The following is a 72089-nucleotide window of genomic DNA, read 5'->3' on the forward strand; positions in this document are numbered from 1 at the left end:
CCCTAAAGATACCCTGATGTCCATGTGGTCATTTCGCCACAGTCCCTCTGGAACAGAGGTTGTCATAGATTGGGATTTCATAGTAAAATATTTAATTTATTCATTCCCTTGTTTGACTTACATTTTTTACATCTCTTTCTCAATAATCTGGAAAGGACATTAGTAGAAGTTGGTTAAGGCATGTGTTAAGAATGTCTACGCTATTTGGGATTTCTCTATGCATCCCATTTAACTGTCAGTACATACACAGTGACTAAAGTCTCATGGGGTGGATATAATATGCTAAACAAAAGGAATTTTTTTCTTAAAGATGCTTCAGACCAGCACACACTATTGGCAGTCAAAAGGAAATAAAATACAACCTGCTAGGAAAGTTGAAGTAGCCTCAAACTAAACAAAAAAAGAAGTAATCAATCTACATTTACAGTTCCAGTGAAGAGTAAACCTGTGCTAGCAAACAATTATATTTTCACCCCTTTCTTCATGCTGCTTCTTTCTTAGGAATAACTAGCACTTATTATTATTAGAGGACATTAAAGAAACAAATGGCTAAAACAGCAACAACTGCAACAGGCAACACTTGCCTGTTATTCTTCTCAAAGATTGAGGCCCTGAAAACACCATGTGAAGGCTCACATGTGGAGTCTGTGCTTTTTCCTACCCAGGGCTATGCAGAAAGAGCCATACGAGGATAGCAGACTTTGAGGCATGAAGCAAGCTGGCTAGCACCAGTGAGGCTGAAGATCATGGTGAAGAAGTTTGAACCTATGACTGAGGGCTGTATGTTGGAGGTGTACAAGCTGATCCCAGGGACAGGAACTGCCCTTGGCCCCGGGCAGTGTCCAGCTGGTGATGGTCCCAGCCTTCTGCCAAGCCCCATTGCAAATCTACCATGCTGCGGCGTGCTGGGGGCACCAGATGAGGAAGTGGCAGAGATCTCTGATCTCTCCGAGATGTTTCCAAAGACAAGCCCCATGGGGACCAGGCTGTGAAAGAGGACCTGGCACAGGCTGTGGCTTTTGGCCCCACAAAGCCCAACACAAAGCTTACTTCTGTCTAAATAACAGACAATAACTGTGCAATACAGAAAGGTCCTCAGATATTTAAACACAAAGGCAAGGGAACAATAGGAGGTCAAGTGAGAGCAGCACTTGATTCACACTTCTGCCAGGTTAACTAAGGCTGCTCTCTTACTTATTTACTCATTTTCATAATGCATGCGTTAGTGCAGCTTACTAACAATGGCAAGTCTCTATACACTCTTTTCACTGATGTTGTCAGTAGGCATTTTAGAAGGCAGAGGAAGACAAAAGAATTACTGATTTTAAAACCTCTGGCTTTGAGAGCTGGAGAGCTCACAATTTTCTGTCCATTCATCCCCTTCTCTCCCTCTATCTATTCAGCAGTAAATACCATCCATATGCACCGTGATCCACCCCAGCACAGCAAGATGTGTCAGCTACTGACAACAGATGTTATGTTAATGTGTTTAATGTACAGTAGCTGAAAGAGACCACGTAGCTTTGGCTTAATACGGGACTTGGGTGGAAGGGCAGGTGGGAAATATATCAAAAAAAAACACTTAAATTTTAAACCACTGATTCCAGCTTTTAAAATTTTCCAAATTTTTAAATCACTGATTCCTATGTAGATGGCAGAAGGAGAGACAAACCTAATTCTTGGAACATAATAAAATTCGTGGGGGTCTTAGTCTAGATCTTCAGTGCCAAGAAAAAATGTAACCCCAAAATATCCCTGTGTGAGCACCTAGAACCCTGCTGTGGTTATGAACTGTGCAAGAGCAGCAGTGAAAATGTTGCCACACCAAAAAGAGCCCATTAAACTTAACAGTCTATGAGCAAATGTCAAACAGATGGTGAAAGCACAAGGGAACAATGAACACCGGAATAAGCAGTGGCCACAAGACACCAGTGTCTAAGTAACTATTTTCAAATTCTTTGTTGGTTCTACAGCACAGATGTTCTTATTAAGTATACCTTTTTTTTTTTTTCAAATGTACATAGAAGCCTTCTGAATTTTGCCCTTTCTCTTTGTGAAAATGTGGAACACCATTCATCCAAAAATTTGTCAAATGGGCAATGTCATGGTACCATGAGTAAGTGTTAGCCCTGTACATAAGCACAGAAGATGGCTGTCAGTTCACAGATGGATGTGAAATACAATGTTCAGTATGTGGAAAGGCTCCTCACTGGGACTTGCTCATTGCTTCACCAAGCAGACAAAGCTTCTTTATCCCTTACTAAGGAACTGTTCAGTAATAGTTTAGCCAAGCACATGCCATGACTGCCCTTGCTTTGCCTTTAACATTTCATAGAAACACAGAACCATAGAACAGCTTGGGTTGGAAGGGACCCTAAAGATCACCCAGTTCCAACCCCCCTGCCATGGGCAGGGACACCTCCCACTAGACCAGGTTGCCCAAGGCCCCATCCAGCCTGGCCTTGAACACCTCCAGGGATGGGGCATCCACACCTTCTCTGGACAGCCTGTTCCAGTGCCTCACCACCTCTGAGTAAAGAATTTCCTCCTAACATCTAATCTAAATCTCCCCTCTTTTAGTTAAAAACCATTGCCATTGTCCTATCATTATGTGCCTGAGTAAAAAGTCTCTCTCGTCCCTCTCCATCTTTTTTAATAAGCCTCCTTTAAGTACTGAAAGGCCACAGTGAGGTCTCCCCAGAGCTTTCTCTTCTCCAGGCTGAACAGCCCCTGCTCTCTCAGACCTTCTTCATAGGAGAGGTGCTCCAGCCCTCTGATTATACTCGTGGCCCTCCTCTGGACCTGCTCCAACAGCTCCACATCCTTCTTGTGCTGGGGGCCTCAGACCTGGATGCAGCACTCCAAATGGGGCCTCATGAGGGCAGAGCAGAGGGGCACAGTCCCCTCCCTTGACCTGCTGGCCACCCCTCGATGCAGCCCAGGATGCAGTTGGCCTTCTGGGTTGCAAGCACACACTGCTGACTCATGTCGAGCTTTTTGTCCACCAGAACCCCCAGGTCATTCTCTTGCTGCTCTCAATGAGTTCTTCTCCCAGTCTGTACTCATGTCGGGGATTGTCCCAACCCAGGTGCCACACTTTGCACCTGGACATGTTGAACCTGATTAGGTTCACATGGGCCCACTTCTCAAGCTTGTCCAGGCCCCTTTGGATGGCATCCCTTCCTTCTGGTGTATCAACTGCACCACACAACTTGTTATTGTCTGCAAACTTGTTGAGGGTGCACTCAATCCCACTGTCTATGTCACTGACAAAAACAGAACCAGTCCCAAGATGGACCCCTGAGGGACACCATACATCACCAGCTTCCACCTGGACACAGAGCTGTTGACCACAACTCTCTGGGTGCGGCCTTCAAGTCAATTCCTTATCCACTGAATGGTCCACCCTTCAAATCCATCTCTCTTCAATCTGGAGATCAGGATGTCATGTGTGACCATGTCAAAGGCCTCACAGAAGTCCAGATAGATTATATTAGTTGGTCTTCTCCTTGTCAACTGATGCAGTCACTCCATGATAGAAGGCCACCGGATTGTTCAGGCCATTGGTGAACAAGGGAGGGGAGGTAAACAACTGAGGAGATGTGTCCCCAGCTCAAACATTTCTCATAAAAGCAGTAAAGGTTCTTAAGAACAAGATCCATAGCTGGGAGGTTGTAAACATCTAATGCTTTGTCACTTGAGTGTGTGATGAAATTCTAGAGCCCTTCTATTTTATTTTTTTTTTAAGAAAAAAACACACCTGTCTGCAAGTCTTGTGCCATTATAAACCCCTGTAAGCCTCAAAGCCTTTTACCCATTTAATAAATACACTCTTCTACCAGTTTTGCCTTTGAGTGGTTTAAAGGTGATTTCAAGATAGCTAGCTAATGGTATGGACTTCAGCAACTACAGTGTGGTGGTCTATAGGACTAATATGTTCAAGTTCTTTCCTTGATGCTCAGCATCCCAATACATTTCTCGAATATAAAGCTATTGCTGTTTAGAAATGGATTTTGCTTGGTTGATCCAAGTAGATTTGAATGTTCAGCTTGGAAAAGCAGCCATCATTTTAGGACCTTATGGCAGTGTGTGCTGAGTAATGACTGAAAAGTTAGCTAAATGCGATATGATGCACCAGCCTGAAGTTTTCGGTGAGTTCATTAAAACACACCGTGCAAAACCCTGCCTAGCCAGAAGAGCTGATGCAGCTGAAAACAAAAATAATAGCTAGTTCAGCATGAGGAAAAAGAAGTCTGTTGGGACACACCCTGCTTTGGACACATCTGGCAATCTGGACCTTCATGCAAATGTCCTGTAGTTGCACAACAGGAGAAGCTGGAAGAAAAAGCAGAGAAACAGAAGCTTGAAGCCACTTTAAACAATCAGAGGCAGCTTGGTGTTCAAAAATCAGATGAATCTGAGCACAAGAATCAACTGCAATTGTGGGGATAGGAAAAAGCATCTGGAAAGACTACAAGGGAACAAGAGAGAAGCCAAGCAAGGGCAGAAAACTGAGTTGCTGCAGAGGCAAAGGCAGCACCCAGCATCCCAGCATCCGCTCGCCAACTGCACTGACCACCTCTGAGGTTTGTGTGCTCTCTGTATGAAGGCTCCCCTCCTGCAGAGTCTCTTACTTGTTATATGCTAAGAAAGGTAGCAGAAAAAACACAAGATGCCTGTTTTGCTTTTTAAGTATGAATGAGGAGGACAGGAGGGAGGGTGTTAGTTATTCTCAGGACTCCAACCCCAGATATGCCAGATGTTCAAAGAAATCACTGTTGTTAAAATTTCAACAGATTTATCTGAAAACGACCATCTTTGCAAAATATGTTTTGAAAGAAGAGAAGAAAAAGAAGGGAAGATGCAAGAAGAAAACCAACAGCAGACGGAATGACTAAATGGAAATTATTGGGATTATTTTTTTTTCAACCAAATGCTTTCTCAGTGATTCATGGATTCACAGAAAGCAAACCTCTCACAGCACGACTATGACTAAACATTTCTCAGGTAGGGCCCATCAGGTACAGTGCAGAATTCTTGAGATGACAGGAGAGAAAGCCATCCCACAGTACTTAGTATTGCAGACATAAAAATTACCTAAATTCAGCCCACTCACTCTGGACTTAGATTTCTCATTGAGCACCCTCACCACTAGACTATATAGAAAAAAAAAACAACAACAAAACAAAACAAAAAAACCCACCTTCTTTACTTAAAAGGACCCTGTATATGTGTGAGGGCACATGTGTACATTTGAAAACCCCAACAGACTATATAACTTTTTGCTCATGTGGCATAGAAACATTCTTGCTAAATCTCAAAACCTCTAGAGGTGGAAGAAAACCATTTTATACCCAGCTCTACTAATATGTTAAATAAAACTAATATTCATATCTATTAAACACTAAACACCTATTTAACTCTTCCACTTAGCTGGTCTGGAACACATTTAAATTAAAGCAGGCTAGTACAAATATATTAATTCACTAACAGTAACATGAACATCCTTGTAAATCAGAGCTAATCTGGTACCAAGCAAACTTGCAGATATTTTACAGCTTTCCCCTTTGCTTTGTTCAGGTTAGTGTGAAAAAGAGAACTGATATCTTTGACTTTAGGAAGCAGATGACATACTTAAACATGAAGATTTCCAAATAGAGAGAATAATTTTCACCAAGATGAATTTGCTACTGATGGTGTATAAAATATATCATACGTGTATTTCCTCAAGAGTGAAATACATTTTAAGTCAGTATACATCAAAGAAAAACCCTTGTAAATGTTTCTGTTTTGCATGGTATATGGGATTTCTTGAGTATAATTGTATGAAAAGATCTGGAGAACTACATATATTTTAACACGTCTGTCTCTCACTCATGTCCTCAAAATCTTCTAAAAAGAAAAGAGTCATATTTTCATGACACTTTATAAATGTATATTCTGACAAAAAACAATGTCCTCTAGGTTTGCTTTTGCATATTTAGAATAAAAACACAGTATCTCTGAAATTCCAGAAGCATGAACAGTGAAAACACAAATTTGTTTACAGAAAAAGAATATGTATATATATACATATATATATATCTTTTACTTATTTTGTATTTTATATTTCCTACATATCTTTAGAAAGCTCACTGTTGTCTTTTTCTTCCCATTCAACAATAAAAGAAGATAGCATGTAGTGATTTAAGACATTTAATCCAAGCTTAACAACCTGTATCCTATTTGTAATATCGCTAATAAGTAGCCTGTCAGGTAGTAGAAAAATATCTTTACAATTACAGACTTGACTTCAACCTAATTTTCTTCCACAGGATGTTGCAGATCTGCACTGAAATCAATGGCATTATGATGTAATAACTTAAAAGTGGGCTAAGAGAAATTTGGAGTCAAATGTAGGCAGGTATTTCAAAGGAAAGAAAATATAACAGTAGCAGAACAGTTGATTTTTTAATCAGTTGTTTTAATGCCCACTTTGAGAAAACCAAAAGTTCTGGAAGGGTGTAGGGTAACTGAAACTGAACCACAAGAAATTAACTGAGCACTGAAAGAGTCTGGAAAGGAAAGTTAATGAATTGTCTACATTACAAATTCAACCATATAAAAAGAAGTCTAGACGCAAACAGATGCATATCCTTGGATGTCATCCATTTAGCCATCTTATTCTTGTTCAGAAAAGACCGAAGACACTTAGATAAATGTCCTTATGGCTCAAAGTTCCAAAAAAAAATCCCCAAATCCTTTAATTTTATTACATGTGCCATTTTTAGAGCTAGCTGAAAATTTCCAAACCATTCCACAAAAATAGTTGCTTACATCCTGAAATCGTATGTTATTCAGTTCTCCTGTTATATTCACTGCTTATGAACGTTCACATTTGCATTTTTTTGTTTGCACATATGTTTAAAGAACATCTGTTCTTTGTTCCCATCTGATTCAGATTATCTATGTATCTATGCATGCAGAAGGCAACTAATTATCTTCTACTGTCATGTATTTTTATCTGACTTAATAAATTCAAGTTGGAGCAGGGATCGAATGCAGCAGGAGCTGACCATTTGTCTGCATAGCTGGTGAAATATTTGACTTTCACACAATGCACATCTTCAGCAAGCAGGTATCAAGGGACTTTGTTGAAGGAGGCCAGTATCATCATCACCATCTTGGAAACAGAAAAGAGAGATCAAGATTCCTGAGTTGGCCCACATCAGTCACCAGATGGATGGGAGAGCTTAACATAAACTCCAGGTAACCTGAATCCTCGTTCACTGCTCTCTCTTTTGCTCCACACCATCTTCCTATAACGAAAGGTTGAAAGAAGTTTTATTTGTTTGTTTGTTTTTGTAAACAACTGTTTTGAAGCTAGTAATAAAAGGAGACGGGAGCTACTTAGAAGGAAATAAAGTGATCAGTTATACTGGATAACTTTTTGGTAACAAATAATTTCACCAGCATGTGCTGTCTGAATAGACAATTTAATTTGAATGATTATTGATAAAGGAATTTGGACATCAGTCAGCATACAGGATCCTGCAACAGTAATGTTTCTTTTTTGAATCACTGAAAATGTCGCTATGTCACATAATGTTTGTATTTCAGCAATAAAGAATTGTGCTCCACCAATGGATTCTTTAAAACTGTGCAAGTTTTCACAGATGCCCATCATAAGCAAACTAGAATATACTTGATAATAACATATATTTGCTACAAGTCATGTTTGTGATTAACTCTCCTGCCAAACATAGTGCAAGAATGTTTAGCTACAGATATGATGGAGACAGCTAGGTGTCTGTAACAAAGGTTTTTTTCCATCCTAAATTTTGTTTTTTTTTTTTTTCAAAGTGTGTGGTATTGTACAGCAGAAGCAATTGTGGCAGAATGAAAGTTCCCACATTTTATCCCCGTTTCTATTTACCTGTCTGCAAAACAATCTAAATTTTCATTGCAATTCTCCTTGATATTTTCCTTATCTATTTTCCTTTCTCATTAGTCCACCTCATGAGAAAATATGGGTGCAGAATACTAAATCAACTTTATGGTTAACACATCTGGTGCATATTGACAGACAGATTGTCCACATACGTAAGTCTTGGCTTTGAGAGGGTTTTTGTTGTTGCCATGCTTTATTTTTATTTTATTTTTTTCTACAAGCATAAGAACATGCTCTTCCTGAACTGGAATATGTTCAAGAAAAACCTTTGCAAATAAAAGACTGTTATTCACCTAAAAGGAAGCAGGTGGCATCATTATAGCAAAGCAATGTAAGCATATGAAAGAGAAGAGAAAGATGTATTTTATTTCCTTTCTCTGAATAGCTGTTTGGCTGTTTGATTTGTTTTACCTTTTCAATTATATATATGAAGTCATTTTCATTTAGAGGCATCCCAGGAGGAATTGGTCTATGTCCAAGCACGTGCAATTTCTGTCATTTTGCCAAGACAGGATACGGTATTGGCAGAGTCAGCATTCATGGCTTCAGTTCCTAGGGACTGGCTCCCTTGGCAGATGTGTTCAACAAGATGGGACTGAACTCAGAGGTTGCATATATTCCTATGATACTGATAAAAAGAATATTAAATGGAATATGTTATATACTGCATATTAATAGGTTTCCCATATTATGATCTTCACAACCCATCTATGGGGTAGAGAGGCCTATGCTTCTCATTTGTCACCTGGGGAACACAGACCAGATGACTTGTCCATAGTCACACTGAAGGTAAGAAATGAAGCATAGGATGGGTCTTTCCCTGCCAGATACCACCACGAGCCCTCGACTTTGACAATAGTACCATCGCTCATAGACAGAAAATTCCAACAGAACTGGCAGCACTCACAGTAAATGTGACTGCTGCTTGTCCACAGCTAGCAGTTTTCTCCAAGTGTGGTGACATATGATGGACACTTTGAAAAGTCCCTACTAGTCATCAGGAGGAGAAGATGCATCCTGGGACCTCAAGGCTTCACAATTCAGCTAGGAAAAAGATATAACAGAACAAAAGCCAAAAAAAAAAAAAAATTGGGGGGACGGAAGGCAGGGCCCCAAATTTTAGATATGTCTCTCCTAAAATTTGCAAATATTAACATAGTATCAGATATGAGTAAGTGAATATAGATGTCTTAATTAGATCATGCTCTGCTCTTGCTTGCAAAGGTACAATCCAAAGATTTGAAGCCTACATGAAATTCACAATTCCAAAATCACAGAACAGTTGAGGTTGGAAGGGACCTCTGGAGGTCATCTGGTCCAACTCCCCTGTTCAGGCAGAACCACCTACAGCTAGTTTCCCAGATCCATGTCCAGGGGGCTTTTGAATATCCCTAAGGAGGGAGACTCCATAACTTCCCTGGGCAACCTGTGCCGGTGCTCCGTGATGGTGGGTGACCCACAGAGTACAGAGGTGCTTCCTGGCGTTCAGATGGAATTTCCCGTGTTCCAATTTGTGCCCGTTGCCTCTTGTCCTGGCACCGGCCACCACTGGAAAGAGCCTGGCTCTGTCCTCTTTGCACTCTCCCTTCAGGTATTTTTAGATGTTGATAACATCAGCACTCAAACCTCTGCCTAGGCTGAACAGTCCCACCTCTCCCAGCCTTCACTCACAGGAGAGATGCTCCTGGCCCTTCATCATCTTTGTGACTTTTTGCTGGACTTTCTCCATTATGTCCAGGTCTTGTACTGGGAAGCCCAAAACTGTGCACAGCACTCCAGGTGTGGTCTCACCAGTGCTGAGCAGAGAGGGAAGAATCACTGCCCTCAGCCTGCTGGGAACATTCCTCGTGATGCAGCCTTCTTTGTTGCAAAGGCACATTCCTGGTTCATATTCAACTTGGTGTCCATCGGGACCTCCACGTCCTTTTCTGCAAATCTGCTTTCCAGTTGATTGGCTCTCAGCATGAGATTATTCCCCCTAGGTGCAGGACTTTGCACTTCCCTTTGTTGCACTAATGTTAAACTAAAAATGAGAAAGAAATTATTGAAGTCATTGGAATCCTTAACCATGCACTTTTTGTGTAAGTCCTCCACAGGTTTATGAAGGTAAACTCTAATCTCTTTATAGAAAAAGATAAACTCTATAGAAAGAAGTCAGTATTTCAGAGTAACAGTAGAAAACCTAAGCTCAAATATAACTGCCTTTTCAGAAACAAATATTTACTTCATCTCCCTGAAAACAATCCAAAATTAGTTATCCATTTATTTTAATAAGAGCAAAGACTCTACAAAGAGATTTATTATGCTACATATTTTTGTTCCACATATTGTTCCAAAATACCAATTTGTCAAGATTCAAAGATGAAAAATATCACCTTATGTTTAATTTAACAGGACACAGATAAAATAGCTTATTTTCAGCATTAATGTACACATTTTTCTGATTTTCAAGGCCCAAAACATCCTCAGTCATTGTCTGTAACTTCCTAAAAAGCAGCATTTTTTAAAAGACTGATAAGATGATTTGTTAATTTATCCAAACAGTGCCCAAAAGTTCCTGACCCCAAGACTTGCCTTCTATGATTTCAGTCTGGCTATGACTTTCCAGTGTCCCTGCATCCCCTTTCCTACCCATAAAGAGAGTAAAGTGAGTTAGTTCCTTGACCCCTTTGTCCCCATGACGCCATCTACTCTATTTTACAGACTTGTTCCACTTCCAAATCCACCTCCCATGATGGTGTCACCCTTGAGCTCACGATACTCCAGACCCCCTCAGCCCTGGATATGTACATAGACTGTGATTAGCAGTCTCCTCTTCCTGATGGATGCCTTTCCCAAGTATAATCATTATTTTATCTACAACACAGTAGAAGTCTAAAGGCAGTACCTTCCCTGCAGCTAGGGCTATAATCTCACTTCTGGACCATTGCATTCTGTCCCTCCTGCTCTCTGATACACGTCATTGGTCCAAACAGTGGTCCTCTTTGGCTATACCTGGTTTCTAAGTAAAGAAATGATGTTTCTGTCCTTCAGGTTTTCTTGCTCCAAGAAGCTACTCTAGAAGGTGCATTACCAAAGGCTGAAGCTTTACGTCAGGACCCTGCCCATCTCCTATCAGATAACTTATGACCTCTTCCCCTGTGATGTGACCCATCCTCTACTCTACGGCCTTCTCCTCTGTTAGAGTATTGGTTGCTGAGAGCAATGGGAAGTATCTGAGGGCTCAGAAGCCAAACTGCAGTTATCTGTCATCTTAGCTGACTCTTTCTCACTTTAAAATCAATTTTTGGTTAGATATAACTTGTGTAAGTAGCAATTGCAGGCTCTCTTCAATGTTAATTTCATAGAGTCTACTCACTGTAGAACCAGTTTAGAAGGAAATTCTTCACTCAGAGAGTGGTGAGGCACTGGAACACGTTGCCCAGAGAAGTTGCGGATGCCCCATCCCTGAAGGTGTTCAAGTCCAGGCTGGATAAGAGCCTGGGCAACCTCATCTAGTGGGTGGCATTCCTGCCCATGGTAGAGGGGTTGGAACTAGATGGTCTTTAAGGCCCCTTTCAACCTGGGAAATTCTATGATTCTATGATTCAGTTTGGGAAACTGAAGAAATTAGTCAGTGAAGTATGTTGGAAGAAGGTAGAGCAAAAGTGGAGAAAAAAACTTACATGTCATTATTCAATACATACTTTTAGACTGAAGTCAAACATAACAAAAAAATCACCTGCCATTTTCATTTCCTACATAGAGCACCCTGACTCATTAGTTCATGACTTATTTTTAACACTAACAAGCACAAGGCCACCTACAGATGCATTTTAATTTAAATGTGACAACTCTACTAGAGCTGATAAGCATGCCATCTATTCTTTACTACACCATCCAGATTAGGAGTAGAAGGAGGTCTTGGGTTACTCTATGTCTCTTCTTCAACACCTATGGGATTTGTAATGCTCAGCCACTTGGAGGAGATGTGCAGCCCTTTAGTACAAATATCAATACACAGAAACACTGATAAGCCAATGTTTAAAGAGTACATGTCAATTTGCTTTGTAAGGGGGCAGCTATTCACAGAGCACATATCAGAGCTGTGCCTTAGAGAACACAGCTCTCATAGTTAATATGGGTATTCAGATAGTGGAAATGACAGCATGGCTAGTATACAAACACGAGTGTTCTCTGACTAGCAGGAGAGGAGAGAAAAGAAGAAGGGTAGGGAGAGGGTGAAGATAAGGAAGAAGGAAAGGGAAAGGAGAGCAGAGAAAGAAGAGAGAAAGACTACTCCAACAGGCTTAAACAAGAAAATGAGAAAGATGCTAAGAACAAGATAAAGAGCTGAAAAAAATAAAGTTGCATAATGATGGATTTTTTAAGACCATGAAAATATATCAAAAAACTTTGAAAGTTAATATGCATCTCTTTTGAGTCAAATCTTGCAAATCTTACTCAGACAAAATATATACTACAGTAAATGCTGAGTAGGATTTGCCAATTTCACCATTTACTAGCAGAATTTATAGTTACTATTCTCATCTGTTTTTCATTAATACTGATATTCCATGTGAAATCCTGTCTTTATTGAAGTTAATGCCAAAAGTCTCTGACCATAATGGGCTCTGAATTTCTGCGTCATTAGGTACTACTGCATATATTAAGTAGCTTGCAGGAGTATAACTTATCACCTTAAGGATATGTATTTCAATGCACCCAGTAAAAGCACAAGCTAAAAGGAACCACAAGACTTATTGGACCTTTAATCATTTTCCTAGTTAGCAGAACTATAACCGTATTTTCATGTACACTTTCAGAAGACATAAGTTAGTGTTGCTGCCAAAAGAAGTCAACCTAGATGTTTTTGCTGGTCAGTTTCTAATGTGAATTGGTTCTCAACTTGCTGCATAAACATGCCAGGGCTTGGGCAGCTGAAGGGAGGGAGGAACATCGAGTCAGTAATGAATGTCTGCATAGGAGAGGAAAGGATGTCTTCCTTAGTGTAAATGATGGCTTATTCCAGCTTAAAGTGCTTGTGAAACTCTGCTGGTGAGGGCAGAAGGATCAGGACGTATTTTTTCAAGTGGTCTTGAGGTATAAGTACCAATAGAAAATGGCATGTCACAACAACGGAGAAGAAACGTCATTACCTATTTATGATGTGCATGGCAGAAATAAGATAACTGAATTTTGCATCAGAAGAGCTCAGGCATTAGCCCTGATGCCACTACTACCCTGAGGAACAAGTATTTTCAAGCCCCAAAGGTGTTCGGGTCCCCACTGTGGTGGCAGGCATGAGTTTGCTCAGTCCAAGCAACTCCTAGCTCCTGACTGTAAGTTACTTATGAACAGAAGCAAGTAGCAACAGTCAGCCCTGAAAACTTCACTGGTCCACTGAGACATCAACTATATTAGCTTCTAGTCCACTTGGAGCACAGGCAGACCATGCTTATGTCTGCCTGCAAAAGGCAATGCTTCTGTCTTTTTCTCCTGTCACTCTTCGCTGGTCCAGTCTATTTGTACCAGGAGATCTTCATCACAGCAACCTTTTCTCATGTCTGCTTCTTCCAGTGTTGAGCAGAACAGACCCCTGGATCCTGTCTGGACCCCACAGTCCTGCACAGCACCAACAGAAATTCCCCACTGCTTTCTCTTGGGAGAGGGAAGTTTGTGAATCTGGTGTGTCTGAAAAAGCCTGCACTGCAAAGCTGCCAGCAACAGACACTTCCCTCTCCATTACCAGATTTAATTCCCAGTTTCCAGGGAGTGGAAGTTGAGGGTGAGAGCTGCAGCAGGTAGGAAAAAGCAGTGATGCTAATTAAGTACCATGTGGGAGGCATGGATTTTTTTTGCACTCAGTAATACATAACAGTGCATTGCCTATGCTCCAGATCCAAATAGCAAAGCACAGTGATGTCTCTGACAACGCCAATGGAGACTGGAGATGCCCAAGCACATTTCAGTAGAGCTCCATTGACTTCAACAGGCTAGAGCAAAACCGCCAAAATTCACCCACTGAGAAACTAATAATGGCAGGGGTCTTTTTTACTCCCCCCTTCCTTTTCTACCTGCTCTTGAAATAACTTAACGCATAAAATGGAAAATTGATAGGAAGGTGTGCATACAAAAAGGAGATAAAATGGGATTTAGAGGAGAAAGGAAAACTGGAGGAGTTGGGAGAAAGGAAGGAGCTAGCAAATAAAATCTTGCCCTGATTATCTGATAGTTCTAATGATCTGAAAAGAGAGGGTGGAAAGAACAAGGAAGAGATCAAGGAGCTGAGAGTAATTAATTAATTCATTGTTTGGATTGTTTCCTATTCTTCAGCACAGAAAAAGAAATCAAGATTAAAAATAAAAATTAAAAGTGAAAGTTATTAGAATAATTAACTCATAATTACACTGCCGTGCTGATTTGTTTTTGTTCTAACTAAAAAAAATAAAGTCCAATAAATCCTACTTCATCAAGTTATTCAACAATTTTTTTTTTCAAAGTAAAAGCTTTTGAAGTGTGCAATTAAATGAAGGAAGAAGGAAGATTGGTACTTAAGCAAAACAGTTGAACTCAAACAAATATCCCCTATATCATGCTAAGCAATTCTGGACGTGCTCAACTCAGGCTGGTCTCTCTATACAAGGTATCACTCTGTCAGACAGTGAACCTCTGTGTAGCCCCTACAAGAACATACAATCCTAAAGCTGTGCTTCTAATGCAAAACTGGAAAACTCATCAGCCTGCATTTCACAAAGCACAAAACACAGCTTCTGGAGAGGTAAAATTCCCTGTGTGCATTGGTGGTGTGCAAACTTTAACAGCCGCTGTGCTGGATGGTCTCTGCCAATGCAGTTCCTCAAGTTTCTGTTTTTGATAACAAGAGAAAAGCACATGGATCCAGCCCCCCTCAACTCGGTCATGCACCTCTCTTCTGGGCAACCTAGTGGCAGAACTCTTGCTCCACTTTTTGTTGAAGGAGCAGAAAGGGAAAGCCACTGCTCCTCCCAGCTGGGGAAGCCCAGGCTATTTCTCCTGAGTGTCCAGCCGGGTGCAAAGCTGTTGGGGACTACAGCGGTACACCCAGGCACAGATCCTGATGGAGAAAGCCCTTGCGTGCAAGCAAGGATGGTTTTAAATCTGCTAGTGGTTGTGACAGAGGTTATCCCTGGGCCTTGCAATGATTTGACAGCGTGTACTATGTGCATAATGCATGTGACTAGCATAGAGACCGAGATGATGCAGTACACAAATGAGTGCTGTAGTGGAAAAGATATGTGCCAGTTTTACTCATCTAAATTAAAATTACACTGGAGCAACTGCTGAACATGCAATATATTGAGCTCCCTGTGCAACAGCTCAGAGGTGCATGATCTAGAGCAACAGCTAGTGTTAACTTCTCTGAAGAACAAGGTGTATGAAATTGTGAGGAAAAAGATAATTGTGGCCAGCCTTGATAGAAAAAAACAAAAGGAATGTCAGTATTACAGGATGAGCTTAGAGTCTGCTAATGAAGTGATCAGTCCCCCAGAAGTCCCATGTTGGCTACACTTAACACTAGTTTAGAATATGCAGGACTTCATTCATTACATCTGGTTATATTACTTTCAATATCTTTCCATTGTTGTTGTTCTTGTTATACTACTTCTGGTAATATATATTGTTACACTACTACTATTATTATTACTGTTATTACTACTGTTATTATTATTGTTATCATCATCACCTTATACCTCTACAGCCCCTGCAAATACTGAGGTAAAATAGGCTAAATGCCTACTGTAAGAAACACTTTCAGGGAAAGCTGGTCATCTAAATCATGGGTAAATTTGAGGTTTTAATCTTCCTTATAGTATGTCCCTTAGAATATAGATTTTATTTACTTATTTGTTTTTTTACCCCCTATAATCCTCTACAATGGATGTTTTGTATCATCTCCAGGCTACACATTTGCCTGGCCTGCATCTTCCAGCACTGTGTCATATTTGATTTGATGCGAGAAGTTCAAGGAAATGGCTCAAGACGACAGTTGAATAGTATATGATAGATAGCCTTATGCATACAATGAGCCAAATTTTCCGAAGATGTAAATAGCTGTAGTTTTGGTGAGGCTAGTAGACCTGTTCTGGATCTTAACAGAATGTCTTACTACGTGTAAAGAGATTTTAAGAGAACTCTAATTTTCCAAATAATCTATCCTGGCCAACTTGTTTTAGGGATTGAGAGCTGGTCCCTCCAGAAGACAAACAAAAATACATGCTGTATCATGGGGTTTTATATCTTCAGTAGACGTGGCACTTTTAAAAGTTGTTCTAGAATGTAGTCATCTCTATTTCAGCTTTTCCTCTGCACTCTTCAATTATTAAAGTTTAATGCGAAGAATTCCTTGGGGACTTTCACATTTAATAACAAAGCATTTTATGTACTAACAGAAAATCCCAAAATTAGGAGAAATTATTTACAAGTAGACAACAGCTGTTACAGCATTAAAACTTTAATTGGCATCCCCCAACAGATCATTGGGTATTTCAGTCATCCTCTTAAGGATGTGATAATCTTTACAATATCCAGAAAGAGAACAATTTATAAAAAGAGGATTGCACATTAGCAAAGACTAAGCATGTATGCAGACAAAAATACATGTCTGTTGAAACAGATGGTGTCCTGCGAAGACAGGATGACTCAGTGGCTCTGCTGATACTAACCTGAATTCTGCCACTTGCATGTAACTTTAGACAAGACATTTCTCTAATTTACTTCACTACCCCCTTTCCATAAGTTTAAGTTAAAAGTTCTTCAGAACCATGGTCATCTCTCACTAGGTATTTCTACAGGTTTTTAACACAACCACCCCTCCTATTAAACAGAGCCTTCTGTTGGTAATGTCATTAATGACAATAATTTATACCATTTGTTAACAGATGAGTTTTCAAGAAGGTGATTCTTTGTGTGCTCTGCAAGTGAGAAAGAAAGAAAATTTCTGCTGAATATCTAAGCAGTCTCAATCAATACCAAAGTAACATAAATCAGTTCTGACAATGCATCCCTCATACAAATTCTCCTATTTTAAAAACAAATTTTTGAAGAATTAGGTTAGTGACTCAGAGAAAGAGAACACCATTGATGAAATTATTAGTGGACTAGCTTGATGGCATATTGGAAAAAGATAATAAAGTGAACAGAGTAATTGGTGCAGTAAATGATCTCTGTATTTCAACATCCATTCAGCTAAACCATGCAGTACTGGAAGAAAACTAAAAAATATTGCTGTGCTTCTCCTCAGGGATTTTTTCCATCTGTGAACAACATTGTCACAAAATTCTCCCAATTTTCCTTAATTCTCAAGCAAACTAAATAAAACAGTAATGGAGAATCCCAGAGATGGTGATGAAAAGTGTTCTTTAAAAAAATTGCCTTGGGATGGCATTTCATCTCATCAGCAGATGCCTAAGTATTTTGTTGATCTTGGGTCTTAGAGGAAGATTTGCTCCAATGGTAGGACATACATAATGGTTTCACAGCTTTGCTACACTGACAATAAAGTATATCAAATGCTTTCTTCATAGTATAATTAAGAAAATATTTCCTAATGTTGCCAAAGATTTGACTTTGAATATTATGCAGAAAACAGAAGGCTAAGCAAAGATTATGCACAGAAGAGCAGCCCAACTGTTTTCAACTGCTTAAAGTAACTTCAAATTTAAGCAAGAAAAAAGCAAAAAAAAATAATTGTTCAATTAAGAATTCAGATGGTTGATTCTGGAAAAAAAAAAAAGAGAGAGAGAGAAAAGATTGAACATAGATAAAAAATATGTATTTGCAAAGATTTCTTCTTGGCTTAGTTCCACAGGCAATCCTCATATTAACTATGGTGGTGATGTAACATCATAGCATGCTTTTGTCTGGTTAGAGCTAGTCTCCAGCTTCTAGTCAAAGATGCTGTATTTCTGCTGTAAGCTTAACTACTAAGGGACTGAAGTTTATGTGTACAAACATAAACCTAAATATAGCTCAAAACATAGATCTACATTGAGAAACCTTTCACTCTACAGAGAGCTCGTAACAGGCTTCAGTGTACCTCTTGGAAGAGATTGAGTAAAGGAAAAATCCTCCCTATGTTTCAGTTATCCCTTTCTGAGGTGCACACAGTTGCATGAAATGCTCTGGTCAGGTTTTACAATAACCATTGGTTTCTGGAACATAAAATGGCTAGGTTATGACAACTGATCCTTACAACTGTGGTACATGAGTTTGACAATTCATGTGCACCTTGATGCAAAAGGAGATCTTTCATCCCAAGAATTCAATTACAAATGATTGATGTCTGTTGTTCTGCATTGTTAAGGAGATGCTGCAAAGAAATTTGTATTTAGTGTTACTCACACAGCTACTACTCAGCTGTGCTTATCAGCAGCAGAACAAATCCATCAAGAAGTACTCCAAGGGGAAGTTGACAAGAAAGGGAGAGGTACATCAAAACATGAGTGACAATCCTGTTGACTTAGTCCCAATCACTCTTAACGTACTATATTGTATGTACATCCACAGAACAGTGTTCATACTTTGATATGATAAGAAAACCAGGGAGAATTGATAAATTTTCAGTTTAGACATGGAACAAATGAAATTGTAAAAGTTGTATGGTATATAAGCATGGTGCTCCAAAACTAGTATTCAGAATACATGGGAATCTATATTGTAGATTGCAGGTTAAAACTCATGTTTTATTAGGTTTCTTCTGGCTTTTTTATGTTCATCTATACACACAGTACAGTCCAACCCCCTCCCCAGTGTGATATTAACAGTTTTGATGACATACTACACTATCTCCTATGAATGCCATACAAACAGGACTTGGACCTCATCTACTTACATAACGTTTGAAATAAAATATGCCTCCTTTTTGAAGTAAAAGTTGGAATTTCCTCTGATCCCTGTCTCTGCCAGGTCAAAGTACGAAAGACCAAGAAGTAAGGGTTCAGATGCAGTGAGGTGGGACTGCAGTATTGCTTCACATTTACTTGACAAGAAGCCAAGGACATGGACAGTTGCATGCCAAAGCTTGCAGAGGCATTAAAGAAAATAACGCGGATTTAACACATAAAATCACGTACTGGAAAGACTTACTTGCTAGATCCCCAATATGAATAAATGCCAGAGAAGTAATCTAAATGGTTATTAGCATAATTTGAGAGCTGAGTGCTGTTCTGCTCCAGCTACAAATGTGATTGAGACATATGCTTGCTCTGATGGAGGAAATTAGCAGAGGATTAGCTCTTTCCCTAAGAAGATTAAATGAAAAAGAAAAAATAATTTGCTTTCCATTGCACTACTATACCATCTACCATTAAAAGAAAACAGACTATATTAAAAAGGACCATCAGTTTAATGGAAAGATTGTTCTGACAGTTGCCAGCTTTGCAGCCTGTTTTGTCACATAAATCAAGCACACATAAGCAATGGCAGAGGCCAATTCCTTAGTTCAGATAGCAGAAACGTAAAGAATTTATATGAAATCAGGAAACAAAATCAGGAATCGGAGTTTGTTCTAGATTCCCCTTTTGCCACCATTGTAGCACTAACCACAGACAGTAAAGCCACAGCCTTATCGCAGATCACATCCCTCTTTACCCCAGCACTGCCTTAGCATTCAAGATATGCTATAGGTTTGAACACCTATGTACTGGGATTGAAAATTTATAAAGCAACAGTATCTATAACACAGCCACTGTCGGTATCATCAAATCCACGTTCCATGTGCCAGACAGCTATGTGCAAGTTACAGGAAAATGCACAGGCTGAGTTGTCCAAGCACACTGCTAACAGTGCTGCTGGGGGCTGTATGTGCAAAAGGTTGAAAGACACACAAGCACTAACACAAATGGGCCACAATACCTTTTCCCCATTACCTAAAAAAATCACCCTATCCAACAAGTCATAATTGTGTGGCATTTTAGGGTGACTATTACAGGTGCAGACAGAGAAAATGCAAGAATTTTTCAGGTGTTTTAACTGTCATACTAGCAGCATTTATAGTTTTTCCTTTCCTGCAATAGCAGTAGCTGAATAAAGACACATTGGATCTTTCTTTTTCTTTCCAAATACTTTTTATAACCATCTAGGCACTTGCTTGAAAAGAAGGCTTTGGGCTAGAAATGTAGCCAGAGAAAGAAAATCCAGAAGCAAGGTCAAGCTCTGATAGGCCTATAACCAACTCCTGTCCTGTGCACAGTGTTTCCCACTGTCTCATTCAAGCTCTTCAAGCTGCAGGAGATAATAAACATTTGGCACAGAAGCACACGTGGCATTTTGGACTGGTGAGTCTGAGACCATTTTCTAGCTCTCTAAGGACCAGAGTTTAGAGGCTATTGTGGCAGAGAATAGATCTCATATGTACTATCTCCATAAAGATGAGAGATTAGGATACATACAATTTATGATGCCTATTTATTTTAATTCCCGCATTTGTTTGACTGAACCAGTCAACTGCACTTAACCTCAGTCTACAGAAATAAAGCCATCATATCTAAATCAGCTGTATTACAGCTGCCATGCTAAGGAAAAACCTCTTAACCTCACCTTACACCACTTACTCATTTGTAAATCAGATAAAAGGAAGCATTAGGAGATAACTTGCACTAGCTTGATTCTAGGCCCAGCTCTGAAAAAGTGCTAGGGAAAAAGTGCTAGGGAAAAAAAAAAAAAATCAACCCTAAAACCCTGCACTAAACTGACGGTGGCAGAGCAGACCCAGAAGGCGTTGTGACTCAGACACACATGTGACTCAGACACACATGGCTGAGTCACCGTTCCCTTATGCTTCCTCATTGTTCCTGTCTCGCAGTAATTTACTGAAGGTACAGGCTAGCTGACAATTATTAGCCACCTCCCCTCATCTACCCTCAATCAGATCAGCTGTGCTTCCAGCTGAGCACAGACAGAGAGAATGATATGAACAGGTTGAACGTCTCACTTCAGTGTTTCTGGATTATGCACTGGGAATTTTCCACCCTCTCAGCCTCTTTTGCAGGTATGCAGTCTGAGACACAATGTAGCTTGTTGGCAGATGAAAGGTTCATTTAAAAAAAAAAAAAAGGTCTTATCCTAGCTTCAATATTGGAGAAATCTGGTCTTGTTAGGCAGGAGTAAGACAAATGTTTATTTTTAATTAATAAAATTTATAAAACAAATACATGATTTTGAGAGGAAATGGGGGAGACAGCTTCTGCAGCAGGAAAATGTTATTTTCTGAAGGATGGGAAGAGCTACCTTCATTCCATCCTCAGCTGCAAGGCATTGTTTACCTATGAACTTTTTTCTTGTTCCCATTTCAACCTTTGTATAATAAGTGTTCAGTACCCGTCTTACTGGTTACTTATGTTATCCCTTAAATTAACCATTTTTTAATCTGTCAGTGTGCTGTCCATTACGTATTGGCTGGTTCTCATGGCAATGCCAGAGAGCACAGGCAGAGCCTGGGGCTGGGCCAGGAGGGATTGCCCTCTTTCCAAGAAAGGATTCGTCATCTAAGGACAGAGTATAGGTAAAAAGCCTTCTGAGAAAAGCAACCATTTGCTAGAGGTAATTTTTAGAAGCTAGTTCAGGCCCCAGTTTTGATCTTAATATCCAGTTCATCCAAACATGGCCAAACTGCCCCTAGCAAATCCCCTATTTTATTGCTAAAATGAAGTATCCTCATCCAGATTGGAGATTCAGGATCTGCAGGTACACAAGATGGCAGAGGCACTGAAGGGATACAAGTATTTAGGAATGCCTTACTCCGGATTAGGAACTGCCTACATAAATAAAGCAGGGACAGGGATCATCACAGTTCAAAGATCTGTGAAAAAGGAGGAGAACTGCAAGGGCACAAAACTCGCTTGCATGAGTCCGCTTCTGGATGTGGCACAAGGAGCATTAAGACAAGAACACATCAGGAAGTTGCCAATGATTTTGCCAGGAAACTTTAATCTCCTTTGCTATCAATCTGATATCTTTTAGGAACACCAAAAAATCTTTTAAAAATTTAAGGTAAGCTAGAAGAGCGTCATAATTTTACACATTAAAAATAAATAATAATTAGTTCACAACCTAATTTCCTAGACTCTTCTTGTCATAAGTTCAAGCTGACCATATTTGCTTCCTGATAGCATGTCCTTAGAATTGAACAGTACCACCTTTTTAGTGCCAAAGCAGACTCTGACATAAATTTGATTTTGCTTTCAGAAAGGAATACTGTTAGATTTACACTATTGATTATATTATATTGTATTGTATTATATTATATTATATTATATATATTATATTATTATATTAATGGAGCAAAAGTTTTTGCCATCACCTTTTGTCATCACCTTTACCCTAAATGGAGCTCAGAACGGGCAGTAGCTCTTTGATTTTCTGCTCTGATAAAATGAAACAAAAGCAATTAGGGACTCTTTTTTTCACAACATGGAAAGCAGTTTTTACACTGCTGTCAGTTGTGCCAACAGTGATGTCATCCTGATCCCATGGAGTCAGATCCTTCAGTTGGTGATCTTACTCTTGATCTGTTTTTTTTCCTGATAATCCTCCTTACTATTCCTAAAAAAACTCCATAATGGGGAGATTCAGATTTCTCAGTCCATTCAGCTCGTTGCAATAAGTGTTGAAGCACTCACTTCATGCTATTCAGCCACTCTGGCTATGGATACTAGAGGTTTTCAAGTGTAATAGTACATGGCCATCTCCTCCAGAAGATGAAAAAAAACACCCCTTACTGATCTCAACCTATGAACCAACTGATATTCTCAGTCCTTGACTCTCTGAGCAGACTATAGGGCAGAGAAGCATTCAGTTTGTCCTTGCATCTTCAGAGACCCAAGTGTCTAAAGCAGGAGCAATTAGAGAAAGAACAGTCATTTGCTGTGTCAGCCTCACACAGGACAGAACATCATTCCATCATTCCCTGACAGCAGCTTATATGAGATACAGGAAGCTATCGTGCTGGATCTTAGCCAGGAGTGCTACTCCCTTACCACTTTAAATCAATAAAGATTTGACCATTGGCTGCAGTGGGAATAGAATAAACCCTTGCTGTGATCACACTAGCGCTCTCCATGCCACCCGCTCTCTCTTTGTTTCCTCATTAACATCCTTTAATTGCAATGGCTTTTTCAGGCTTGTTTACACTGCCCAAGGCAAATCATAAAATGTCCACCTTTCCACCACAGGGTCATCTGCATGAACAATTAATGAAGAGTTGCTGCCCTCAGATAACGTCCTGTCTGTCAGGTGGATATAACCTGGAGCTAGTTAGATCTTCCGACCAACAATCAGTTGCTGTTAATGCTCCAGAAGACTAAGAAACTCCTGTTGGCAAGCAAAGGCATCACACAAACTTAGTGGGCTTCTTGATTAAAATATTGAAAAGACTGCATCCTGCTGTCAATAACATTTTGAACTTCTAGAAGAAGAAAAATACCTTGTGGCAGATACGTAATTACAAGAGAAACACCATATTTCCTTGGCTTAAAGCAGACAGAGAAAAGGTCAGCTATTAATTAAGCTCTAGGATAAAATATTCTCATATAAAGATAAGGAAAGAATCAATGAAAATAAACTCCTTTGTATGAGAATAGAAGTGTTTTTTTGCTTCACATATACTGCAAGGAGATGAACAAGCATATTTAGAAGAAAAGTTATTCACTGCCTAACTTCTAATAAACTCATGATAATATTGCAGTATTGAGGCAAACCAACAAAAGTTCAATGGTATGGGTATCACCTCTAAATCCCTGCTGTGCCCAGTGCAGAAAGCAGAGCAAAAGGTGTCATAAGCAGATGACTCCCAGAAACAGAAGGACTGGACACATTAGATGAACTATATACATCATCATCACCAGGTTAGTTTTGCACTTGGTGCACATCAGGGTATCATTTGGCTTACGGAACTAGGACAGGAAAAAGTCACCCACAATTAAATATATGCAGGAAAACTGTTTTCCAAGTGAGCCACACTTTTCATTTCATTCCCCACAGTCTTCAAAAGCAGAGACTTACATTTAAGCAAGACCTGTCCTGCACATAGTTGCATTTTTTTGTTTCCATTCAGCACCATCCTAATTTAAAATAATGAGATTTCTCTTGGCAGAAATAATATTTTCTTAAGATTCCCTTTTTAAGACTGCCATTTTACATATAAAGTTTGATGCTTGTAGTTAGAGCTGGGTCAAAGAGAGAAACTCCTTGTGATGAAGGTTAATTGGAGGAGTTTGACCCATTTCAAATGCACTATCTATTTTAGAAAACTTTCATAAAAATAAACAGTAATTAGTTTATTTAGACTGTCATCAAAACAGCCTTTAAAAGTTATTTTGCTTGAACTGACTTTTTGAAAGATCACATTAAAAATGAGAAGGAACCATTTTCAATTTTTTCATCTTTTCTGGGTGTGTGAAGACGTCCTGTCCTGAAGTTTTCATTCTGAAGTGTTAAGCTCTGTCTTAAGTCATATTCAAGTCCATGTAATAAATTACTAGCAATTACTGTGTTACAAGTATGTTTAATCTTTACTCATTAATTCTTCAAAGAAAATAATGTTTATGTACTACTGAAATACCCCTGAAAATATGATTTACATTTCCAGCTATTTTTAAGAGACATGCTGGGCATCTTCTACATTATAAACACATATGTATATCATGAGTCATGCAGAAGTAATAAATAATAAATAATCTTCTCCCATGTTTACTGGCTCCCCTTTGATGTATATAGAAATTTAGCATTTTGAGATTATTACAAAAATCATACTACAAGCAATTACAAGTAATCCTGTTTAAAGTTTAAGGAATGAATTACTCAGTTTATTATTGATCAAAGATACTTTAACCTAAAAAATTAAGATAATATTTACTTGAAGTGGACATGAACTTGCCTTCAACTTCTCTCCCATTTAATTCGTTCATTGCTCTCCCAAACTATTTCTCTGATGTGCCAAAGAAATGCCTAAGACTGAGAAATATCACAGTGTCAAGCACAAATGACCAGAATGCATAGACAGGGACAAACTGCTTTGTATCATAAAATCTACAATATCTCCAACAGCAAAGCTTAAGTATGGGTAATTCTCAAGAGGAAAAAATGTGTCTACTTTATGTGTCTACTCCTATTTGAGGCCATTCATTTGTTTTCTATTTATGATTGCACTGTTAGTGAGACTTAATTCAGATCTTAACCTATAGCTGAGCTTTGGCTGCTCAGAATGAAAGCCTCTTTCTTTTTCCTTGGTTTCGGTAGAATATGGACAGATATTAATTGTCAAAACATCAGACTTGCAGAAGATCACTTTCCTGTTGCTTGAGCTGTGATTTAATAAGCTTGTAAGCTTTTGCTGATTTAATTTCACACATGCCAATCACTTTTAAAAATTTGACTCAGGAAGTTAAAAACCATGGTCCATCAATGCCTACAAGCTGCTGAGGAGTCACCTTGCAGCTTCTACATTCAACACACAGCAGATTTCTGCTCAATCTGAATGAGCATTAATGGCCACATAGAGTATACATCCTTGAAAAGTATCAAAAGAAGCAATACATTTGAAAGGATTTAAAAAAAAAAAAAGCTATTTTCACTTCCATTAATATTTCTAATATAAATAAGAGCATTTGTTTTCTTTTCTTTAGTGCTCCAAACCAGCTTACCTTTGGGCAGTTTCTCCCAAATGTACCCCATTTTACACTATAGAAAGACCACCAAGATTCAGAAATGGTGCTAAATACCGTAAGATTTGACCTCATACGCATTTCATTCCATCACCTCCAACCACTGCTCCATTTCTTCACAAAATAACAGTGAATAAAATCCAACACTTCCTTTCATGTTACCCGCTAAACTTTTTAAAAAATATTCACCACTGTCAACATTTTTTCTATCAGTAAATCCATTTTCAAAGCTAGCTTCTGTAAATTCAAGTTTAATGCTTTGAGATAAATCTACATATGGAAAATTGAGAATCTATGACATTATGGAAGCCATTTATATTTATACTGCATAGGTGAATAATAGGTTTACTTACTCCATATACTATATTTATACTAAACATTTAAAAAGTGTCATCTCAATTACCCAGATCTCAGATCTCTAAATTGCAGTACCATCAATGGAATCCTGAAAACATAGGACTGAGCTTTAATTTTTAAATTAACAGAACCAGCATAAAATGTAAATCACTTGCATCAGGGAATAAAAAGTTACCTGTAATGATAACAACAATATCTGAAACAGTCTGTATATCAGTTTTGCCTAGCAGAAATTAACAACATTTATTTGATATGATTCCGCCACTTGTGATAAACCAGAGCAGCTTACAAAGCCACATCCATCATCGTTTGGATCAATTATTCTTTGATGACTTAAATGCCTTGTTTTGTGTATGTTTCTGAACAGATGGAGGGTGAATTCTGATTTTGACAATTAGCAGATGGGTCATTGAACATGACTTTTAGTTAGCTAATATATTAGTTTTTGTAAAATAGAGACTTCATGAACTATTTTATGTATAATTATTAATAACAGTATATTATTCTGAGTAGGCAAGTTGCATAATTCTCATATTCAGTAAAGGGCTCCAGTCATGCTAACCTCTTGCTTTATTCAGAAGAGAAAGAATCTCAGAAGAGTAGCAAATGCCAGATTGCCCCTTCTACAACAGCTTTGCATATGAAGATATCAAAATATTTTTAAAGGGTCTTACTTCCGTCATTCTCAGATCAGAAAATTTGGCTTTAAAGGAAACACAATTTTGGCAAAGGTCAGACAGGGAATCATTAGCACAGCTATGAACAGATCCTATTCTTCTGAGCTCAGTTGGCATCTGTACCTAGTAGCACAGGTCTCTCAAGCAATGCAACACGGGATCAAGCCATAATGAGAAACCTGGGTTGTATGCCATCAGTCCCAGCTTGCAAAATTGACAGCTCAGACATGATAAGGGAGGAAGATACATCTTCCTACATATCCAGGTTTATTTCTATCTGTACCTTTCCTTTCCTTTCCTCCAACTCTACTTTATCCAAGACAGACTGCTGTGTGTTTTTTTCCCCTGCACTAAGCTCACCTGCAGGAAAACGAAGGAGGGAGGGAGGGAGGGAGGGAAGGAAGGAAGGAAGGAAGGAAGGAAGGAAGGAAGGAAGGAAGGAAGGAAGGAAAGAATCTACGTAACTTGCTAAAGCAGCATTATAACTTCTTCCACAGCTGGGAACTATAGAGACAATGAGAAAGAATCAGCCGTCCCCAAGTAACTAGGTCATCGTTTATTATTGCATCTATTCCTCAATAGTTAATGCAGGTCAAGGTAATTTAGACATCTTGATGCTGCTCTAAATTACTCTTTGGACCGGGATCATTCTTCATAGCAGTTAGCACTATAGCATAAGGTCACTTTTTTCCTCACTTCCTTAGGTGCACTATGGATCTGACGCAGATGAGACCTTGAAGCAAATCTCTACTAAGGGTCACAGAACTCTCAATATTATGGAGGAAATGCAATTCAGAGGTGATCAGAGAGCAGAAGAGTCTCTGAATCAGGGTGGTGTTTTTGCCTGTTATAAAGATGAATTCAGTCCTTGACAACCAGAAAATGTCCTTCAGTTTGGGTAATTTCTTGGGGTCTAATTAAATTATCCTGAGTGTCTCTCTCTCTGTAATGCTCATCAGGAGGCTGACAGATTCAGTTCCTGCATCTCAGGAAAAATTGCATGCATATGTCAGTGGAAAAATCACAGTCTTCAGTCATAGTTTCGAGAAGTATCATGTAAATAAATAAAATCACAGAGCTGTTTTCTTTGAGATTGCTCTCTATTTTCTCCCTCTCACGCATACAGACTCCTCACTGGGCAGGAGGCCTATGCAAATGTGAAAAGTGACTTTAGGGATACAAAGTGCACCCTGCTTGTGCTGAGGTTTTCAGACTGTCTTGAACAGATTATTCATTATGTATTAAAACCAAGAGAACAACATGGAAAGCAGATTGGCTGTGCACCTACAGCCTGATGCCAGTTTGGCTCTCCATTTAGAGGCTGACATCATCTCTTGAAAGAGTGGAGTTACAAATCAGTTTAGTCCGAAAGGAGGACACTTCATGCAGCTCTGTGCAGGTCGAATGGTAGCATGCTTAGACTTCATGGCACTAGGAGTTATTAAATGCCTATGATTTGGTGGTGGTGTGGGGGAATGTAGCATCAAACCATCGATATTAGTTTGGCATCAAGTGTGTTCTGAGCTAGACAGTTGGTACTAACTCAGGCTGTAATATTCATATACAGAAGACAGGATGTGGCAGACATACAAAAAGACAGAGAAGGCTTCCCACATGGAAAATGCTTTTTAAAATCCAAAATATCGAGATTTGGGGTCTCCATATTTTCATAGTATTTCCAAAGATTTATTTTTACAAGGAACAACTGTGAAAGTAAAAACCTGGAGATTAATAGGAAGTATCCCTATAGTGAAACAGCTGACAACTGCTGAGCTGTATTTTAAGAAATGTTTACGTGCCATTCAGAGACAAAACCAGATTATCCCATTTGTTTGCCTCTTATTATTAAAAGAGAGAGGGAGGGAAAGGCAGAGGGAGTGAAGAAGAAAGCTGTGTGAGTGCTCTGAAGCAGCTGAGGGTACAGTTACTGAGCATTAGGGGATCAGCCTGATGAAAGGGTTCATTATGAGATCTCAGGATTAGAGGAGATCAGAGGAACCTTGGGGACATTTTTAGATCCTGGATTCCAAGATGCTATTCTTACTGAAACCTGAGGATGACTTTGAATACTCATAGACAGACCCATGGATAAGGTTGCTACATAGCCTGTCTACAGTAATTTGTTAGTGAGCACCCACTGATGAGAAATTAGTTCACTGAACCGAAGAACAGCAACCTAAACTTGGTAATAACATGAGTAAACCATCAACCTACTTGCGCAATCACATAACTTGTGCCAGGAGAAGGCAAAGAAATTTAAGCTCTTGGTCTCCTCTTCTTGGCCTGTTTCATTCACCTATCACGTGTAAGGTGAGTGGGCAGAGCTCTGGTCTGCCTCATGCCGAAGCACTGTTCCCTCTAAAATCCATGACAAAAATCCTGGTGACTCACAGGAGAATGCCTTCTCCATCAAGCTTTAAAGGCACATTTTGATTTACAAAGTTCACTGTAATAGTCTTTCCTCTGAGGAAGGAAGAAGGCTTAAAAAGAAAAGTTCTTCTGCCTTCAGCATCTGTGCTACAACAAGGTAATAAGCACTACAAAACAAAAGGAGCCAATGAGTTGCCTGTGTACTAGTGTGTACTGTGTACTACTCCATTATTACTTTGACAGCACTTATTAATGTTGGGTTGAGCATCCAGGCCGGGCCATATGAGACAGTCTACCTTAGCTGAGGCCGCTTTGCAGCGCCGTCCATAAAAACTGCACTGACTTTTGGTGTGCTACTTTGACTTGGGTGCAAGGGCTTTTGAGGCAGACACTGCAGAACGTAGTGCTGCAGTGACACAAGCTACCTCGTGAATGCTTTCCCAGCCTGCTGTAACAGAACTTGATTGCCCTGTTTGCATTAATGGTCAAAAATGATCTTAATTTAACACCTCATTTATGGAAAACACTTCCAAGTAAACACATTCCAGGTCTCTATCTTGTGCCTTTGTTTCAGTCAGGTGCAGTTACAATCCAGACCATTAAAGCATACCAATTATTAGCATCACTCTTGGGACAGAGGAAGGGACAGAGGAAGGGAAGGAAGATTCACAGTGAATATTTCTCCAGTAGCTGACTACTGAGAGAATACAGAGACATGCTTTTCTACAGAGATCATACATGTTGGTGTGAGGAGATATGTGGAGAGACTACTTCAGAGGTGCTGATGGATTTGGTTATGATTTTGTTCCCGGACTGCACAAAAAAAAAAGAGTAGCAAGACCACTCCATCATGGGCCACCTAGCAATAAAGCTAGACATGAAGCATGAGGAAGGTCATGTCTTGGAGGTCTGTGAGGAATATGGTGGTGCTGACTCAGCTCTATAGGACAGCAAGCCATCCAACATCACCCCATCAAGTGCTTCAAAGCACATGTAAGCAAAAAATTTTAATGGCTTTCTGTGTATCTCTGACAATACTGCTGAGTTAAAATTATAGTAGTCGACACCCACAGACACATTAGCAGCAAAGGATACATTGAACAAAAGAGAACATGCAGAGCACTGAGGACTACTTTTTGGTCCTCCTACAGATGGCCATGCTCCGAAGGACAGACAGATGGACTGTGTCGTAAACCTGCAAATTAATGTTTTTATCTACCAGTCCAATCTGCATATATTAAAATGTATGTGATGACTACAAAATCCCAAATACTTCAGTTTCTTTGTTTTTCATGTGGGACCTTTTTTTTAGGGTCAAATAAAAATTTCTGTAAGTACAAACTGTGTTAAACCTTGTTTCTCAAAGATCTGAAAAGCTGAAGTACTAAGTAGATATTTACATGGTAGGGAAAAAGCAGTAGATGCCAATAATGACAGTTACTTCAGCTGTAACTGGCAACAGAAATGCACATGATATATGCAGGCACACACATACACATATATCTCATGTTTACAACCAGGAGTATATTGTAGTTTCTAGGTAAGAGGTAGCCCTGTGTAGCTTATGAACACCTGTATTCAAGCGATGCATTTACTCTTTTTTTTTTTTCTTTAAACTAAAATGATCTAGCAATTTCCACATCCCTGTTAATACAAGAAAAGGAACAGGAACTAATGTTGCTAATGTAAAGAGAATACATAAAGTAGTTCTCAGGAGGCGATACACATTTCCCCAATACATAGCAAAGCAGATATATTGGAAACACATTTCCTTTCAGGCTGGCTACTAAAACCAGAATCTATTTACACACAGTTGCTGCGGTAAACTGTCTCTGCCTGTTTTTTTGCCTTGTTTTGTTAAAGCCAAGACAAATAATAATAATAATGATAATAATTGAGTAAAACACATGCAGCAAGTTGAAGAATACATGCCACCACGTGCCCTGGTACAGAAAAGCAATAATCATTCCAGAGGGAAATCACTGGAGAGGACCCGAAGACTCCAGCAGTAAGGAAGCTTAAACCATGAAGCTCTTCTATACTGTCAGATGGGATAAGCACATTGCAACATGCACGCTGCCATGTTGCGCTTTTGTAACTACAGGGAATGGAATTGCTTAATTTCCTGTAAGTTCAGAAAGTTGTTGTGTAGCTACAGGTAAATAGAAGTTCAAATAAATACACTTCTGAGTCACCAATCAACCTCTCATTTACCCAGTTAACAGGGAGTGTGAATGTTTTTCATGAGAGCCTGGTGAATACTACTCACGTTAGGAACATGCTCAATCTATTTGTTCACAGAGCAACTGCTTCACAGCGCTCCCAGCTTTCGAGTGGAGCAGAAGAAGAGGAATCTGAGCTTTTTGTGCAGGGTAGCCTGACAGCCCCCTCGCACGGCTCTGCTAATGCCGTTTGGTTTGACCTCCTGCATCCCTGATCTCGCATCTCTGAGTGGTGACTGCCAATCGCACCAAATTGTGGAGTGGGTTTGCAACAGTCCGTAATATCAATGTACTTCAGACGTCAGGTGGGGAGAATTCTTTGTCAGAAAAGTGAGCTGTGTTGGTTCTGCTACAAGCTGGAGTGATATAACATGCCTCCCTATAACTGCAATACTCAGGAATCAATTGAGTGCTCAGGGACAGATTCTCATCTGTCTAAAGCGAACCACTTTCTCTAAAACTAACAGACTTACTGAAGCTAGCAACACATTTTTTGGATTACAGTGAGAGCAAATGCGTATTTGAGCTTGCGAATCCACCTTTGAATTTAGGAATTTGCACTGACTTTGATTGCACGCAGGCAGAAGGCAGCTGCTTACCACACACATTAGCTCGCAGTAGTTTAAATCCAGCAATGCAAAACAAGTGTCATGACCATCTGCTTATTATGAATGGGAATTTTCAGAAAAGATTAAGAGGGAAAAATGGCACTCATCTCTCAGGTGCAAATTTCTCTGTCTATTTAAAAAGTTGAGAGAAGAAATAAAATGACAAACTGAAAAGGAAAGAAAGCATAGAAAATAAGGTGAAACTTTCCTTCAGTGCTGCTCAGCATCGCTCCTTTGAAATGAGCACAGCTATGCCAGTGCACAGCACTTGAAAGACCCAGAGCATGATGAAGGGAAAAAGAAATAAAGTGATGGTTAAATGGATATCCTAAGCTTCTAGAGATATTTCTGTGCCTTTTTCACTGACCAAAAGATAAGATTACATGTTGTAACTGTCTTAAAAGATACCATAGATTGGAAATAACAACAACAAAACCTTTTCTTGTTATTACCTGCAATTTCAATGTTCTTTGACCAGCAGGGCACCACAGACCATCTACCTACAATGCTTAGATGTATAAAGAATAGCCACAAATGCTATTAAGGTTACAAACAAGTAGCTAAGCTTAGGCAAATGATACCAAAATCACTCAGCATCCAGCTACTGTACTCTACTGTATTGTATTGCATCCTTTTCTCTAATTAAAACTAATATGGAAAAATGCCAATAAATAAGTAAATCACACACACACACACAAAAAAAAAGACTAAAATAGCTAAGGAATCGTTTTGGCGTTCACATGTGTTAACCCAACCCTGTAAAACATACCTTGTGAAAGTAATAGATACAGAGATTAGTTGAAGTAAAGCTGATTCTTATCCATAAGCGCTGTCTCATAGTGAGGATTCAAACTTTATGTCCAGAAAAGCCACATCAAATCTCTGCTTGAACCCTCAATACTTGGCACATCTTTGGCACATCTGTTCAGAGCATGAGATCAGTGAGGAAGAAGCATGGTACTGCCTAACACAATACAGCCTCAGATACAGGGCTTTTACATACCATCATGATAAAGAGAGATTCTAAAATGTCAACCAAAGGAATGAGAAATTATCAGATCCTGTTTTGAAGAGCTTTCAATGTATAAATTATTCTTGTTTTGGCATACTGAATAGGCAATACACTTATATTTAGGAATTGCTTTTATACATTTTCCACTATAAGATGATTAACAATTTGTTAAAAAAGCACAAATGTATATATGAAATTTTAATTGGGAAAATGTGTGAAAGTAAAGGTTTTCGTTATTTCGAATTTCCTTAATGATGTCTAAAGGAAGCTTGGATATGTGAGTATCATCAAGTTTTTAAGTAAAGAATACTACTCCATTTTCTGTAACAGTTCTGTGATTTTTCAAGTAGACAATCGAAATGAACGTCTAGATCCCTCTTTAATTATATCCAGACGTCTTTTCTCAAACAGCAGATTTGATTTCTGAAAAGGATAATGGACTTTTAATACTACATGGAGTCTATTCACTGATATAACTCAGCCATATGTGTGGGAGCTGTAAAAATTACCTTCTTTTTTTTTTTTAACAGATATTTTGGCATCCTTTCTTTCAGATTGTATTATCAAGAAAAAAGGTCTTTAAATGGATTTTCTCAGAATAGTAAGCCACCTGAAAAATTTCTCATAATTTTTTTTAACTACATTTAATTGACACAGAGAAAATTGAGAAACCCTACATGTGCCTGTGTGGATAAAAATTTGGATGACAAAACAGTATAGTGCCTGTCTAATACAGAGTTCCCTGAAGATTTCAGAGAGCTCGATGAATAATTGCATTCCTGTGCACTCTAGAATGAATGCAATGCCAAATTGGTTTTGTCAAACAAATCTGATGTGATGTACTCAGAAGTGAGGTCACGGAGCTTCCTGGCTACAACATTTTAATTGAAATACCCATTGTATTTCATAGAATCATAGAATCATTAAGGTTGGAAAAGACCTTCAAGATCAGCTGGTCCAACCATCACCCTACTACCAATGTCACCCACTAAACCATGACCCTAAGCACCAGGTCCAACCTTTCCTTGAACACCCTCAGGGACGGTGACTCCAGAATTTCCCTGACAGTGCAGAACAACCACTTGAAAGTCATGAAAGATGCTATTGGAGCATCTATTCTGCAAAAAAGAACAATGAGTTGCACCATGTGCACAGTTGGTTTTAATAACCTCAATACCTGAAAACATGGGATTAAAAGAAAATGTTTACTTTAGAGTGGGATATATCATGCAAATTGATATAATCAGAATCAGGCCCAAAGAATTTTTTTTGAGAATTTGATAGATCTAAGTGATGATACACGTTATATTTAAACATAGTAACAACAGCATGGAGGACCTGAAACAAATAGCAACAGGTCACCAAGTTTTAGGACTGATTCCTTGGGCCCACTGAAATCAGAAGCACATTTTTCATTAACTTTAATAGGATCAGGATTATATCCAATATTAATGATAGGTAATATAGCAACTACCATTTATGAAAACCTCTAATCTGCTGCTCCTGCTCCTATCAGTAACTTTTCTTTGACGTCTAAGATTCGGATAGGAAAATAATACAGGATATGGTATAGGAGTTAACTTTTTTTTTTTTTGTACAATAAATGAACATCACTTTTGTTATCAATCAGTTTCTTCCATCTATTACAAGCTATTCCTTGGGATGTTTTTAGCTTAGCTTCTGAGTCAAGGCTTGAGGCTGGGGAGTTAGGTGGTCCTATAAGAAAAGGAAGGAAAGAAAAAGATGTATTAAATGATACCTTTGTGGTCTGTGAAATGTGTCATGTGACCTGCTATCAAGATTTTCCTTCTTGAGGAGCTGAAGGAGAAATTTCTCCTCTTTGATGTCCCAGAGGTCAACACTGAAATCAGAAAGAGAGCAAATGTGGAGACTGGGGCAGACGATCAATACTGTGGCTGTGTGCTCAACCTTGGCTTTTTTACAGTTGTTCCCTGCATTTACAGAGTGTTTGCCATTATTTCTTTTAATCCTTAGCCCTTATGTAGAAGCATCTGGAGTTAATACTGAATGCTTGGTTTTGATTCCTATAGTGTTTTCTGTAGTCTGGGTTAGTCTTTCCTCACCACAGCTTTTAACTCCAAAGATACATCTTCACTGTTGATTCATGTGAGTTACTGTAGATCAAGGTGACAGCAGACACATGTGACATAAATCATGAGCAGTACAAGGCAACCAGATGACCACACAAAAACCTCAGGCTTGTGTGGAGAGTATAAAACTGTCAGGATCTGTTAAGCTATATGCTAGGCCTGTGTTAAATACGCCTCAACACTCAAATGAAGGGATATTTGTGTGGATTTTTGATGTGGATAAGTCTTAACAGTGCAGAAGTCATAATCTGAGCTAGCTCTGGAGTAAAATAAGCTTTAAACCCACAGCTTTAAACCCACTGAGCCCACACGTTACTTGCAAAGAGGTTACGATGACAAAAGTCAGGTGTGGGCTCTTCCCTCTATGAGACTGGCGGCTGGAGGTACTCCTTCTTCTGTCCCGCCTGGGTCCAAGAGATATGCCTGCCTGCTCTGTTGTCTTCCATCTCAAGACAAATATTTCTCTTTCAATTGGATGTCGTGACCTACAGTGCTCGTTTACAAGCAAAATTTACACTCAGCTCATTATTGTAATTGTTCAGCTCAGTACTGTAATGTGAAATCTGCAGCTTCTGATAATAAAAGCACTGGAGTATAGCACTTATTGTCACATCTCTTACACAGCGGGATAGACACGCTCCACATCACATCAGGGATCTGGCTGTTGCCGTGCCTTAGCTCTCTTCTGATTCATCTTAGTCCCCTCCCATGGAAACTGGGGAGTAGGAGTGCTGGGGAGGGAATATGGTTGTGTGCTGTGCTCAGGGTGCTATGCTAACACAAAATACTGATGCAGCTGGAGCACAAACATGAACCTGGGAGATGGATAATTCACCCAGCAGCTTTGGGAATCTCATGCAATCACAAAGCTAGCTGCAATTTATTTATTTATTTATTTTAAGCAGGAAATGCCAATTTGTGGATAGCTAAACATAGCACAGAACTGTATTGTTTTGAGAACATTTTATTTTGGTGCTTTCTGGGAATGCATAGTCTGACTATCCATTTTCAAATCTAATTTTCATCTCAAGTTCTTCTATTTTATTTGGTATATCACAGGAAAAAATCAAAAAATCAGGAAAAAAATACTGCATCCAAGTCTCCTCCCTCCCTAAATTTCCTTACTTTAGCTTTTCAAAAATTTTTGCATTCAGTCTCTGTGGACACTTAAGGTGGAGAAACACAAAAACAAGCTCAAAAACTTTGGATACATACACATTTGGATATAAAAACAAGCAGTTCCCACCCACCTCTTCTTCAAATGAGATTGCAGAGATGCTATCACACGAAAGAGACCCTCACATCATTTTTCAATTTTCTCTAATACAGTTTTCAGTCGAGTTCCTCATTTGGAACATGTCACACACTGAAAAGCCCAGTGCCACACATTTGAGGTTTGGCAGACTTTGCAACATGGTAGGTTTCGGTTCCCTTTGACATCTTAGCATTCTTTGCTGATGGTGACAGGGAAGGCCAAAGGGGAACATGAAAAGCAGCTGGGTCCATGCTGGAATAAGAATTCAGTGAAGGCCTACCCAGGCTCACTGATTTTGGTTTCATATGGAGGCCAGCCTTAAATCAACTTTTGGCTGGAGGTTTCAATAGAACATATGCATTTTTATTCAGGCTTTTATTTTCTTGTCAGACCTTTAGTATTTAAAGTCCTCCCAGCTTTTGGTCTCCAGTAAAGAAGAACAAGCCAAGAGAAAAGAAGGCTGACCTGCTTCACTAGATACTTTGGTATGTTGCTGCAGATAGAGTGGCAGGCTTGGTGCCACTGGCCTGAGGAGCTAGCCTTATTTAGTATCCAGTCTACCAAATCATTCAGACAAAGTAATATGAGCTCCTTAGGTTTCGCTTCTTCAGGACACCTGCCCCTGGTCCTGGAGGACTCAAATGTCGGCAGGTGAGGACAGAGAATAAATACCTTCCCAGTGTCTCTGTTTGGCAAGCTATTCTTCAGTTCCCCTCTTGCTTTCTGGGTCATACAGGTATATTTCTTGAAGTCAGGGAGCATCTCAGACAAAGGAAAACAAATAAAAGACTGCAAGTTGGAAGGACAATTATCGTCAGTGGCCTTAATAAGGAAGCTTACAACCTACGCTGAAGAAAAGCTATAATGATGCTGGAAGTAGTGTTATCTCTCACAGAGCACTGCAAACCAAAGGTGATTTATGGGGAGTAAGCGTGCAATTAATATAGTCTGAATTGCTCCAGGAAGTAACACATAAAAAATCAAAACCTTTTGCTGCACCTTGGATTTAGAGAAGCAAATAGAACGAAAGCATGAAGTAATGGAGCCAGTGGTGCTCAGGAAAAGGAAAGGCTCTTTCAAAGTGGGTGGGTGATCTGAAAATCAATGAGAAGGAAATGAAGCTCAAGTCCACTACAAAAGTATCACAAATCAAGATCAGTTACTGTTAAACCCACTGAGAACAGCTCAGCAACAGAGCAAAGAAGGTGAGGTCTCTGACCTTGTGCAATGGGGCAAGCACTTTTTCTGTCTCTCTGTTCAAAAGAATTATAACTCTGTTTAAAGCTGCTGAGTAATTTCTGCTGATTCATAGTGAGACATTTGCTAATTCCACTAGCATGTAAGGAGAGCTACAGACAGAAATATTGCAAAGGAGGCTTACAATTCGTGTAGGCTTTTAAAACCCTCGGCAGTCTGACAAGCCACACTCATTCTTGCAGCAGGTACTTCAAGAAGATGCACGTACAAACTGTACAAGAAACTGTACAAGGAAGTGTTGCATAGATGTATGGAAATTGGTTCAGTATTGGAGTAGCACATATGGATTTCCTCACAGGCTTCTGGCTGAGAGGGGCCGGAGCATCCTGCCAAACAGAGCAAATAATTCCACTCTGTCCAATGCAGCAAGGTCTCATCAGTAGGGTAGGCTCCAGCCACCAGTCCCTTACTGCCCTTTCCAACAGGCTGAGAGCTGTTTCTCCTCTCTGGTATGATGTGAAACTTTTCTGCAGGAAAGGAAATATGTAATAGGCTCAGGGGATCATATAAGAATTAAAGGAAAAAGTATACTCTAATCCTGGATATGAATTAGTGTTCCTGTGAAATATTACAGAAATTCTTTACACAAAGGTTGTCTGAGGCATTAAAGTTCTTCACAGCACAAAGCTGTGAGGAAACTGGACTCTGTGACTGCTCAACAAGAATAAAATGAAGATTTATCATCAGAAAATGAAACAACTTTTCCTTGAGAAAACATTTTCCCTATGTGGACTTTCAATTGTGAAAATCCTATGCTGTAATTTGGCATAAACAATAACACTGTCCTACTTTGAATGCCAAATGAGAATTTACCTACATTTTTCTGTACCATTACCTCCTGAAAATTACCTGAACAAAAACTATTGTTTTGGATCAATATTCTACTTTGTATCCACTGGTGTCACCATACTGCTCTGAGAGCTGTGGTTCCTGGTTTCATGTACTCCTGTCAATCTACTTTCCTAGTAAACTACATCTCCCCTGGTTCATTAATGTTTTACTCCATATTCCGTGACAACTTTTAATATACAGACACTTCCTACAGATTCAAGCTGATCTCTCCCCTCTGTCTCAGCACACTGTAATGAAAGAGGTGGTGTGGAAATCATTCAATATGCTCCAGCCTTCTTCCAAAATCCTACACATGGAATAAATTACTGCAGAAGAAAGGCACCACTTGTCCCAAAGACTGCCTGTAGTCTGGTACTATGGAAAATGCTTTTGAACAGCTCATTCTAGCAAATAGCAAAACATAGGTTAGTAGAAGACCTCTTCTCTTCCCCTGCCGTGAAGTGGGACAACATGTTAGACACACAAACTTTTAGTTGGGGTATTTTGTCTCTTTTTTATGCTAGTCTGGCCAGCAGGTTTGGTTTTCCTCTTCATTTTCCTTTTTTCATTACTTCCTATACAAAAAATACAACTGTAGATGATACTTGAGCCTTTCTCTGTGTGGTCTTCATTCCTATAACCATTCTATTCTCCACTTGTTACTTCAGATAGTAATTTAAATCCCTGTTTCTTCCTACCCCTGACACTCAACCCTCACCCTTAAGAACAGCTATTCTTTTTTTCTTCCCAACTGCCATTCTTGCCTGGGCTGGAGGCCATCAAGCTCACCCATCAGATGATTTTTCACATTAATTTTATCTTCTCTCCAATATGATCCCCAGACAGATTATTTTTCTGCAGTTTGAGATAGCCATCATTGGAGAGAAAGATATGGTTTCAGTTTATATTCTGTTACTATATGAGTTACCAGTAACAGCAACCAAAAATTAAGGATTCTGACTTCTTTCCAGCTTACACAGCCTTTACTTAGGAGAGGTATACTTCAACACAGTGAAAGAAATTACCTAAGGCCATTACATATCCTTTAAATAGCACATTCTGTGTAAAATAAGTGGTAAGTGTGGCTAATAGTGGAAGCACTGTTAAATGTAAGCAATTATGAATGTAATAAAAAGTCCCTTTTGGGATCTTTTTTGGGGGCAGAAATAACTACAGCAGATGTTAGCAGCTTTCTGTAGACTCAGCTATTCTATTGCAGCTGTAGACCAGTGGATACAGACTATGAGTCTGTAACACGTTTGCTTTTCTTAGTCCCCCTTTGCCAACCATTTGGAAGTAATGGGCAGATGCCATAAGAGATCCACACACACACCTTGAAACCCCCATTCATGGGTTTCTTTCCTGTCCCACATTTATGTCACAGGTAAATAAGAAACTCCAAATTGGTTCCTTTAGGGAACTTGCCCATTTGTCTGACTGGCAAACTTCAGATAGCCTTCATCACACTTAGATGAGTTCCTCTTCTCTTACTCTGACTGGAGGACAGATGCTGTGGTATAGCAGTAGCCTTGCATTCAGGAAACGCTGTAAGAGCAAAAAAAAATAAATAATATTCTGAACACAGCACAAAATAACCCTTATATTATCCTTCCTAGGTGAGACATTTCAGAAGGCATCACCAACACCATTCACATTGTCAATGCCATGTAACAAGAGCTCTCTGTAAACAGGATCCTGTTTCTAGATTTCCATGAAAACAACATTCTCTCTTTTCTCTTTGACTCTCAGAGCTATCTAGCCCCTTGGTTTATCCCATTATTCTTTCAGGCAGATATGTGTGTTTAGGGGCTCTACTTTATTCTTCCCACCACTGCTTTACCTTCCTTACTTCAGATCCCTTTTTTATAATACTTTTGCTACACAAAGAAGCTCTTTCCTCTAAGATTTCTAATATTCCAGTTGTATATTGACTGCTTAGGCTGTAAGAATACCTGCTAAAACATGTACCCCCGTTAATATAATACCTAGGAATGTCTCTTTGTGAAGCACATAATAAACGACACAGTCCCTGCAGATCGGGAAAGTCTGACCCACATGAAGGCATCATGTAATCCAGATGGTTTTGGAAACAAAATAATCATTATGTCAGCAGCCAACTCCTTTCTTACCTTGTGATTTTAACAGTGACTAGCTTGAAATCACATGATACTCTAATTAAGCCTTCTGCATACACCACTTATCTGCATACAGATATAAGATCTCATCACCAACATAAATCAGTTCACCAATGCAACTGAAGAAATTCAGAGTAAAAAAGTTGGAAACGTCAAGTGAATTCATAACATTACACAGCTCTTCTGTAGTATTGGAGCATTTATATGCTAGAAATTTTGTCTTTCAGCTCCAGAAGAGATGCTTTTTCTTGCGCTAAGCAGCAGCAGTACGGAAGTGACTCATGGCAAAACAAATAATGAAACGGAGATAAAAAGTGCAAAAGCAGCTCTGAAAATCATGGTGAGGAAGGGAATTTTTAAAAGGTTATGCTATTTATTAATCTGCACCATAACTTTACCTCAGCTTTTTGTGCCTTACTGCCTGGTAAATTGCTGGCCATGAAAGGACCAGTAGGAGGTAGCAGTCTTATTTCTGTTTGTGTGACTGTCACTTCTAGGTAAATGGAAGGGACAAGCACCTGGGCATAGATATTTTTTCTACCAGTGCTGCCAAAAGATTTACAGAAGCTGGTTACCAAGCAACTGTTTATTACAAAAATCTCAATAGCATCCTTTTGTAACTCCGATTTCAGAACACAGCACTCAACCCCCACTGCTTCTGTAAGGTCATGTAGGATATAGCTTTTCTCCCAGTGCAATTGTCATCAGTGTCACAAATGGGTTTGCACAAACCACCCTTCACTTTTTCTTAAGATACCCACTCTTAAGCCGTAAATCGTATATATTAAGAAGGTAACTCCCACACAGTATGGATCACAGAGAGTTAAATGACTAGGTGAACGTTTAAGTGGCTTCTGGATCTCTCGCTGTTACCCTGATATTAATCTAAAGGACAAGACACTTGCACATGGGGGCGATAAGTGCCAATTACAGAGCTGAGAGAGAAAGAGCGCTCTGATTGGGCTGATAAAAAGCAAAAAGGGCCAACCCTGCAATGAATCTGCGAGCAGCACTCCTTGTGTCTGTGCCCTCTCAGGCACACGTTGCTTTTTCTTCTCCAGATAATTTCTGTATAAAAAGAACATTTCAATTTTGTTTTTTTTTTTTCTTTTTTTTCTTTTTCAGTTTCCAATGATAAAATGCAATAAATACACACACATACACATACAGATTTGCATATATATATATTTTACTTATATAAATAAGCTTTAGATTTTGAGGTTACTGCTGAAGGCAGAGTTTGGGCCACAGCACAAAGGAGGTCCCATTGGACTCTCCTGCTAACAACCAGTGGCAGCAGAAAAATTGCATTGATCCCACACTCCCTGAATCCTCAGAGCATCCAGCTCAATGTGCTGTTTCCAGGGCTTATTCATCTTCCAAGCCTACTGCACACAGAGTGTTCAGCAATGCATCGCTGGCTTGCGCATGTATGCGGGGAACACAGAGGTAGAAATGACAGCTTCCCAGGACTGCGACCACCACAAATATTGACCGTCCAAAAAACTGGCCCTGAACTACCTTTTAGTTATGAGGAGGATGTAACCTCAAGGATGGGGAATTAACTTAGGAAACTTTCTTACCAAACATGTTAGACAAGATACATCTTTGCGGCTTCAGACATCTTGTGAGAGCTTTTTCACTCCCCTCCTTCATTTCACCTTATTTAAAATTAACTTACATTCTCACCTATACTTAAGGAGAAACTGTTGCCATGGTAACACTGTAGGTCTTCTAAATCCAGCACAGGATGTAAGCAACCCAAATGAGTCCCTATAGAAAGCAACACTGTCATGAGACGCAGCCAGTCCTGCAAGGATTTCATGCAGGGGGAGTAGCCACCACCACTGTCCCCGGGAGGTGCTGGGGCTCTCAGCCAGGAGGCTCCTCTTGTCCTTCACCCTCCTCAGAAGCACAAGGAGCTGAAAACCGAGAGAAAACAGAAAGACAGAGTCTCGGTAATGAGGTGGGAGAAAGGTGCCCCCAGAGCTGACCCCAATGCTGCTGTGCTTGAAGCTCTTGACAGCAGCACAAGCCCCGTTTGCTCGGTGGCAGCCTGTGGTGAAAGAGGGTGTGTGGTTCACGTCATCTTCCTCTGTTTTTTTGCATCTATTGCTCATGCTGCCAAGCTGCTCTGATTTTAAATGCCTGGCCCCATCACATTGCTCTCACAGGATGTGGTGATTTCTGTGAGCTGGCCATGGGCAGCAGTGTGTGACTCAAGGGGCAGGTGGTCAAGGCGGCATCATCCTGACTTGCACAGAGCTGGTCACATCCTCATCCATGTCGGCCTGTCCAGCTCCAGAGACACCACCAGGCTTGGAGAAGTCTCTACCACATCACAACTGAATTTGTGGGCAGGGTGGCCCCAGAGTAGGGAGGAGGAAGATAGGAAGATTTTTTTTTTTTTTTCCCTTTCTCACATCTCATCGAGACTAGCTCCAGACAAAGAAAACTAGGGCAAGACATAGCAGAGACAAACCTTTTCTTTACCCTTCCTGAGATTTTGATGCTTGTGGGATGTACCAAATCACTCTCAGCTACAATACCTAAGTAACCCACATGATGTGGGGTCTCAGCTACAATACCCAACATTAACCCACTCAGGTTCTACATCACTCTGATCCTGCCTGACACGCAGAGTAAAAGGAATTTCAGTCTCCACAATTCCCCCCACCATTTTCTTCTTTGCTCAGTTCATTAGTGCCTTCATGTAATGAACAGCTACTCATAAGACTGGACTGAGACCACTAAGTCATTTCCCATGGACTGCTTAGCTGCCATCAGAAGAGCAACAATTACTGATTTGGGCTGGAGTCGAAACAAAGAGCCCATTCCTTCACACATTGTCCAATCCATCTGCTGAAAATTATTCCACACTGCACACACGGGCAGAAATCCTGTTTTAAAAGACATATTTTGCTCCCATTTATGTGACTTGCCTGTGTATTCCCAGAATTCCCAGGATTTTAATTTTCCCCTGACTATCTGAATTCCAGGTTTTCTGGAATAAATCCCTACAAAGAGTTGATTCAATAATGAAAACAAGACTAGATTTTAAAAAAAAGGGAATGTGCAGAACAGATACTATCCTACCATTATTCTACAAAACAGGGAGAGGTTTTAAAGCTGATAAAGCCAAAGTAAAGACTGCATTTTTCTGCCACTTTTCTCTTCACATTGAGAAATCTTACAGACTGCTACATAAACAATCCCACAGTTTACAGTGGAATTCTTTGAGACAAGCGTGTCAGAATCTAGTATAGGATTTCAGGGAGGGCAGAAGCTATTTTTGTAAAATCATAATTTGATCTGCTTGGACTATCTTTATCACAGGGTATTGTGAGGTTACATATAGCAACATACAGTCTTTTTTGCTAAGAGCCTCCCTGCTTCCTATATTGAAAATTTGCTGGTGGTTTTGCCTAAACAAAGAATACAGAAACAGGCTAAATAAAGCTTCTTGGTTAGCTGTTCATTTATTTAAAATTGAACAGAGCAATAACAGCTACAAAAAAAAAAAAAGTAAGGCAATCAGTGAATTTGCACAATTTGCAATCAGTGAATTTGCTGACCTCCCAGCTTCTGCAGCTCTCATTTTTACTGTAGTTTCCCTCCTCCAGATATTCCAAAATCCATAAAGATCCACATATTGGACTAGATATTCTCCCACTTACGATCTCTGGGGATTTCAGTTCTGCAAAAGCTCAAAAACCTTATTGCTTTTGTTCATTCTGTTAGCTTGGCACACTAAGTCACACCAGAACTATATTTATCCATTTTAATTTTCTGTTATTTTAACATTTTTCTTTTATTAAACAATTAGAGAAAATGAACAATACTTAATGGTCTTTTTATTAATTTCAAAGTTTATTCTTAATATTCCTACCTCCTAATCCATTGCTGAACCACCAGTCTGCTAAGCAGACTTCTGTCGGCTAAATATCATTGGTGGCTTTTAATTAGACACAGACACTTTTGAAAGCATTTCTACTGTATGCAGTAGCAGGCAGTCATAGGCACAGTCAGACACACAGTTTCCACTTCCTCTATCCCAAATCTTACATAATTTCTTTAAAATTAGCAGAAATTAAATAAAAATTGTATCAAATCATAATGCCACATCTTTCTGTCTGCTTTATCCTGGTGTGAACAACTGTATAGTATCCCAGTCAATGGGAAATCAACTTTACATTTTTACCATTTAAGAGGAGATTTCAGCAGTCTCCTGAGCTACAGCTGAAGTGGTCCACACAGGAGGAGAGCAGAACGAAAGTTTCTGTCCGTGATTCAGGGCTTACCAATCTTTCTTATTTATTTATTTATTTTCTTCAGCAATCTTCAGTGACATCCTCTATCCAGAAATGTTAGAAACCATCAGAAAAATTAACGTGTAGCTAGAGACAGTTCTGCTATCAGGGGAGAACCTGGAGCAGATGAGAAGGTCATGGGATACTGCCAAGTATATTCAAGCTGTACCCAATAATCCTGTGACAGTAACGTCATTCTGTGCCCTTGTCAAACAGCATTCCTACCTGCACAAACAGATGTGGAAGCTCTGCTCTTGGTATCTGTGCAATCAGGCTTCCTAATCCCAAAGGGGTGCTCAACATGCCACTGTTCCTCTCTGTCCTATGGTATTGAATGAATCTCTATTACTCTACTCTTCACTATGCCTTGCTGGCAGTAACAAATCAAGGAATTAACTGTTTTGGAAAATTACTTTCTCTGTCAGGATTGGAGAGCTGTGAGGAATTCAGTAGCTCAGACAGAAAATAAAAACAACTTATCTGTTAATGCCAAGCTCATATTCTAACCCCATACAGCTCCAATGCCACACCTGTTCAAAGAACCTGGGAAGGATCCCTGCTTTGCTGCTGTCTGTACATCATGTCTTCTGCAGACAAAAGACTCACATTTCCATATACCCATCAAATTCAGGAGAACTAAGCTTTTATTCACACATAGACAAAAGCAGTGTGAAAAACTAGTTGAGGGAAACTCAGAAAAGCATGCACAACTAATGCAGTATTCCAGTCTCTGACCCGGCATATGATTCTTTCAGATACCACATTCACCTAACACTTTCTATATATATTTAAATACATATATTTGTGCAAATGTATGCATGCATATGTATGTACATAAGTACATATACATGTATATATTTCTTCTATTAGTCTGAAAGAAATAGCATAATATAGGAAGAAACACTGCCTGCAACTGGGAGAGACCAGTGTTTTTATGTGGAAGAAGATATAAGAGCCTGCATTTGAACAAAAATAGTTGAGCCCTTGCTTAGCAGCTGAGACATACAAACTGGTTGCACGCGTGCTTTTCACCTGAGCTGCGAAGCAGAATACCTTTTCCCTTGGTGTGGTTCACAGCATGCTCATTAGCATGGCTTATGAGGCCAGTTTTACTCCACAACTGGCCAGTAAGCGGACATGCCCATTTATCATGCCTCAGCTGAGAAGCAATAACTTGGGAAGCACGGGTCATCCAGTCACATACACTAAAAGAAGGAACCAGCCATGCTTGCTACCAGCCTCCTTCCCTAAAACAGCAGGCTGCTAAACACAATGGGTCCACAGGTATAATGTTTAGCTCTTACTTATAGAACAAAGCATGTCTCGTTTAACTCTCAGTCTTATCAGGTATTTCAAGTATGGTGAGACATGTTGAATCACAGGTCTGGCAAAACCTGAGGCATCTTGCTAGACAACAAGGTGATCTCTACTTGAAAAGGAACTAAGAACCAGTGAAGGTAAAAGTGGTCAAGGTTGTTTTTTCATTTTATTTGTACAGTACAGTACCCATTTTTTCTGGGCACTTTGTTGAAGAAACCTGTTTGGAAAGCAAAATGGGGAACACGATGCTGCATACGAAGTGTGTTGCATGCTGTGGAACAAGGCTGACGTACTGGGCTGTAAATAGCTGTGAGGCTACTGCTTGCTGCCTCCATGCAGAGGCAGTTGCAATGTCAAAGCAGTGGTCATTTTAGTAGGTTTTTGAAATGAACTAAGGAGCTGGTAAAAGAACATGGGACTTATTTAATGAGCTATTAAATAAACTAGGAGCTTCTGTTGGATATCGATCTGACAAGGCAGCTTCAGTTACCGGGAAGACGCACAGACAGACTGCTAAAGTGAGTTTATCTGAGTCTAGTTACAGACTTTCTTTGCCATTTAGGTGGTATTTGAAGTGAGACAGGAATAAAAGCAGTTTCTAAGCCATTTGAAATGGCATTTCTGACACCTCAGGTCAACCGTCATTTTATTTCCCATGCAGACATGTAACTGCTATACGTGGCACTTACTTAGTAAAAGCTGGGCTGGAGCCCTGGACACGATGTTGCTGCCTGATTTCTCCTCCAGCCTAGGACAGCCTAGCATTGCCATCTCCAAGCCACACAGATAATTTCTTACCCGTGGTTTGCCCTCAGCTGCCTGACCTCCACCGAGATGACAAAAAGCAGGGAACAAATTAACTGCCAATTATTTCTGAAGCTAGCTACAGTAATTTTTATGATGAATGTATTTTTTCTTGGCATAGTACACTTGAAATTATCTGATTTTCCTTTTTCAGTTTGAGGCACAGAAAAGTAAGGTTGTTCCTGGTTGTTCCTGAATGTTAGCCATTCTTACATATTCCAAAATGTCTCTGTTGTCCAAGGGTGTACACAAAATCTCTATGTCAAAACGTGGAGCTGAAACCCTATTCCTTAAAACTTTGCCCAGCATCAACAGTATGTAACAATGAAACCATATCAAATATCTTTAGGAGTTAGCATATATAGATTATATTCATTTTTCTTCATTTTCTTCTCATGGCTTTTTTCCCAGCTCTTCACTGCGCAGTGACCATCAGCAAGCTTTAACAAAGAAGTGCATGGGAAGAACAAGTCACATACTTACCTATTTTCATACAGTTTGATCCACTGTTTCAGTCAGAGCATAAATTATTTCTCTAGAAAACCAGCATAATGGAAGCCTAGCTATCTATTATGTTGTCACATAAAATCCCTAGGAGTTTATGAGAAGTCTCTCACTGGAAACATGTAAGGTACAGGACAGAATGCATTAAAAGAGGTGCAGCAGAGAACTACCTTAATCCCATGGATGGGCCAGATGACCTAAAAATGTTTTATCCTCTAATATATATGTTTCCATGTTACACATGTTTCTCTTTTTCTGATTGCAAATCCCATTCAAATGCACACCTCTTCTCCTGTACAATGCAATGTATAAAATGGCACTAACCAATTATCTTAGGCATTTAATACCTACAGAGTCTGTCCTATTAGAATTCCAAAAGCCCATTTCTTCCCCTGATATGTCATTAGAATGAAAGTGTCACTATGCTCCTGATGACTTGTACTAAAGAGGGAGTCAGGACTGACTGTGAAATTGTTAATTATAACCTTACAATGCATTTCAGAAAATATTAATAAGACTGAAATTTCAGTTATTAATTACATAATGAGTAACACAATGCAGTTGTGCAGTCTAATCCAGGCACATTCCTAAATAATTTAATTCTGAAAACAGTGTAACATAAAGAGCCTGGATCACAGTGAAATCAAGCAGCAGCAGGAATGTAAAGGATTAAAGAAACAAAAAAAGACCACCACCCTCCCCCCTCCAAAAAAAAAAAAAAAAAAAAAACAACTCTGAACCCTAAAATTCAAATACTCTTCAGTGATGAAAATTAGATTAGGAAATGTAATTGCAACATAATATCTAATCAAAGAAAACAGCATCAATCCGGCACTTCAGACATTAATATCAGTGGTAAAAACTGCACTCCAGCAATGTGCAAAGTGTTTGACTGATGATGTTTGCTTCCAGACTATCCATGATGGGTTTTATCTGTGCACTGCTAGGTCTTTCTTCACAATACATATTGTGCAAGTGGACATATTTACAATGAGAGCATAGGATGGCTGTCAGGGAAAAGATGTGAAAAAGTTGTGGAATACAGGAAGTCTTCAGATTTTTTTTTTTTTTTTTTACTAGGATGCCAAGAAAAACAGCCATCTTTCAAAAACATTTGTGAAAAAAACAGGAATCGTTTCCCATGCCTTTCCTCCTCCTTTGTCCATATGCACATATGTCCAGAGTTTACTGAAAATCAGAGACACAAGGTATTTGAATGAAGTGTACCCATGCCTGAAAAAATCACATACAACTGCAAGGTGAAGGGATGAGATCTCCTGACACCAAGCCCCTCATCTCTCATTCTTTTGTCTCCTTGCCTGCCCCCTCATCAGCCTCCTTCCACTGCGCTCTACGTCTAAACAACACCCTGCCAACAGTGGGGCTGAGCTGCACTTCTGCAAAATATTTCATTTTTGGCAAACAAGTGTTTTCTGACAACAGTGGCCAAGGAAGTAGCCCTAGGTTCCTAGCAGGGGCAGGGAGGATGCTGGAGGTGGAAGGGTGCAGGAAGCGTGGCCAGGGAACACTTTGGCCAGGCTAGTTTTTGGTGGATTGCCACATCCTGGTGTGTGTCAGAGGGACGGAGCTAGTGTGGTGACCTCCAGTGCCACCCACACGTCACAGAATATAAGAGGGACGAAGTGCACACTCACACGCGCAAACAAAGCAAAGGCAAGGAGCTCCAGCCTCAAGCAAGAAGAAATCAGGTTGCTTGGGGCAGGAGGGCCGGGGAAGGGAACAGATTGCTGCTCTCCTTCTTGCACCTGAAAGCCCTGCTAAAGTGTCAATTGGCCCAGCAGTGGCAGCATAAGGGCAGTCTGTCAATCGGCACCAAGCCACCTGTAGCCAGCCTGCAGGGAGCCAACATGACTTCCCACTTAGCCCACGTGCTGGCTGGCTTCCAGGTATAGCCCATGTCACCAGCACAGGGCTGCTGCTCGGCCTGCACCTTCACCTTCCTGCCAGGAATATGTTCCTCGGGGTTTTGGTGACACAAGTTGAGCCGTAGGGAAACAAGCAGTGGTACTGAGGGTTTTTCACTTGTTGCTGCAGACTGCAAAAGAAACCACAACTCGGTGCTTTTAAAGGATAAGTAAGTTCTTAAATGCTGGTTGGGAACCTGCGATGCACACTGAATGGATGCTGAGAGCATGGGCAGCATAATTTTGTTAACTAGATAACCTTACTTTCCTCTGCTCTTTCCTACCCGCTTGCTGCAGACATTAACAACACATGAAGAAATGCTTATTCCCAAACTTTGGCAGAGAAGAGGTCACAAGTGTTAGTTAGTTAATTATACAGCTGGTGGGGCTATGCTAATTATATTTAATTTTAGGCAAAGCTGAAGTGCCTGAGTTAAATCCCAAATTTGAAAGGCACTCACCGAGATCGAGATTGCATCATGCAAGACAAATGCATCTCCTTACTCCCTTGTGAAACACACTAGGTCAATGCACGAAAACCAGCAGCAGAAATGTCTATATAGAAAAACAGAAGCTTGCTAGCTAATAGCATTACTGCAAGCAGAATACACCCATGCTCTTGAAAAATAAACTCTTGAAACAATTTGCACCTCGCCTGGCACTGTTGCTACATGGCCTACAAACCTTCCCTCTGCACCTCCTTCTCTTCCCCTTCATTCTTTCCTGTAACTTGATGAAAGCAGCACTTATTCAGTTGATATTTCTTTGACACCATATGTGCAATTTGCACCAAAAAAAGTTTTGGCTAAAAAAGAGACGTTTACTTAATGTTTCTTTTGCAGTCATCAAAAGCATGCACTTTGATTTCTTTAAAAAAATAAAATAAAATAAAAACTCCCCAAAGATAAAAATCTCCCCTTCCCAGAATGAATCCTAGATAAAAATAAATAAATAAATAAATAAATGTTTAGCTTGCACTTCTCTCTTTGTTAGTAATGCTACATAGAATGACATTCTAAAGCAAATGTTTTCGTGCTTCACTGTGCCTTTTAAAAAATGATAATTTGATGCACAGAGACAAGAGCTGGGGTGGGGGGGAGAGCTTCCTGGCTCAGGTTTTATGGAGTTAAAAAATTCCAACTTTGCCAAGCAAAAAGATTGAGAGGAGAGGACTCGTGCCAAGTGTGGAGGACTATCTTCCAGAACCATAAGCACAGCTCTGGTGATTGCAGGGCAAGGCTGCATTGTTCTGGGAAGCTGCATTACACACAAAGGAAATTTTCTGCTGACAGAGCAGCACTTTTTTTTTTTTAGGACCTTATTTTTAAATATCATGAAGTAATGGGTAATGGCAGCTTTGCTTGGTTGTCGGCCATGCAAGTGAGAAGCTACTATAGCTGTATTAGTTTGCTCACCAGTATAGAATATCACAAGAGTTCTATTATCAAGTGTTGTACAATGAACACATTTCTTCAAATACACATAATTAATAATGGTCCAGGCTGAGTAGAAATGTTTTCAGCATACGCTTGGCCAAACTTCATTCAGTTTATGACTGCTGACGAAAATAGCTCAGAGCTTTTTCATGTGCTTAGGGGACTGCACTACTGAGCCTTTTGGTCTTAATGTCACAAGCAGCTTACCTGTGCACATCCCTCAGATGGGTACTCAATGCAGCCTGAGAAGACACTAGCATTTCGTTATGACCTTGGGCACAAGCTGCAGGTACTGTCTTTGTTCACAACACTTAAGCAGAAGGATGTAGCAATTTTTCCCTGACAAATTATGTTATTCACAGGGGAGGAGGGACATTTAGACTAACAGGGGTTTCAGAGGAAATGCTGCACTGGACTAGATTTATGTAGAGGTACCAATTAGAAATGAAGCATTTTCCAATACCGACTACAATGATGTATTTTCCAGGTACACTATACCTATGCATTAAGTAATACCACAATAGAGTAATCCAGCCAAATGTTTGGTTTTGCAGGACTCTGCTCTATTTCTTGTTGCAACATAACAAATTGTTAGCCACTTCAAGTAAATCCATGGCTATATATCCACCTTTCCTGGCATGCAGAAACCAAACAGTTCACCAGACATCCGCTCAGAATAGCAGATGGTTGTTTTCCTGACAACAGTTACGTTTTTGTGCTTAAGTAAGTGGCATTCTTGCAGGACAAGAAGTAACACCACAGTGCAATGACATAACCTCGTATCGCCAAAGTCAACGAGATCTGTGCAACTGCTGGGGATGGGAGTGAAAATGTTCTTAAGTGGTCTGTGAATGTGTTAAAGTTGGGAACCTGAATCCAATATTTGAAAGAGTAGCTGAACTGTTTTGCTTAACAGAGAGGGAGAAGTGTAGAGGAACATTTTGTCTCTTCAGAGAAAAGGCTTTATTCAGTTAAGATCTCGTTGAGTCTATAGGCATCTTGTTTCATCATGTAAAAATATCCTTATTGCTGAAGTCTTTGTCCACACCTCAGTTAGTCCAATACGGTCTTTCCTGTATAAACCATTTCTCAGAAACTTCTCTCCCACTTCCTAATTCTCACGTTCACCCACAGATACCCTGCAAATCTATAGCTGGGTGAGAACTGGAAACTGCAGCTTGAGGGAAACCACTTATCACCAAAAATATTCTTGTAACATTTGCAACTAAAGTTCAGAAATGCAAGAACATGTACACAAAGCAAAACTAAGAATAAATAAACAGCATAATAACAATAGCTTTTTTTTTCTTTTAGAAAAGAGGAAATCAAATCTGTTTAAACACACTACCTCCTGCAGTTCTCCAGGGTACCTCAGACCTGGTAACAAAACAGTGAGTTTTCCTCTGTGCCATAAACACACACTGGCAACCTGATTAACACAAGTGCATTCCTTCATCAAAACAATGACAGTTTAGAAATGGCAAACTATTAACAAGAATTAAGCCTGCAGGAAAGGAAGACCTCAATTTCAATCCAGGACCGTGTTTAATTCATCTGTTCATTTATAGCCATCACATTCTCTACTGCATCCTCCTGCATGGTTAAGAAAACGGGACACTGCTTATGACAGTCGTGTCAGCACCTGCAGTTTGACTCTTATTAGGTTTACTGCTGAGTTAAACAGCAGTTGTATCTCCATTGTAATTACATCCCTAGCTCACCTTGGCCTACTTTAGCTTTCCAATATGAAGTCTGGCATTAGCCTTAGTAAGGTAATTAATTTCACACTCGCAATATGCTTTATCCTGCAGCTTTTACAGGCTAGCCTTATTCCAAAGCTGTATGCCATATTATGTCCTTAGGTGTCCACTGAAAGAATGACCAGAGGACACAGAGGTCAGTGTTTATTACCTCTGCCAGTGAGCAGTGTACATACAAAATAAGCATTTATGTGGTAGTGTATGTACACACATGTCAAATGGCTGGCTAGTGAGAGAGAGATGAAGCAATCACACTGCCATATAATTAGCCAGCACAACTCTGTTCTGTATCACATCTTTCTTTAATCTTTGATGGGCTGTAAATCCATCTACCATGGGACTAATTCTCACTTCCCAACCCACGCTTCCCGAGAGAACAAGGTATCCTACAGAGCAACTTCATGAAGATCTGTTTCTCCTCCACCTCTGCTCTCACAAAGACACAAATCCAGTTGTGTGCTAGGCTGGCATCTTATAAGCCTCAGGGCTGGACCCTGTGTTCTGGCAGAAAGGGGGTGGTCACAGCTTCCCAGCACGAATCAAACAGCAGTTTTCCCACCTGCAGTTATTCAGTTTTTAGAAATAAACTCATACTTGGTTGCACTGGAAAGTCCTCCGTGAGGGAGATGTTTATTCATGAGAGGCAGGAAGGAATGCAGGAAGCAATATCAGTAAGATTACATCAGTTTGCACACACTACAGCTGTGTAAAAAATCCATAGGGCCACAGAATTTAAGGCTAGACAAGCCTATTGAGAGCAACTTGTCTGACCTCCTGCGTCAGATTGAATTTCTCCCAGTAATTGCTGTAATCAAGCCCAATGCTTCATAGTTAAATATAACATTCCTAAAGGTCTGCAACTTTGATGAAAAATTTCTAAAGCATGGAAATTCTACTGCAGCCCTTAGTAATCCATCCCACTGATTAATTACCTTCGCTCTCAATTTTTTGCGATTTACTTGCAATTACATTTATGGTGTTTTCTTTGTACATAGAAAGAGAAATTGGAGTTGCATTTTTTAACCTGGCATTGAATCACTGGAGCAATTTCACAAATGTTATAGAACAAAGGGAACAGCACCTCAGGACTGTCCCTGCTCAGGACTCCATTTCTCAGCAGTCAAAGAACTGCGCCCACATTTTATACCAAGATTATGAGTATTTGGGGCCAGAGGCTGTGTTGCTAGGATATACACAGTCTGAGAAGTGCTATCACAAAACAGACCAGCATTAAATCCAATCTTTCTGCCTATGGCATTACACTGTGCTTCATGTGCATCCCTTTGCTCACAGTCTGAAGTATGCATTCGATCTATGTTTATTTTCAACTTTGTGGTCTTTCAGCTGACTATATGAAAAAACAGTATTTGATTGGAACCACATGGCTCAGGTGCTCTTGATTTTTCTGTGTCATACAAGTCAAATCCTTCAAACCGTCCAGAATCAACTTTTTTTTTTTTTTTTTTTTTTTTATGATCTTAGAGATCACAGCAGATTTGCCAACTTTGGTAGTTTTGTTTGTTTGTTTGTTTTTGAGGATATCGGAGTAATCTTAAGAAAAATTTCAATCAGCTCCTGCTACACCAGTAGTGGATGTGGAAATTCTGTGATATTGATGATTCTGCAAATTATTTGCTTTGACACCAAGCAAAATGTAATGCTTTGAGTTTCATTGTTATTCAGAACTATTTGAAGATAGAGCTGTCTGAATACATCAGCTTGGATGAATTTTTCTCCTGTGCTGCATTACGAGGTTTAGCATTTTTAACAGTGTAACTGAAAGGTAACACAAGGACTGCAATATACAGCACTGCGTAAGAGCTGTGCAGCCACTCATGGGACCACAGAGCCCAGCCAGCCATTTTGTGACATTTAGAAAAGACATTTTGCCACACACAGAGTCACTTTGGGAATGCCAGTACACTCAAAAAGATTAGGGGTCCTATGTATTTCACCTCTGTACTCATGCTCCTACAAAACTTCCTGCCATTGAACTTCACGGGTGAAAGCTGATGGGGAAAGTAAGTGCTCCTTAGAGGGCTGTCCCTTCTGCCATGGATGAATTTGGATTAAGCGTGCAAAAATACATCCTTGAAATATAAGAGATCAAAATGCCTGGAGGCCCATAGGAAAAGCTCCCTCACCTTTCACTGTTTAAGATGAGCTTCACTTGCATCATCCTACTATGAATAAAGAAAACATTTTCTTACAATCCTTTCCCTAAAGAATTAGAAAATATTTTAATTTCTCTTTGTGTTGCCCATATACTCAAAAGAGTTTGTGGGCATCTGTCAGTCAAGAGGGTATTGTTCCTTGGCTATCCACCCTTGCTGATCTGATTAGTCAGTTTGATTGACAAGAGATAGTATTTTGGTTATGTTTATTATGGAGAATTCTAACTGCTATTAAAATTCCAAACACAAATAAGTTCATCCTTTTCCCCAGTGTCACTGAGACCTTTAAACAATAGCAGTGATTAATTTAAACTGAAATCTAAGTTGTGGTTCCTTCTAAATCCAAATGCCCTTTCCCCCCATTTAAAGTCATTAATTATCTTAGTGAGTTATAAATTCCTTGATGAGCCTGGAATATTATGATCAACCTGTTGCTATTTGGAGAAAATATCTGTTTTTGCAGCCATTTGCTTGAGTTAAATTCTGCTATTATTGACTGCAGCATGCAACCTGCCCCATGGCCGAGGAAGAAGTCATTTTATTCTTAAGCAGTTGATATATCCCACAGGCAAGCAGATTTTAAAATGCTGCTATATGTAACTAAAAATGTGCAAATCAGTCTTTACTACTACAAACTTACCATATATCATGACTACTTATTGATAAGTTTATCTTCCACTCATATACACATCACACATGTAGAAATGCATCTAGAGGGATGGAGTTTTGTCCAGGGTGAGGAAAATGAGTTGTTCCAGCACCTCCTTGTGATTTCTGACACTATTGCTATGATGACCATCTGCAAAATGTCCAGTATATCTACCTCTCAGAATTAAAAACAAACAAACAAAGAAACAAACAACAACAACAAAAAAAAAACAAAACAAAACAACCAACCAAAAAATAAAAATAATAATAAAAAAAAGATTGCCCTGGTTATGAACTAAGAGGAAGAAAAACCTTTAAAAATATAATATTTAAAGGGTGATGGTGGTTGTATTCTGTAGTACCCATTTCAAAAGCAATGCACTTCAGTCTAATATATTTGAAGGAAAGAAAAGCAGTTCGCATAAAGCAGATAAAATTGGTTAGTCAAAGATGATGATACAAGCAGTAAGAAAAGTCACTTGAAACAAAAGTTTTTATACAAAGTGACTTCAAATGCAGATCATATAATGCTTTTTTCCTACCTTATATAAAGAAAAGACTGTATGTCATTGAAGTCTTATGGAGACTCTTATGGGGAGAAATCTTTTCTCCCCACTGGTGGAACCTACATAACTTGGTGAGGACAACTATATTATGTATTTATCTAAGTGACATTATCCCACCTGTGTGGCCAGAGTTAAACCAAAGGGACAGAAGAGTTGAAATCTTCAGGAAACAAACAACAAATAAACAAAATCAGGCAAAGATGAAACAGCTTAGGTGAACAGCTTCAAAGGGTTTATCTTCAAAGGACTTGGCTGGGCCACCAGTTTGGAAAAAGCTTTCTACCTGAATATGAAGGTGGTTTTCTATTCTTAAGCACAAGATGAGAAACTATTTAACTATTACAGAGCTTCAAGCCAGAGAAGAAAGTAAAATATTAATAAGAATGTCACTGACAGTAGTGCGTCAAGCTGCAAGAGAAGCGAAGAGAGAGAAAAAGAAGACCCAGCAACGAAGACTGCTTACTTCAGCCCAGAGATGGAGGTGAGCAGGCTATGAAATATACCAACCTTTTCAAGAAAAGAAGAAACGCATAGAAATGCTTTTATTATTGTAACTCCTTGATATGGTGTATGGTAGAAGATCACTGTTAAGACAGAAAGTATGTTAAATATTCCCTCTCAGCATCCAACAAGAGCTCTTTTCTTCCCACTTCAAAAGATTAAACCAATGGAAAATCTGAGAAAAATATGTGAGGTTTGAGGCCATATCCAATTGCCTGAAACATGCTTAGAAGTCCTATTTGTCATTTTTCATGCCTGCCTGCGAGGTCACTGTTCTATAGATGTCTACAACACATCTATTGTAGGCGTCTTCCCGTCAGATCAGATGGTCATCATAAGCAAGGCAAGCTGTCAGGCACACGCTTGCCTATTTAATCATTTTTTGTGCAAGTCTAGTAAAATACATACCTCTACCCATGTACCTTTTCTTACTTATTTGTCCTTAGATAGCATTTCTGCCATTACTGCCAGCTTGCTTTGTGACCATGTCCTGAAGAAACTGCACAAACCTACTGGAATCAAGGAAACTGCCTACAGGAAAAGTAGTTCCTCTTTCAAACGTCAAGGCCAAGATCAAAGCAAGATTGTAACACATGACAGAATTTCTGTACCTTATAAATGGAGAAGGCTGTATAAAGCCTTGTAGGTACAAACCATTTGGACCCTTAAAGTGCAGTTGTGGTTTAAATTCTGTGTTGTGTTTAAATTCTGCTTACTAATATTTGTAAGACAGCTATAGGAAAACTTCTCTCACAGAGCGGCATGGTGAGAATAAGTGAATTCCTTGCAGCTTAAGCCAATTGTTACACACCTTGCCATCTGGGCACATACATGTCAAAAGCATTAGCAGTTTATACACCTGATCTGTGATTGTGCATGACTTTCTTCGGGGTGACTTCTACTGTTATAACAGAAATATGTCACAAAAACATCCAGTCACAAACCTTTATGTTGCCTTCCAATTTTTTTCCCTTCACATGAGAGATTAAATGGGACTAACAAGAAACAAAAACTCTCAGCATAAAGTGTCCGCAGATCAAGCATCGCAGTTAGGGGAAGAAAGAGCTCACTTTTCACTTGTTTCCCTAACTAGATACTACTGCCGATCCCTACAGCCAGATTAGAAGATGGCAGTTATCAAGTTCTGTGTCATTAGACTGGCAGTCGCTAAAGTGGATGATGCTGTTCATATCTTTCAGCATCCTTACAAGCGTTTTGTTTACTCCACTTATGATGATTCCACACTCTGAAACAGCTATCACTCTCTCAAATAAACAAATATATATACAAACTCTGTGACACGGGAGAAAGATATTATAATGAAGGGGACATGATAAAACAAATGTGTCTGTCAGAGATGAGTGGACATAGGAGTACAGTGAATGGACAAAAGTTACACGTGAGGTAAGCAAAATGCTGCGTTTGGGCCTGGATCCAGATAAAGTCTTGGTGGATGCATCTTTTTTCAATAATGAACTCCCACCAGAGCTTACTTATGAGTCTGACACATCTAAATTACGTTCAACAACATTTAAATATTGAAATAATCTATATTGATTCAATAAATTCAATAAATTCAATCAATAAATTGAAATAATCAATTGAAAAATTAAAATTGAAAAGAAATAATAAAAAATTGAAATAATATAAATCCAAACCAATTAGAGAGCATATGGAATATTGCCTTCCTAATGGTATGCATAAGCATCTTCTGTCAGCTTTATCAGATTAAAGACTCCAAATGCTGGCAGTGATCAGATCTGCGGTGATAAATGGGCACAGGGGTATGAGCAGAGTTGCATGTGATCTTTGAGGTGGGTTTAACACATGAGAAAGAATCTGCATTGCAGTTGGAGAATTCTCCCTTTGTTTCAAGAAAAGTGGGAATTCGGCCCAAATTCTCAGCCCAATCAAGAACTGTTGTTTTACCAGGTCGTTGCCTTGGAAGGAGCACATTTTTCTTTTGTCATCTGGGCATCACTGTCCCAAGATGCATGCTCCAAAGAACACCCCAATTAACCTTCAAGTGACAATGAAAGGCTTTCCTTCCATTCTTCCTGTATGGAATAATAACAGTAAAAGAAATTCAGCTTTAAAAGCAAACAGAAACATTACAGCTGGAGAAGGTAAAAATGTATATAAACCTCTTAAAAATAACACAAAGCAAAAACATAGTGCCAGCAAAATTATCAATAAATCGCCCTGAGGCAGACACCTAGCATGAAAAAATTTTGCCCAAACTGCTGAAGATTGGCAAAATTACAAAAAAAAAAAAAAAAAAAGAAAGAAAAAGGACGTCTTGCCACCTCTATGTTCAATAATAATGCATTTTAAATAAACCATCACAGCTGCAGTAGTCCTTTGTACCCTTTGGTTGGCTCTTTAATGATTTACTACTATCATTTTGTGCATCTTAAATCAATCCAAGGTTATTAAGACCCCTGAATGTGAAGTGCAAGATCCCCAGATCCTCACTAGCCACAATTTGGAGTGTCAGCCCCCAAAACTGCAGTGAAGTTAAATTAGGGTAAATCAGCCCGTAGTTGCCCAGCTAAGAGTCTGGTGCGTACACCTGCTTTAACCAGCTGAAAATGCTGTCTACAACTTAGATATAAGATGCACTGTGCCACTTGAAACACTTCCAGGCATCCTTTGGTTGTCTCCTGTTACCTGCCTGCAAAAACACTCAGCAGCATCCTGGGGTATATGGCACCAGCATCATCTCAGCCCCAAAGCCCATCTAGTGAGAGGGCACACCCTAAAGAAAAGGCCTTTGTTCTCTGGAAATGCTTAGCTGCTGGAACACTCCCTCAAGCACCAGTAAAACATTCTGGCCCATATTGGTCCTGTCCCAGGGAAGCTGCATACACGGCCCCCAGCAGCATGGACTAGAAGGTTGTGTGCCCAGTCAGGCATGTAGACTTGTCAAGAAAGCATGCATCCTCTCATCAACAGTGGCATTAACGGAATAGCTTAAAATATTTAGGATCCTGGCATAGACACCACACAAGACTAGTTAACCAGCCTACAAATCTCTTAAGAGTCAGCCAGTAATAGGAATGCAATTCCCCTGCTAATCCTTAGTTCCTTCTTTTACAAGACACATTCCACCTCTGTTCCCTCGTCTCCAGCTCTTGACACTTTTTGGAAGTACCTCCTCCAAAAGGCAATTCTGGTCCAGGGATTTCAGTAATTGCAGGCTGGAGAGACTACACTGCCAACTCTTGGATTTTTTTTTTTTTTATACTAGTCACTTAATACTTGTCATTTTCTTTTTACTCCTGGAGGCACTTGATTAAATGATCCATTCAGTTTTAATTTAAACACATTTTTAAAAGCAGCTCTCCAGCAGTCCTGAAAGCAAAGAAAACTTTGAAGACTTAATCCAATATATGCAGAAGAAAAGTAAAAGTACATTAAGATAACTAATTTTTGAAAATCTCTTGATTGGCAGGAGTTTGGCTTTTCAACATCTGTGGTCATCATTGTTCTCCACTATTACCTAGGGTCAAAATGCAAATTTAAGAGGAGTTAATGAAACCTATTTTTCCTGCAGCCTATACGCTTGGAAAGTGCCATTACATGTTTCATGTTCTGAGAAGTGACAATACAGTATGATTAAATATGAGTCTGTTCCAATCCCTGACTGATGCAAAATCCATCATCTACTTACATATATCACCTGGCTTCTTGACTTATGCAAGAATAAGTGTACAATCACCCATATAACTTTCCCCCATGTTGTTTTGCTAATACTACTCTCTTGCTTGTGAGACACGTTTGCTCCAGGAGCAATCCTCAGTTGCTGCCAAAGCCTCAGTCCCAGTTATGGCAATAGGGCCTCAGCAGAAGGCTGAGACACAAAACCTCTGCAGGAGAAAAGCAGCTAGATTCCTAGAATACCACTGAACTAATGACACTGCATCCTGCCTTTACATAATCTTTTTCCTAGCATTAGAAGTTTATGATTAAACTTACCAATGACTAGCACAATGCAATGCAAACAATAAAGTACTTTCTGATCATACAAACAAAATGTTGATATTGACTGAGGGATCAGGTGACTCAACAAATAGCAAGGAAAGCTTGTTTCTCTTGATATAATTGTGGCAGTGATCCCATAATATCCTACGATATTAGACATTTCGGGCTGACCCACCTCTTCCTTCCTCAGGTCCTTATGGATACTCAAGATTCTGTCTCTCGCATTTATTTTATTCTTTGGTTGGAGGAACAGGACAGGGATTCCCAGCCTTGTAAAATATAGATATCAGATGAACATGAATTAAGAAGAAAACATCTTTTGCAGCAAAATGAGGAGTGGGGACAGATGAAAAACATGCAGATTCACTTAAAAGAGCAAAATTAATAATTATCATGCTATTTCCTTTAATCTCCCTATGTTGAAAAGCAAAAAGAGCATGTTATTTTCACATATCAGAATTTGGTTTTATTCCAGCTAACAACAACAGTTGTTGATGGAAGAGGGGGCAAAATAAGGTGACTTTAAAAGCATTCCTTCGTAAGGAACTATGTAAAAGTTACCAGGGCATAAAACTGGAATAATGGCCTGCCATAAACTCTACCTTCAGACTCGTGATAGTAAAATTTTATGGGAATAACACATCTGCATCTTATACCAACAGAGACTGGTCCCTTTGTTTTCACTCAGGAAAAAACAAACAAACAAATTAATAATAATAACAAACAAACAAACAACAACAACAACCACATAACCTAGCTGTGCCCATACCTTGGGCCATGCGAAAGTGAAATTTCAGAAAATCTGAAAAATTGTATAGCCACACAGATAACAAAGCCACTATTTTTTTAACATGGCAAATTAAACTTTTTTCCCTTGCTCCAGTCATGCAAGTTTCATGGCTGCTGAGCCATATACCATGGAGCTTCACCCATCTCTATCACTGTTTGCATCAGTAAAAGCTACTGCCCCAGGAATATGGTGCAAGCGGTCACTCCTTAGATACTCTATTTTCCCATGAGAGATGTCATTCTGGCAGCAGGCTAACCCAAAGGACAAGCCGCACCAGGACACACTCCCTTCCCACAGCAGCAAGGGCCAGTCCTGAAGAGGCAGAGCAGCAGATCTGTAGCACTGGCACAGCTGAATCACTGCCCCCCCCCCCCCCCTTAAGCCACTCTCTTTTTGCAAATCCTTCTGTAACCTTGCAGGAGGTAGGACTTGCTCATGGATGCACATAATTTTCAGTGCCTTATATCAGCACAAAAAGAACCACGCTGTTAGAAGGGGAGCAGTTAAAGCAAGCACAAATGAAGTAAACTGAAGAATCTTTATCACGAAACAAGCAGCCCCCCAAACCCCTCCAGACTTAGACTTTTTACCCCAGAGGACTGCAGCTGTGTGTTTACTTTTGCATTATCCTATTTTTCAAGCACCTCCCTGCAGGGGCCCGTCCACACTGCTCTGTGCAGCCTGGGCTCCTGTCTGTCCTGTTCTGATTCCCAGGATGATGCTCAGTGTGACTCTGTGGTATCAGAGGTGACAGCAGGGTGGCCAGGGTGCCAAACTTCCTCTTAGCTGTCTGCTCCTCTGTATGCCAGGGACTCCACAGCACAAGCGCAGGCACACTTCACCCAGAATTTGGGATGACCACACTTGTCTTCCAATGCACATGTGGGAGACTGAGTGGCACATCTCAGCAAATAAAAAAAAAATGCAGAGAGATCATTTGAGAACACTGAAACTTCACGAATAAAGGAGATTTAATCACCCAGTTGCTCCCCATTTGACTCCTCTCACTTCTAGCTGACTACTATACGGTGCCCAAGGCACTCTTCTGCTCCCCATACCAGCACCTGAGCTCTGCACCTGCCAGGGCAGGAAGGCCCCCGAGCCTTGACTCCTGACACGGAGGAAGGAGCTGTGTTGCCGTGCAGGTTGCCTGCTGCACCTCCATGTGTGGGGAGGCAGAATTCACACCATTTTGCAAAGCGCTGTCACACTACACTACTACATTACAATGTGCAATCATCAAACAGTTTGTTCAATTCCTTCTTGATTAAAATCAGCTTCATTAAACCTAAGTAATGACTGCTTTGTTTTAACAGCAACCATACCTCCATTCTAAGTGTCTTTCTGAATATTGTCTTCCCATTTTAGACCTTTCCGTGACCTCTGAGCAGCTTCATGTCCCATCCCATTTTTCATTTCCCTTCTCATTCTATTTCTTTCCAGGCAGGCAGCTTCCTCCCTCTGAACTGTGTTGAAGCATCTCTTTGGTTCCTGCCTTTCAGTATCTCCAGGGGTCTGATTGTGCATGCAGCCCTTGAAGCTGAATCAAACAGGCACCTTTGTCTTGAGATGATGGAAAGTTAGCTGCTTTGATTCCTGTTGCTATTGCATGCAGCAGATAAAAGTAGTAATGTTTAGACAAATCAGATATTTTTCCTAGTGACTGTGTAACTCTTCTCACAAGGTGCCGTTTTTACACAAACATGACCTTTCTGCACAGGCTACTTGCATCACCTAATTAACATTCTTTCAATACATTAATTTGCATTTAATATACAACACGTACAAACATGCTACAGTGCAAAAGAGGGGGAAGAGACAATGAGACAAAAACCTGCAGGTACCTAAAAGAGGCAGAGGAACCTGGAGTGCAAGCAGCTTCAGCTGTCTTCACTCAGTCAACAAGCACTGAGCACAACACAAAGGTGTGCTGGCAACAGCACATGGGTAACTGCTTCACAGAGATTCCTACACCCTCCCCACCCACCTCATTCCTGCAACCTGGGCAACCCTTCACAAATACTTTGTGTATGAGAACTGGCTGCTTTTAAGTAGCTAGAAGCTTTGGTAAGGGGATGTATTTTCAATGAACAGATTGATGCCAGAAGAGGCGAGGATATTGAAGTAAATGAAAAACAAAGGCACTAGGCAGCCCTGCGGGCTGTGTACATGGAGATACACGGGTGGAAGCGGGGGAGCTCTGTCCTCCTTTTCACTCATCATTCAGTCTTTCATTTCTGTTTCTCTTGGAGAGTGTCCTTGAATTCTCATTCCATGTACATTTATATCATGGGAGAACAGGAAAGCTTACTTTAAAAGTATTTTAACAGCTTTTTTCCCCCTCTTTTTTAAATGACACTTTGAGCAAATGGAGGTCTGCTTACTGTTTTGGATAGCATATATAATCTGAAGAGGATTAATGTGGTGCTGATTGCTAGGCTAAAGTGGATCCAAAATGTCAGAGCATGATATACCTGATCTAACATGTAATAATAGCTGTGGTTTCGGCGTTATGCTTCTGCTGTTTTAGAATTTTTATTCATTTCAGCAGCAATATAATAATTTTGTGCTAAAATTGCTCCTACGTTACCCTGCATGACTTTCAGAGAAGCAGAAGCTTTTTCTAACAATATGTCAAGGCTTCAAAGCAAGAAACTGAAAAGACTTGAAGCAAATTTTGACCAGAGATGAGAAGGCTGCTACTCTGTATAATTTCCTTACATTGGAGCAATTTTATTGCTGACACAGTAGGTTTTACTTGTAGGTAAAATAAATAAAATTTCTTTATTTGGTGAGTAGCTATTAAAGAATGAAATAATCTGCATAGAAACCAGAAAAAGGATTTTTTTTTTTTTTAAACCTGGATGATTTCATGAGTTGGCTTACAGCACAGTTCTGCAAGTCTATATCAGCAGAGACAAGGAGAGCAATCTGTGGGGGGAGAAGCACATCAACCAGTGAGTGTCTAGGTGGGAACTTCTTAAACTCAAATTGCTCTTGATGGAAAAGTATCTTGCAGTTATCCCATAGGTGGGCATGACTGATATAGCTGAAAGCCTAGGAAGTAAAAGTCAAAATGAGGGGGATTCTGAACACTTTTTTTTTTTTTTTTAATCATGGTTGTTCAGATAGTCTTAATCATTAGGTTTCAGCTTGACACGATAGCAAAGAGAACAGACCTCAAATCTGAAGTGCAAGTATTTACCATTGAAAAGTCAAGTCCTCTGTCACTTGCTCTGGCAATAGTATCACTATAATTATGAGTTTAATATCTGAAATTCATTGATTTCATATTTGCATGCATGTATGCTAACTAAAATTAATTAATTTTAATTGCATACACCAATTACAACATCAGGCTCATTTTCCAACATATTATTCCTCGCTGATTACATATCCTCCAAGACTGCTTTAATTTTTCATTTTGTGCGTTAAAGTCAAAGAATAATATGTATTTCTAATTAAGCTCACTTACATATCTCACTGCTGATTAAATCACTATTTAATATTTTATAATATAAGCCACCTTTAATTTCCCCCAGTGAGAGCAAAAACCTTGCAAACTCTCTTATTTCTCCCCTCGGTTTCACTGACCTTGCCATTGCTCTGTTGCTACAGGCACATTTCTTCCATCTTCACAGCAAAATGTCAATGAACCACCTCGTTGACAGGAATTCAACCTTGGGGGAAAGCAAGCTCCTTACTGACCAAAGGTCCTGGTCTGAAGTGATCAGCAACCTGCCACCATCACTAGAAGAAAAGAAACAGACATTCAGGAGACATTTTAGCACCGTCTTAATGGGACTGCAGGTCTTGCTGAGTGTCTCTGGAGCTGACACATTTCAAACCTTTGAGGGGATTCTGGAAGTCCCCTGTTGGTGCCTACCAAACCTGGGCTGGATGCTACAAAACGAAGATGGTATTCTCCTCTCTCTCTCCCAACCAACACAGCAGGGTGAAACTTGCCAGTCAGTCCTCAGCCAGGACTACTTTAGTATTTCCAAAGTTTTAACATAAATTAGCAGAAAATCTGGAGGAGAAGTCCCTAACCTGCTTCTACTTGCCCATGTGTACGTGGGCAAGTACATGTTGTATAACTTGGGGTGTACAAGCTAAATAGTCTCATTTCTACTGCATGAGTCCTGGGATGACAAAAAAGAAGAAGGTAAACCAGATTAAATCCTTAACAAATTTGACTTAACCAAAAAAAAAAAAAATTAAGTTCCTGAGCTACTAACTTAAGTTAGTAGCTCAGAATTTGACCCAGACTTCACTGAAATCAATGGGAAACTTCTGATCATGTTGTTAGAACCATGATTAATCTCATATACAATGGATACACATATCTCTTGTTACTGGGATAGATTTAGGAAGATCAGTGCTGATTTCAGCTCTATATGAAATTGAAACATTCCCAGCATCAGTGTTTGCATGCAGAGCACTTTTTGTGTGTGTGTGTGCATGTAGTTATTAAGAAGAAATCTTTGCTTAAATTCCTTGTTAAACTATTCCTTTACACAGGTAACTCTTTGTTAGCATCTAATTAAATGGCTAGAGACTCATTGGCCCATCACACCTAAACCCTTGTCATGTCAGTGAAGTGCTGCATCCCTCCCATAGTCAACAGGAGGAGACAGGAGTCTCCAGAGCATGGTTCATCCCAGCTAAGTTTGGTAAGGGATGCTACAACTAGAAAAAGTCTCTTTCAAAACACTGAATGAACTGGGAAAAAAACTAAAAACCAAATGACTTTGCACACTACGTTTGGGACTGAAAAGCAGATTTAAACAAAAAAACGTAAGTATCGGTGCACATATTTGATGGTACCAACATAGGAAGACACAATAAAAGGAAAAATATACTGGTAAAACCATTTAAAATGACGTCTGGGAGCAAACAAGACATAGGAAAGAAAAATTGGGACAGAAATAAAAAGAGAGGAAAAACTTAGAAAAGAAATGTAGTAAGATGGAACAATATATGTATTTAAAACATTCCTGTCTCCCACCTCTGCAAAATAAAGAAGTCATTTATATTCACTTTTCTGCTTAAAACTAGATGATTATGCAGGCTATGTTAGAGATGTAGGTAAATATTGTGGATGTATCCAATAGGTTAGCATAATCCTTCCAAGGAAAAAAAACACATGCCATCTAAACTAAGGATGAGCCAGCACATTTTCTCAGAAAATATATAGGAAAAAAAGAAGTTTGATGTTTGCAGCTGTATTGTAGAACCCAGTTCAAGTCCCTACTATAGGTCCCTCTATAAGTTTATTCAGTGTCACCAGGGTTCTACAGACAGTGAAACCAGGAGACAGGAGCTCTAAATACAGGCACTAGCTGGTCTGTCGTACTTTATCAGCTGTGAAATGGGGCTCATATTCCTTTCCTTACTTCAGAGTAATATCCAGGATGAATATATTAAATCTGTGTGTCATCTCAGATCCTACAGTAAAGGAGATAACTTTGCATTTAAGATAGAGAAAAATAATAGAATCATTTGCTCAAGTTTTCTCTGGAATTATTTTCTCTAGAGATTTAGTCAGGAATTATATATTGAAATAGATAGATAGGAATTATATTTATATGTTTATCTTTATATATCCAACTGAATGAATCCTGTATTTTGGAATACTGTTTGTGTGCATGGTTAAATTGTGTTCTTTTTTGTTTTTCTTTATCATTAACTATAACTTGCGCATTAGGTAGGTCAGTGTATTATCTCAGAAGACAATATTAAATGAGATAGACTTAATCCTTCTTTAGTCTTCTAAAAAGCAAGCACTTAACACAGCTAGCTGGTCAGACTCCTTCTGTTGTTAATGAAACAGATGCTCAAGAGGACAATTCATTTTTAATATCTTAGACAACTATCTTCTACAAATGCCTATTGACAGGTCTTCTCCTCTCAACTGACAACAATAATCCTAGATAGCCATTTTGACAAAACACCTAAGGTTTAAATGGTAAAGTTAGGTAAAGTTAATCCCATACTCCTGGGAGAAGATGTCTGTATTATCCTGAGTGTAACCTTGAGGAGACAAGAGAAGAACATTTTTGGGAGAGAATCCATGACATCATCCAACATCTTAAGGTGCTGACAACTGAGTATTTTCAAAGCACTAGCAATGATCATGTGTGGATTTTTTATTATTATTTTTTTTAATCTGGAGAATGAAATCCTTCCCAATGAATCCAAAAGAGACCCTTTTCATGTTCTTCTATAGCAGAAGGAGATGGCAAACACTTTGTGGGAGGCAGAAGATGGCTTCTGATGTTTGTATTTGTTTCATGCATAGAATCAATACCAGAGCTGGGAACAGCTGAGCTGATCCTGTGATCATATACCATGTGCACAGGAGGCTTACAGTAATAAAAGGACTGTTAATAACCAATATTGATTCACCTTTCTCTAATGCACGGACAAAAACGTCATCAATAAGCTCGTCAACAGCCTGAAGCAATGAGCATTATAATGCTCAACTAAGCCAAGAATAACACAGCATTCATTTATTTATTTCAGTTGCACGCAATCCCCCAAGAGATTAATGGATTTAAAACAACAGGTGATTTAGACGGCAGCTTCTTTTGTGGGTGTCACGCCCTTGCTGTGTCTCAACCTGATGCTGGCTTTAGATTTTGCTAGGCTGGCTTCACCTAACTTTCCATCTACATTCATCTTCACTCTTCTGTTATCTTTTCAGTCCCAAGAACTAGCATTTCAATGCTACTGTTTCTTTTACTAGGCTATGAAAAGCAGTATATCAAGCAATTCTGAAAGGTTTTTGATTTTTGCTGTATTAAGGGTGCTAAGAATGTGGAAAAGTATTTCAAGATAGAAACAATTCTCTGAAGAGCATTTCCCACTATATTCACTTCTCTCATTAAAATAAGTGATTGTACAGGTGAGTGGAACACAGGTATCCACAAAAGGCTATTGATCTCTCCCTGGTGAAAACCATACTTAAACAGAGACTGGCTATTGTTTTGCACTAAAATGGTGCATAAAGGCAAGACAAGCAAAAAACAGAATTCCTGTAATAGCTTGTTTCTAAAACTACATTGAAATCAATACTATGGCATAAGTATAATCTTATGAACCTTTCAATGTAATTGCTACTTGTTTAATTTATTAAAACAACTTAAAGTACTACTTCGGGAAGTTGACGGGCTTTGCGGAAGAGGTGAAATGATTCTTTTCTACATTTTTATCCCATTACAGCTTTTGCTTTCAGTCTACGTATTTAAACAACATTAATTGCCATGGTTTCTAAGCATGTGAGCATCACAAGAATGTGTTTATGATTAGCTGTCTTTCTTCTCCCTTGTGAGAAACTGATGCTGGCCTCAATCCAGGAAATTTGGATAGAGAGCAAGCCTCCAAATATTAACCCCTTTTAAATTACAGAATTTCAGTTCCTCCCCATTAGAAGATTTGAGGACTTCGACACAACTCGTTTCTAAGGAAAGAAAAGCTCAAATACTGAGCTCCAGTGTCCACCTTTAATAAGGAGTTATTTTTTAGAGCTAGATTTTTCTCCACAGAGCTTCAGACATCAATGAAGATGACAGAGAAATGTCCATTTCATGGAATATGCATGGCTATATAAATAATAAATAAAAGCATTCAGCAGCATAGCATCTGTGAATCACATGCACAAAGTAACCTCACTAGCAAGATAAAAAAAATGTTCTGGCAAAAATTCTGAACAGAAATTTGAAGAAAAGGATTTCCTTACCCTTACACAGAGTGAAAAGAGAAATCTTAAAATGATCTGAATGTCCTTTAATATTACCCTTAGGTACCCTTTGCACTGCTCAGGGATTCAAAGCATTGTTCTAATAAGAAAAGGAACCTTGTAAAAATGGCCATGTGGAGTTCAGTAGTTGATGCCTCTCAGGAATTTCAGATCAAATATATCACTGTTGGAGATGGTCTATTCCTACATCTTGTAGCCATTCTAAACAATCACTGTGTAACTGAAGCCAAACTAGATCCTTTCTGTCTGCTACATGACCACCAGCAAATAAATGACGTATCTTTGTAAAGAGCTAATTAGGTCTGGAGTATATCTTTGTGGGTCCACTGTCATCAATGTATATACTGAACTAGCACACCATCATTCATTTCGATAGAGTCTCTTGAGACTATCTGATATATCCTTTAATTAAAATTCATTAAACACTTCTAATGATAAAGACACACAGAAAGGAGCAGAAACAGGATCTCTTCCTAGAGCTGTGTCACTTCTCAAGGATGAACAAGGGTAAAGCAAGCTGTAGAGACATAATTTTGTCACTAAAGTCAATACATAAAACTCTGAATAACTATAGGGATCAGTTTTAACATGTTAAAAGGTGACATTTTAGTGCTGCCACTTTTCAAAATGGAAGCAAACTTTCAAAGGATACATGGATTTCAAGAAGTATTCTGGAGTGGTTAACATATTAATTTTATACTAGAAATGTTTAGCAGGAACTGCAAGATAAGGTTGCTTATGTGGTCTTTCTTAAAGATGTTCTATGCCCATCGTTTACCAGTAATAAAAGAAAAAGAAAAAATGGAAATGATTTGCTAGGTTAACAGTTGGACTTGATGATCTTAGATGTCCTTTCCAACCTAATTGATTCTATGATTACATTTTATACTATCATGGGTGTAAGTGTTGTCTGACATTGGGCAGCTTCTGGGCTCTTGTCGTGAATGACACACCCCTTTAGCCTCCCCTCTACCAAAAGCTTGCCACATAAGTCCAGTAAATTGGGGCCATCTCAAAAGAAGCTGGGCTCCTAAATTTTGGAAGCTGAAATGGACCTTAAATCAGTACTTTTGATGGTCTGCTCCAAAAATTTCTCCTTCTACAAAAACGTTATGATTGGCACTGAAGGTTATATTCCTAACACACACAAAGAAATAATAAATTTACTTAGCTCCCTGAACTCCTTTATTAGCAATAACAAGAGCTTTTTAGTGCAGCAGAGGCAGCTCTGCTTGGGTTTGCAGCAATCATTTTGAAGAAAGAATGAAGGAAAATGAGAGAAATATCAGGCAGAGAACATGGGAATATCGATAAGAGGGAAGCAGCAATGGAAGAAGAAGCTAGGGATTAATTGAGGCTCAGTTGAAGCGATAAGAAAACACTTGTGTGACAGATTTTCTGGTTAAATTATGAGTCTTTTCGATTCTCATGGATTATAGTTTCAACACCAACTGTATAACCTTGATGCATTACATTGATTACACCTTGGAAATGGCTGATGTCAGTGCTACCAACAGCTCTGGTCTATCTGTATTTGGTGTGGTTAGTAGATCGAGAGAGGTTCTCCTCCCCCTCTACTCTGCCCTGGTGAGACCGCATCTAGAATATTGCATCCCATTCTGGGCCCCTCAGTTCAAGAAGGACAGGGAATTGCTTGAGAGAGTCCAGCACAGAGCCACAAGGATGATTAAGGGAGTGGAGCATCTCCCTTACGAGGAAAGGCTGAGGGAGCTGGGTCTCTTTAGCTTGGAGAAGAGGAGACTGAGGGGTGACCTTTATAGATATGTAAAGGGTGAGTGTCAGGAGGATGGAGCCAGGCTCTTTTCACTGACATCCAATGATAGGACAAGGAGCAATGGGACATAGCTGGAACATAGGAGGTTCCACTTAAATATGAGAAGAAACTTCTTCACGGTGAGGGTGACAGAACACTCGAACAGGCTGCCCAGCGGGGTTGTGGAGTCTCCTTCACTGGAGACATTAAAATCCCACCTGGACACATTCCTGTGTGACATGATTTAGGTGTTCCTGCTCCAGCAGGGGGATTGGACTAGATGATCCTTCAAGGTCCCTTTCCAGTCCCTAACATTCTTTGATTCTGTGATATGTTTTGGTTTCAACCAAACCTATAACATAAGAATAGCCATGCTCAGCCAGTTGAAAGATCCATCTGGACCATTCTCTGACATTGGCCAGTAATCCACGAGCTGGTGAGAAACAGAAATCGAGACAATTATGGAATGTTATTTCCCCAGAATAATCTCAAAATAATCACTTCTCTTTGGTTTTAACCTCTGGAGACAGGCTCTGAAGGCAACATACACTAATACTGCAGTATTATTTTGCACCAGCAGATAGTGATAGGACAAGGGTAAAAGGCTTTAAGTGAAAAGAGGAGAGATTTAGATTAGATGTTAGGAGGAAGTTCTTTACTCAGAGGGTGGTGAGGCACTGTAACAGGTTGCCAAGAGAAGTTGTGGATGCCCCATCCCTGGAGGTGTTCAAGGCCAGGCTGGATGGGGCTTTGGGCAACCTGGTTTAGTGGATGGCATCCCTGCTTATGGCAGAGGGTTGGAACTGGGTGATGTTTAGGGTCCCTTCCAACCCAAGACGTTCTCAGATTCTCTGATTAGTGGTCAAACTGAGTAAATTAAAGGATTTTCTGCCTTTTTCTGAATTTGGAAAATTCAGGCTAAAAGTTCCCTGCCCTTGGCCAGACACCAAAGTTCTTTCTTTTTTCACCCTGTTTTCCTTCCCAGATACACAGATATTTATGCTAGCTGCTAGCAGTAGGACTTCTTAATTAGAAGCAAGGCTTAGTTCTCTTAACACAAAATAAAGATATAACCACTGTGGTACTTATTAAATATAGGCTTTTGTGAAAAAGCCCAGAGGAGGCATTGCAGGATCAGAGGCAGCTAAGCCCTGTATTTATTGATAGACATTTTGATCAACTGTTTTCATACTGTCTTTCATTATTCCAAGCAAGGACTATTTGAATATTGCTCTCAAATGACATTGTCCTTGCTCTGCCTAGAATACACTTGCCCAGCATCCTTTATGCTGTCTGACAACATTCTATGGCTCTGAGTCCTAATGCATTAATGTTTGGCACATAACTTCCCATTTAGATTGCCCTAAGCAAGTACATTTGTGTTT

At 39.5% G+C, this 72089-nt stretch overlaps 1 long non-coding RNA gene across 1 annotated transcript; it reads right to left on the minus strand.

Annotated features, from left to right (window-relative positions):
* Positions 1 to 6787: 6787 nt before the first annotated feature.
* Positions 6788 to 42481, minus strand: LOC118254732 (uncharacterized). The gene is made up of 5 exons (XR_004780741.2): positions 42136 to 42481; positions 41435 to 41514; positions 39645 to 39856; positions 8342 to 8558; positions 6788 to 7298 (listed from the first exon to the last, which is right to left on the minus strand). It is a non-coding gene; the product is annotated as an uncharacterized LOC118254732 (long non-coding RNA).
* Positions 42482 to 72089: the final 29608 nt, after the last annotated feature.

The sequence above is a fragment of the Cygnus atratus genome, chromosome 2 (genome assembly GCF_013377495.2).
Source record: "Cygnus atratus isolate AKBS03 ecotype Queensland, Australia chromosome 2, CAtr_DNAZoo_HiC_assembly, whole genome shotgun sequence".
NCBI lineage: Eukaryota > Metazoa > Chordata > Aves > Anseriformes > Anatidae > Cygnus > Cygnus atratus.